The sequence below is a fragment of the Oryx dammah genome, unplaced genomic scaffold, assembly GCF_014754425.2.
Source record: "Oryx dammah isolate SB20612 unplaced genomic scaffold, SCBI_Odam_1.1 HiC_scaffold_19, whole genome shotgun sequence".
In the NCBI taxonomy this organism is placed as follows: Eukaryota; Metazoa; Chordata; class Mammalia; order Artiodactyla; family Bovidae; genus Oryx; species Oryx dammah.
The window spans coordinates 24,254,366-24,326,454 of NW_024070203.1; positions in this window are offsets into that span (position 1 = coordinate 24,254,366).

Below are 72,089 nucleotides of genomic sequence, written 5' to 3' on the forward strand. Positions count from 1 at the left end.
AAAATAGACCAAAGCATTGAGTCCTTTCACAATAGCATACTTGTCCTATTTCATTGTTCTTGAGTTCATTATCTCCCCAGATGTGTTAAGCCACTGAGGTAGTGCCTCTGAAATACCGCAGTGGGTTTCCTGCCTTTCTAAGCCTCCCAACCTAGTTTAACACCAGTGAGTGTTTTTTAAGAGTAACCTGTTACCCCATTCCAGGGGTACTCCAGTTATCATCCATGATAGAAAGCTTGTCAGTCAACAAATGGTTAAAACAACTCTAATATCCTATTTTAGCATCTGCTTTCTCAGACCATTCCTGGAACAGAGTTAAGTCAATGTTCTATGGGAAAAAAGAAAAAAAAACTAAGGTGGTATTAGCTGGCAGGTGGTTTACCAGGAAGCGTGCTCAGGAATAACATCTAGGAACAGGAAGCCTGATTCGGCAGAGGAAGAAGTTGAATTGTGATGCAGTTACAACAGGGCCCTCAGTGTGCTCTGAAGAGTGGATGGCCTTTCAGCAACATCTTAAACTGTGGCATGGGACTGTACACCCTTGAATTAACCAGTTACTAGCAGCGAGTTGACACTGAGGAAGGGAGGTCACCTTGTACAAAGCAATTACCATTCAGAGAAATTATCAGGAAGACATAAAACAAGCAACTGTCTATAGCCACCACTTCTGGAGGCTGTGGAAATGTGTGTGTTTCTCCTGAAAGGGGTAGCAAGATGGCAGATCACAGAATCCACTACCACTGGTCAGGAAGCTGTTGTAACTCCGTCCAGAGCTGATGAAGTTAAGAAAGCATCAGAGAACATGGGGAGAAAGAGGGAAAGTTGATAGTTGAGACATAAGACTGACATGACTTACTAACAAATAAATACAGCAGATGAGATAAAAATGAGGCTGTTTTTGCTACTGAAGTTTCAGCTATCTTAGAGTCTCACTGGAATACTTAACAATGTACATTTTTTTCCGGAAATGGAGATACTCCTGACCAGAGGAAGTCATACACTTGAAATCATACACTATGTAGTTGCTTCTTTCCCCCGACTTCTTTTACTTAGCAATATGCATATACGATTCCTCCATGTCTTTTTGTGATATGATAGCTCTTTTCTATTGAATAATATTCCACTGTCTGGATATATCACAGCTTATTTGCCCATTCCCCTACTGAAAGACATCTTGATGGCTTCCAGGTTTTATGTTTTATGGATACAACTGCTATAAACATCTATGTGCAATTTTTATGCAGACGTAAGTTTTCAGCTCCTTTGGGTAAATACTGGGGAGAATGACCGCTGGATGTATGGCAAGGGTGTTCAGTTTCATAGAAACTGCCAGACTGTCTTCCAAAGTGACTGCCCTATTCTGCCTCCCCACCAACAACGAATCAGAGTTTCTGTTGCTCCACCTCCTCACTCACATTTGGTGTAGTTCTGGAGTTTGGTCATCCTAATAGATTTGTAGTGATATCTCATTGTTTCCTTCATAACACATATGGAGAGCATCTTTTCATACATTTATTTGCCATCTGTATGTTTTCTTTGGTTGGTTGCCTTAATATTTCAAGCCCATTTTTTATATTATACTTTTTTGTTTTCATGTTGATCAATTTAAGGATTTCTTTGTATACTATTTTTCAGAAACATTTTATCAGATTTGTGTTTTACAAATATTTTCTCCCTGACTGCAGTTTGTATTTTCATTCTTCTAACAGTAACTTATGCAGAGCAGAAATTTTAAATATTAATGTAATCCAATTTGCTGACATTTTTCTTCCATGGGTTATGCCTCTGGCTACTGCTGCTGCTACTGCTACTGCTAAGTCACTTCAGTTGTGTCCGACACTATGTGACCCCATAGATGGCAGCCCACCAGGCTCCCCCATCCCTGGGATTCTCCAGGCAAGAATACTGGAGTGGGTTGCCATTTCCTTCTCCAATGCATGAAAGTGAAAAGTGAAAGTGAAGTCGCTCAGTCGTGTCCGACCCTTAGCGACCCCATGGACTGCAGCCTAACAGGCTCCTCCATCCATGGGATTTTCCAGGCAAGAGTACTGGAGTGGGGTGCCATATGCCTCTGGTGTTGTACCTAAAAGGTCATCACCAAACCAAAAATGTAGACTTTTTCCTATGTTGTCTTCTAAAAGTTTTGTGTTCTATCTTTAGGCCTATGATGCATTTTAAGCTCATTTTTGGGAAGAGTATGAATCTGTATTTAGGTTCATTGTGTGTGTGTGGATGTGGATTTCCCTTTGTTCCAATACCATTTGTTGAAAAAAGTATTCTTCCTCAACTAAATTTCCTTTTCCCCTTTGTGAAACATTAAATATATTTGTGTAGGTCTATTTTTGGAGTCTCTTTTCTATTTCATTCAATTATTTTCCCAGTGCTACACTGTCTTGATCACTGTAAACTACATAATCATTTTTGAAATAAGATAGATCCCATGAGCACAGAGTAGAACCCCTTAGCACAATCTTCAGGTTGAAGAAGTCTCAAAAAAATATTAGTTAGACTTAAAGGTTTGAAGGGTGCTACAAAATGAGGGAGAAGCATGGTCAAAGGCAGAGAAATTAAGAAAAAAAAAGATAATACATACATACATAAGTGGTGAGAAAGAAAGTTCATTTGGGTAATGAGACGTATTCTTTGTGAATTTAAAAGAGATTGTCTCTCTTAGGTTTGGGTGGAAACATACAGATCTGTCAGGAGACGTCGGATTACACTCATTGTCCTCCCTGGCTGTCCCCATCATCCAATACTGCCACCTGGCCTTGGGTACCACCAGGAAAGTGTACTAGGAAAGATGTTACCAAGAGAAGCCTGCCCTTTGTCTCTACTCACCTAGCCCTGCAGACTGGCCCTGCCCAGCAGCACTAGATGGAGCTCTATGGAAACTCTTCTAGAGGTAGAGAAAGGACTGCAAGGGAGGAGTTAATAAGTTTGTAGGATTGAAATTTCTCAACTGGAACTGAGCGTTGCTCCCTGGGACACAGCCCTACAGATGGTGCCCACTGATGGATGGCCTATTTCTAGATCATTGACACCTTAGGTTTATATATAGAAACACCTAGACAGCTGGAATCATAAGAGTCGTGCTTAGGACATCATGTGCCAGAGGGAGCAAGGGCTTTGAAGTTCGCACAGAAGTCTCAGGGAGAAATTCCAGTTCTTCTGTATAAAGCTGATCATACTTGGGCAACGTCTGTCACCGCTCTGAGACTCAGTTTACTCATCTCTGAAGTGGTGAAGACGTTGCCTCTTTCACAAGGTTGTGCTGCTGCTGCTAAGTCACTTCAGTTGTGTCCGACTCTGTGAGACCCCATAGACGGCAGCCCACTAGGCTCTTCTGTCCCTGGGATTCTCCAGGCAAGAATACTGGAGTGGGTTGCCATTTCCTTCTCTAATGCATGAAAGTGAAAAGTGAAAGTAAAGTCACTCAGTCTTGCCCGACTCTTAGTGACCCCGTGGACTGCAGCCTACCAGACTCCTCTGTCCATGGGATTTTCCAGGCAAGAGTACTGGAGTGGATTGCCATTGCCTTCTCCAAAGGTTGTGCTAAAGACTAAATGAAGTAGAGGGACTTCTCCAGTGGGTTAGTGGTTAAAACTCAGCTCTTCCAGTGTAGGGGGGCACAGTTCAATCCCTGATCAGAGAACTAAGATCCCACACATCATGCACTGCAGACCAGTAAATGGTGCTAGAAAACTTGAATGCCTCTATGCAAAAATATGGTAACAACAATTGATCATACCTTGAACCATATACAAAGATTAACTCAAAATGGATCATAGACCTAATGTAAGGCCTAAAAATAATTAAAAAAAAAAAAAGACTAAATGAGGTAGAGAATACAAATCTGAAACACCTGGTATACAGGAAATAACCATTACATTAGGCTCTGGGCAAGCATGAACTTGGGAGTGGGGGAGAGATGAATGTACATGGTAATTGGCAATGCTAGAAAACGCTAACGCACCAATCTGACACCTCCACTGCTTTTTAAATCCTTCAGAAAAGGGTAAGCCACGAGAGAATAGTAGAGTGGAGAGAATCAGAAACGCATCCTATCCACTGAAGTTTAAAATCCTTGAAGCACCGTTTTTTTTCATATAATAGCACCTCTTACAACAACTCTAGAAGATATTAATAGTAACACTAATATTACAGCTGACACTTACACAGCCTTGATTGCCAAGCAATTTTCAAGATAGTTCACATGTACACCTTCATTTATGCTTCACAACGACCCTGTCAGGTTGGTTCTATTATCTGTCTTCTTTTATATATAAGGTTACAAGGTCATGCCTAGGATAAGTAAGTTCACACTTTCACACAAGTATTCACTGGTACCCTGATCTTGGACTTGAAGCCCCCAGAAGTGTGAGAAATAAGTTCCGTTGTTTAAGCCCCCAGTCTAGAATTTGTGATAGCAGCCTCAACTGACCAAAACACAGAGTAAGACAAATGCAAAAATAAGACAAACAGTGAGCAATGAAGCAATTCCCATATGAAAAATACACTCATTTTCTCCATATGTTCAGGGAGGTAGGGCATTAGTTTGAAGTCATATGGGTCATTTATTTATTTTTTAATATTATGGCAAAGTACTCTCTAGTGCTAAGAATTTTGCATCCTGATCTTAGTTTTTTAAAGAAAGTTGATATTTTATTCCCATTTGTTTTATATAGAACTATTTTTTTTCACGGCACATTTCAATAACTTGCCTCCCATAAATTTTGAATCACTTTTGAAGCACAGTAAGAAAAATGTACAAATCTTAAAACTGCATGGAGAGCATACTATATATGTTCTGAAGAAGATAGCTAATTTAGAGGCAGCTTCAGGTCACTAGACGGATGCAGAATAAGGCTTCCTCAGTAAATGGAAGGGTGGCACTTAAGCCTTTATCATAAGTTCTTTATATAAGAACTTAAGCCTTTAGTTCTTATTTTCTCAGCATGACTCATGCTATTTCTGAAAAGTCTGAAGTCCAGGGCAGGAGCATTCATGCTCACTTCTTCTCAAACACACATTATTGTTTATTGTTTCTGAGGCTCCTGAAGTCAAAAAGAATTGGTTGAGTGTGTGTGACAGAATGGTCTCTGCCAACAAAGAATTTAAAGCCCAGCCAAGGAACAAAATAACAGTAATATCTTATGTTTGCACAGTGCTGTGTACAGAGCACTTTATCCTAACTCAGCAGGACTTAATGGTCCTCTTAATGATACTCTCAGGATGCATGGAGTAGAAAGACATGGGGAGGGATGGTGTTGGAACCTTGTTGGGGTCCTAACATTTCACAATAGGACAATTGCCTTGGGTGGTTATAGCAGGATTGAAATTCCGGCAACATTTCAGTATTTGAAATCAGATGACTGACCCCAAAGAAGACTTGGAGAACCCATGGGGAAAAAAAAAATTAACTACAGAGTTAATGAGAACTAACATTTAATCATCATTTGCTAAGTGATAGAGGTATGTCAATAGCTATTTATTCCTGGTGAGAACTAGATAAGTAGTAGTAGTATTATTCCAGTTTTGCTGAAGAGGAAATTGAGGCTCTGTAGGCTAAATAATTAGTTCAAGATCACAGTGTGCCCAGTAGCTGGGACTTGAACCCAAGCCTCTAACTCCACATCTCCTGCTCTTAAGCACAAAGTTTCACTGATGTCAACATCTTAGATCCTAGAGATAACAAGTCATACGAAAGTTCAGGAGAATCAGACAGTATGTGTGCTGTGAATACAGAGGTGAAGAAGATGCAGCTCTGCCCTTGAGAAACACAGTGCTTCACAAATCGGCCAAGAAACCTTGGAAGTGTGGTGAAATGGTGCTGTGTGCCAGGACTGAGTCGCCACAAGGCCAGTAGGGCAGCCCAGAAGAAGAATGGAGAAGAGCTTTTCTGAAGAATATGAAAGTTCCTTGGGGGTAGGAGCTGCCTCATCCTTAAGCTTCCCAGAACTTCTCTGTAAGGTCTAGATCAGATGTAACCCAACTCCCCAGCACAATTCATCCCACTTTCTGTATGTCAGTCTTCTTGAACATTTGATGCTATTGACACAGAGGGCATTTTCTCATGGAGAAAGGCAAGACTCAAACAGTAAAATGCAACAAATAGAGTCACAAAGGAATGAAGATAAAGTACTCTGAGAGGGAAAAGTGAGTAAGCATCGATTTTATGTTTGGCGTAGGAGAGGTGTCTTCCCAAAGGAGGCAAAATTTAAGAATCTTGAAGAATGAGCTGAAATTTGCCAGCAGTAAGAAAATGCTGTTCAAAACATGGGTGAGCCTATGCAGAGATTTCCAAATCAAATGACTAAATGATTTTTTTGGAGAACGTGTAACAAAAGAAAACCTTAATTCATAACCTTGAGATTCTGATTCAAGTGATCTGGAATTTGTTTGGGAGCTTGCGTTGGAGTGATGCCCTATATACACACATTTGTTTGTGAAAGGCCAGAATATGTCAAAGAAAAGGTAAGCATTTCCATGAAGCTTTTGAGGGGGTTGACTGAAGAGGTGAGAGATGTGGCAGAAAACATAGGTGGGAACGGGAGTGTGAGGAATCTGACTGTCTCATAGGCACAGGGGGGCATGTACAGTTGACAGGCAGGGGAGCCCCCTTATCAGGTGGCATTTTTAGCAAGACACCTAAAGTCAAAGAACATACAAGAAGGTTTTATAATAGTCTCATGAGTTCAGTTCAGTTGCTTAATTGTGTCCAACTCTTTGTGACCCTATGGACTGCAGCATGCCAGTCTTCCCTGTTCATCACCAACTCCCAGAGTTTACCCAAACTCATGTCTATTGAGTCGGTGATGCCATCCAACCATCTCATCCTTGGTTGTCCCCTTCTCCTCCTGGCCTCAGTCTTTCCCAGCATCAGGGTCTTTTCCATTGAGTCAGCTCTTTGCATTAGGTGGCCAAAGTACTGGAGTTTCAGCTTCACATCAGTCCTTCCAATGAACAACAAGGACTGATCTCTTTTAGGATGGACTGGTTGGATCTCCTTGCAGTCCAAGGGACTCTCAAGAGTCTTCTCCAACACCACAGTTCAAAAGCATCAATTCTTTGGTGCTCAGCTTTCTTCACAGTCCAACTCTCACATCCATACATGACTACTGGTAAAACCATAGCCTTGACTAGACAGACCTTTGTTGGCAAAGTAAAGTCTCTGCTTTATAATATGCTCTCTAGGTTGGTCATAACTTTCCTTCCAAGGAGTAAGCATCTTTTAATTTCATGGCTAGGATAGCCTTATTGAAGGGAGTGAGCGTGGAGAGAAAGGCAAAGGACTGGAAGACAGTTCTAAGATGAAAAGACCAAGGCTGCCATCAGTCATTTTGTTTTGCTTTTCTTTGGTGGTATATGACATTCATTCTTTGTCATTACTTGAGACTTGTTATGAAAACTCTGCGTTGAAAAAAAAATTTTTTTCCCATCTCACTTCCTTAACAGTCAAGAAAATTGAAGAAAAAGTAACATTTTTTGGTGGGAAGATAAAATTTTTTCATCTAAAATCAGACTACACAATTCTTCAGACAATGTCAGACTTTATATGGACATCAGTTTGTTTCAGGACTTGAAGGAGAATCAGATAAACCCTAGGAAACAAAATGTTCCATATGTTTAAGACTGAGGGAGGCAAGTAGAGAAATTAGTAGCATTTCGTGACAAATTCTAGCCACTTGTCCCCAAGTATTTTCTACTTTAGCATATTTCTTTCATCCGCCCACCTGATGGCATCACTTTGGGGTCTACATTCAAAACCATGGAGGGGGGATTTTGAAGATGAATTTTAATAAATACCAAAATGTAGGCTTGTGTGGGAAAAATGAAGGGAGTGGGGAAATTCACTTAATATGCTTCAAATGAAAATATAATTTTATAGATACCTATAAAAATGTTCATACCTTTTAAGCAGTAATTTCCCTACTGAGAATTTATCCTAAGAACATAATTTTGAAAGAGAAAAAATCTTACAAAAGCAAAAGCTTTGGAGCAGCATTATCTATTTAGCAAAAATCAAGACAAAAACAAACAAAAAAAGATAAATCCCTAACTATTCCAAGCACAATAGGATGGTTAAATAGGTTATGCTAAATAATTGATAGAATAATGAAATTATTTTTTACCACAGTTATAACTGATCAAAAAGGGTGATTTTGTTCTTTAGAAATTTCATAATAGCAGTTAGTAAATATAGCCCACTGCCTGTTTTGCAAATAAAGTGTTATTGAAACATAACCATGCCCCTTCCTGTGCAGACTTCAAGCTACAGTGGTAGAGATAAGCAGCTGCACAAAGACCAGAAGGGGTGAGAAACTTAAAATCTTCATCATCTGGATCTTTACAGAAAAAAAGTTTGCTGACTTGTGCTTTACACTATGGGAACATTTCTTAGATGTGTATACTATGAGTTCTCACAGCAAAGCATGGAATCTAGGAGCATGACAGGCCCAGGTGTGCATGTTGGCTCCACCACTTTCTATTGCATGACCCTGCATGTAGAACTTACTCTCAGAGCCTCACCTTTTTCTTCTGTGACATGAGGATCACTCTATCCTTAGAGCGTTTCTAAGGGTATTGAGATCGTGTTTGTGGCACACATAACTTGATGGTGAAGACATGGTCATGTCACAGTCCTGGGTACCACCAGGACTCTCTGAGGGTCAGACACACAGAGTTCAAATCTGCATGTAAGTCTGTGACCTTGGGGGGAAGTTACTTATCTCCCCAAGCCTCAATCCTCAATCTACTCATAATGTAAAACAAAGATGATGATGAGATTCTATCAGCGGTTCACCCCGTACATGAGAAACCAACATGAGAAAATATCTGTAAAATATTTAGCATAGTATCTGGTACCTATTTTCCTGCTCTTCAACAGGTACCTAATATCCTGCTCCCTCTCACATCCCATTTCTATTCCCTCATGCAGACATGATACTGACACCCTTTTGCTTAAATTCATGCGTCCCAATTACCTTCTCATTCCAATCCCAAAGAAAGGCAATGCCAAAGAATGCTCAAACTACTGCACAATTGCACTCATCTCACATGCTAGTAAAGTCATGCTCAAAATTCTCCAAGCCAGGCTTCAGCAATACGTAAACCGTGAACTTCCTGATGTTCAAGCTGGTTTTCGAAAAGGCAGAGGAACAAGAGATCAAATTGCCAACATCCGCTGGATCATGGAAAAAGCAAGAGAGTTCCAGAAAAACATATATTTCTGCTTTATTGACTATGCCAAAGCCTTTGACTGTGTGGATCACAATAAACTGTGGAAAATTCTGAAAGAGATGGGAATACCAGACCATCTGATCTGCCTCTTGAGAAACCTGTATACAGGTTAGGAAGCAACAGTTAGAACTGGACATGGAACAACAGACTGGTTCCAAATCGGAAAAGGAGTACATCAAGGCTGTATATTGTCACCCTGCTTATTTAACTTATATGCAGAGTACATCATGAGAAACGCTGGACTGGAGGAAGCACAAGCTGAAATCATGATTGCTGGGAGAAATATCAATAACCTCAGATATGCAAATGACACCACCCTTATGGCAGAAAGTGAAGAGGAACTAAAAAGCCTCTTGATGAAAGTGAAAGAGGAGAGTGAAAAAGTTGGCTTAAAGCTCAACATTCAGAAAACTAAGATCATGGCATCTTGTCCCATCACTTCATGGGAAATAGATGGGGAAACAGTGGCTGACTTTATTTTTCTGGGTTCCAAAATTGCTGAGGATGGTGATTGCAGCCATGAAAATTAAAAGACACTTACTTCTTGGAAGGAAAGTTATGACCAACCTAGACAGCACATTAAAAAGCAAAGACATTACTTTGCAAACAAAGGTCCACCTAGCCAAGGCTATGGTTTTTCCAGTAGTTATGTATGGATGTGAGAGTTGGAATATAAAGAAAGCTGAGCACCGAAGAACTGATGCTTTTGAACTGTGGTGTTGAAGACTCTTGAGAGTCCCTTGGACAGCAAGGAGATCCAACCAGTCCATCCTAAAGGAGATCAGTCCTGGATGTTCCTTGGAAGGAATGATGTTGAAGCTGAAACTCCAATACTTTGGCCACCTGATGCGGAGAGCTGACTCATTTGAAAAAACCCTGATGCTGGGAAAGATTGAGGGCAGGAGGAGAAGGGGATGACATAGGATGAGATGGTTGGATGGCATCACCGACACAATGGACATGGATTTGGGTGGACTCTGGGAGTTGCTGATGGACAGGGAGGCCTGGCGTGCTATGGTTCTTTGCTGGGGTTGCAAAGAGTCGGACACGACTGAGAGACTGATCTGAACTAAAGTACCTTCTCAGTGAAGTCTGGACTCCTTAACTTCACAAGGCCCCTGAAGACTGGTTCCTGCTACCCTCTACAGGTTTATCATCCCACGTCTCCATCTTGCTTCCTCCCTCCTGTCCCACAGCTGCAGCATTTAGCATAGTTCAGTGGGCCTGCCTTATGCCAAGGGGTTCTGCATCCTTGGATTTAACCAACCACGATGGAACATAATCAGAAAAAAAAATCTAGAAAGTTTCAAAAAGGCAAAACTTGAATCTGCCACACAGGAACTATTTACATAGCATTTACATTGTATTAAGTATTATAAACAATCTAGGGATGATTTAAAGTAATAGGAGTATATGTGTGGTTTATATACAAATTCTATAACATGTTATGTAAGGGACTTGAGCATGTTTGGTATCCACTGGGGTCCTGGAACCAATGCCCTGTGTACAATCAAGGGGCTACTGTACCTAAATAATAGCCCAGTAATAGCTATTTTGATTTTTTTAAGTTAATGAATATTGAGTAGGTTTTGAATGGAGACACGTGACCATATTACTTAAAAATACAAAACAACCTAACACTGACAGTCTGTGGTATCTGTTATGGTAAGAGCTATATAAAACTCACTCACTGAGCCCTTAAACCAGTCTACAAGGTGAGAATTCCTATAAGGTTCATTCTGTAATTGAGAAAACTAACGCACAAAGATGTTGAATAATTCAAAGTCACCTAGGTGGCAAGTAACAAACCTAGGATTTAAATTCAAGCAACTAGGTGCAGAATCTGCTCTGTTTAACACATTGTTAAATTTCCCCTTACAACATAAATAGAACTGAAATTAGAGTTGACAGAATAATTTAAAAGACTGGTAATACAAAGCCTGGTTGAAGATGTAGAACAACTAAAACCCTCATATATTTCTGGTAGGAGTGTAAATTGGTACAACTACTTTGAAACACTTCTTCATCAGCATCTCTTAAAGTACATGCTTTATCCTATGACTCAGCAATTCCCAAGAGACAGGAATGCACATGAAAACGAAAGTCACTCAGTCATGTCCCGCTTTTTGTGATTATACAGTCCGTGGAATTCTCCAGGCCAGAATACTGGAGTGGGGAGCTGTTCCCTTCTCCAGGGGATCTTACCAACCCAGGGATCAAACCCAGGTCTCCCACGTTGCAAGCAGATGCTTTACCAGCTGAGCCAGCAGGGAAGCCAACAAATGCATAGGTCAGGTTAAAGCAACGGTTCCTAACCTCAGTGGGACTAGACAGGAGTTTCATGGAAACAATTTTTCAATGGACTGGGTGGTGCTGAGGGTGCTTTGGGGATGATATAAGCATATTACATTTATTGTGCACTTTATTTCTATTATTATCACATCAGCTCCACCTCAGATCATCAGGCATTAGCTCCCAGAAGTTGGGGAGCTTTGACCTAAAGGACATGAACAAAAATATTTACAGCAGCTTTCTTTAATATTCCCCAAATGGGAACAATCCAAACAGATAGGTGAAAGAATACATTAGAATAAATCTAATGTATTTGTACAACAACATGCTGCTGCTAAGTTGCTTCAGTCATGTGTGACTCTGTGCCACCCCGTAGACAGCAGCCCACCAGGCTCCCCGTCCCTGGGATTCTCCAGGCAAGAGTACTGGAGTGGGGTGCCATTGCCTTCTCCGTAGTATTACACAATAGTAAAACTGAAAAAACCAGTGCTACACAAAATAATGAGTTACTTTTCCAAACATATTAATGAGGAAAGTAAGCCAGACACAAAGAGTGCATTCTACGCAATCCCACTTACATACATTTTAGGAACAGACAAAATTAATCCATCTGAAAAGAATCACCTGGATGTGTGTGTCAGGGAGAGGGTAAAATGTTTGATTAGGAAGGGACATGAGAGCTAAAGACTCCTTCAGTCCTGGAAATCTGCTTCAGCTAAGTAGTTACATGGGGCCTCCCTGGTGGCTCAGCTGGCAAAGTATCTGCCTGCCAGTGCAGGAGATGCAAGAGACCTGGGTTTGTCCCTGGGTCCAGAAGATCCCCTGGAGAAGGAAATGGCAACCCACTCCAGTATCTTTTGCCTGGAGAATCAATTCCATGGGAAGAGGAGCCTGGCAGGCTACAGTCCATGGGGTCACAAAAGAGACACAATTGAGCACCAAAGAATTGATGCTTTTGAACTGTGGTGTTGGAGAAGACTCTTAAGAGGTCCCTTGGACTGCAAGGAGATCCAACCAGTCCATCTTAAAGGAGATCAGTCCTGGGTGTTCACTGGAAAGACTGATGTTGAAGCTGAAACTCCAATACTTTGGCCACCTGATGCCAAGAGCTGACTCATTTGAAAAGACTCTGATGCTGGAAGAGATTGAAGGTGGGAGGAGAAGGGGACGACAGAGGATGAGATGGTTGGATGGAATCAACAACTCAATGGACATGAGTTTGAGTGAACTCCGGGAGTTGGTGATGGACAGGGACGCCTAGTGTGCTGCAGTCCATGGGATCACAAGTAATTGGACACAACTGAATGACTGAACTGAACTGAAGTTCTGGTTATATTTCTGCTATTACGTAGCTATATGACCTTGGGCTAATTATTTCATTGCTTTAACTTTAGTCTCTTGATCTGAACAGTAAATCAGTGCACTATTAGGTCTCTTCAAAATACTGTGGGTTTGTATCCACCACATTTAGCTCTAAAAGTCTATCCGTTCTTATTTCCTGCCAGAGTACAAAAAGAACCACATTAAAACTAGAGACAGTTTTATTTGAACTAGAAATCTGTTGGAAATTGTAATTCAAACCACTCAATCTATTCCTTTCCATAATAATATTATTTAAAAATACCCACTTTCTCAGAGAATGATTTGTGATGAAAGGTCTCAGATGTATAACCAAGGCCAGATTTTTAAAATACACCATCATTGAAGCGAATAATGTGCAAAGTGACCTGAGAATGTTTGGGACAGAAAAGATGTAAATATTTTAAATAGTTAAGTAATTGAACATTTTAATAGAAAATAGTGATTTTCTTTTATAATATGAAAGAAAAAGAGAGCTTTGAGTTTATGTTGACTTACAGTTTCATGAAACAGTTTTCAGAAAGTTCTCATATCTGTGCTTTGCTGTAGAATTGTGAAGGTGACAGTTACTCAGCTTGAGCAGATTGATCTGTATTTCCTAGTGGAAAATTCTTCTTTTCTCTGTAAAGTCTTAGGTCTGGGACCTATCTACCTGAATTCATACTATTGGAATGAAAACTCAGGATTCCAGAGGTTAAAAAAAAAAAAAAAATTCAACTCTTTGCTATTTAGTAGAGCATAAGTGATAGTTTTTCATCTCAGCCAGTTCAATATTGACATGATAGTAAAAATTGGCCTTTCTTTGTTTCAGTTCAATTTAGTAATTGATTAAACTGCTACATTTATAATATAATTTGTAAATATAACTGCTATATTTACAGGACAAAGGTTTCTAATTGTAAGAACACACTTATATTAGGACTGAAATTATAATAAGACAAAGTAAATGTATCAAAAGCATTAGATCTACATCTCATAAATACCACAAAGGAGCAGAATTTAATATAGTCTTTGAAAGTCACAGAAAACTTCTTCGAAGAAGTGACTCATGACTAGAGTTTCTAATATAAGTAGGAGTTATCCCCTGTAGAAGGAAATGGCAACCCACTCCAGTACTCTTGCCTGGAGAATTCCATTGATAGAGGAGCCTGGTGGGCTACAGTTCATGGGATTGCAAAGAGTCGGACACAACTGAGCAACTAACACACACACATCCAGGCAAAGTATGAAAGGACAATCAGAAAATATGTCATGGAAAAGAACTATACTAGACATAGAGAATTCAAATATCTGGATTATGTAAATGAAAAGAAATACTTGACATAGCTGCCTTGGTGCTTTCCAAGTGCCATCAATCTTCCTATTTGGGCAACTTGTGTATCTTTCAGGCCAGGCTCCTTAACTCTGGTCTGTGCTCAACTGAAACTTGTTTCAAAGATTTTCCAGGTCATTAATGTATTTTCCCTGGGTTGGGAAGATCCCCTGGAAGAGGGCATGGCAACCTACTCCAGTATTCTTGCCTGGAGAATCCCATGGGCAGAGGAGCCTGGTGGGCTACTGTCCAAAGAGTTGCAAAGAGTTGGACACAACTGAAATAACTTTGCACACAATGTATTTTTATGCATAAATCTCAGGGAAGCTCATTACACAAAAGTAAACAAAAGTGATGTAAATACCAAGTGTTCATGGATTCACTTTATCCAGTTTTGCTTCTTATTGAGGAAAGGGAGCCAGACCTTTGTAGCTACACCCACCATTTAATGTGACTTTTAACTTTGAGGAAGGTCTTCCCTGGTGGCTCAGATAGTAAATAATCTGCCTGTAATGCAGGAGACCACAGTTCGATCCCTAGGTCGGGAAGATCCTCTGGGGAAGAGAATGGTAACCCACTCCAGTATTCTCACCTGGAGAATTACATGGACAGAGGAGCCTGGCAGGCTATAGTCTGTGGGGTCACAAAGAGTCAGACAAAACTGATCAACTAATACATTCACTTCACTTACTTAACTTTGAGTAAAGCAGCATCCTAAGGCAATTCTCAGACTCAACTGTGAGTCACCAGTGATAAATACATTTGACAGATGGAGGAAGAAGCACCTCAGCCTTGAAAGGGAATCTGGTTGGTGAACCACAGTATCCACTACAGCTATTGTATTACTTCACCTTATTAATCTACTTAAGCGTAGAAATAGCTAATCGTAATAATGTTGCAACCCTTGCTGAAATTATTTACTAAATCTGTTCTAGGACTGAAACTAACAATATATCACAAGACACTAAAGTTATTCCTCTGATACTTAGAGCAAAAGTCATGTGTCTATCCTTCCTGCACCATCAAGGAGACAGCCTAGTGAGGGACAGAAGAGAGCTAACAAGCCCCTGTAACACACAGGAACAGCAGACAAATGTAAGCCAATGGATCACTTTATTTTACCTTGTAAGTAGCCTCTGATGTAGGGATTCTATCAAGGTAGGAAATGTAAAATTACATCAGGAGATTTCCAACACTCCTTGACTTTTATCACCTCTCAGCTCTCCTACTCTGAAAAGCTCCCCTCTAGCTACATTGCAAAGTATTTTCATGCCTTATCTAATTTAATCCCCATAACAAACTTATGAGTTCAGTATTCCCATCCTCATTTTACAGATTAGAAAATTAACGCTCAGACAGCTTAAGTCTCTTATCCCAATATACCAGATAACAGAACTGGGACTTTTATGCAGATATGGCCGGCCCCAAAGCCATACAAAACGTTACTTTCTAGTAAACTGCTCTTGGAAGCTTCAAATTAAAATATACCTCTAAGGAGAAAAATAATCATGAATTCACTATTGAGGAAAAGAATTTTCTAGAAATTTCTTAGACTGGAAAGAACTAATTATAAAGACAATTCGTCTAAAATCTAAGCACTTTGGAAGTGCTATCATTGTTCTCCAGAGAGCCATTTAGTGCTAGAAGAAATTCCAGGTGTTTCACTTTACTAAAATAGTAGATTGCCAGTAAATAAACACAAACATATGTACATACACTTGCACGTACACGCACACACACACGCGCGCGCACACACACACACCCCCAAGATGAATTCGATCTTCAGACAATTCACTGAAGAATAACAGAGATAAAATCCTAAAACTCAATGAAATTAAAAATAACACTTCATTTCTTGAATTCTAGTAAAGTCTTTAAACTGGCCAGAAGGCATCAAAATTAGGCATAAATGGGGGTGATGACTTCTCATTCATGAAATGTCTACTGCTAAGGAAAAATCTGAGATTATAGGGGAAGTTATATAAATGCTGTCAATAATTATTGGTCAGTGATACACAGAATTCAAGATGCACATTGGAGGGCAAGAGTAGGAAAAATATCTTTGGCTTATAGTCACAGTATCCTCTAGTGAAACTGAAGTTGATATGTAGAACCATTGGGGTTTTGCTTATAAACTGAGGAGGGAATGTTTAGATTACCCGACCACATTTGGTCTCTCTTTCTGTATGGATATCCAGTTTATGTGGATGAGAACTCTTGGTGCATTTAATTGGTAGAATATTACCTTGTCAGGGAAGTTCATGGTTAGGTATAAAGGAAATAATACAATCTTTGAAGTCTGATCTTTGGAACATTATTTTAGTTTGAGCTTCGCTGTCAGTGAAGTGGGATGAGGAGTGGAGGTCATCTACTTCAGTGTAATGCAGGGAGAAATAAGTGAAATTATGCATGAGTCACAGTAAATGCTCTATTTTGCTTCTTCTTTCCGTTTTCCATGATGAAATTGTGCTTAGGATTTGTTAAAATAGTAACAGATCATATGTGAATGAATTTATTATATATGTTAGGTAGGAAAAAGCAGTAAGTGAATATTCAAACAATACATTTAATCATTCAGAGTCATGTTTTAAAATAACTTTCTTCAGAATATTGAGAAAAAAATAATAGTTAAATCTTATCATTTTTACAAGGTTGTGGTTAATAGAGGAATTGAATTTCTTTGGTGAAGACAAAATGTATACAAAGTGACTAGTGCAGAGCCAGAGGTGAAAGAGGTACTTAGTTAATAGTAAGTTTTATTGTATGTATAAATATGCTCAATTTTCTCTAAATTAATGGCCTCTGTGTGTTTGAAATACCCAGGATACTCATTCCTAGCTACTTCTTATTGGACCCAAACCACTCCTAGCTCCTGGAACTTTTGGTTCCCCATCTTTATTACTACTTCCTCTCTATGCCTCTTTGATCCATAATTTAGTTTTATTATTATTACCTGGACATTGAACTCAGTCATCTCTTCTGAGCGTAATTCCTGGCTTCTGCCATCACCTCACAACCAATATGTGTTCATACAAGACAACACACACCAGGATATTGTATTGTTTCAAGGTCATACCTGACCTGGTCAGCCTTCAGCTAGCTACTCACTCAACTCACAAGATGTATTTGACCTCAGAGGTTTCTTTGAAGAGAGCAGGATATCTTACTGTAATACAAATAGAGGGGTGATGATCTGCCAAGCACTCCTTGGTGCTTGGCAGAATGTGAGTATGCTATCAATGCAGTAGATTGTATTATTTCTCCCAATTCCTATCCCCTCCCTATGGTAAAACAATACATCCATCAATACGTCCACAATACATGTGATTTTGTAGCACTTCCCACCAGAGCTGGTAAGAATGTATCTGCCCATTCCATTGATGCTGGGCTTGGACCACAGACCTGCTTTGGCTGGTTGGTGAGAAGTTAGCAATTATGTATGATGTGGGAAGATGCTTTAAATGAATACCGTGATTAGACCAGACATCTTGTCCTTCTGCCTCCGCAACTGAATGAACACCCTGGGAGCTGCTGGCTAAAATGAATGAGGAGGCAACATGACTCACAGCTTGTTTTATAGGCAAGGCTTTACAAAGTGAACAAAATGGTCTAAGATGGTCTTCTGTACTGTTTCAGAAAGTCCTTTCCTTATCCAGATGCTTTCTAGTTTTAGATATAAAACAAGTACTCCATTTAGAAACAGTAAATTTTTAAAAAGAAAAATGACATATAATTACGGGTCACTTCTGAATATTTACAATGTGCTTGACATGCATTATTTGAATCATTACAGCCAATCTTTTGCTAATACTATAACTATCTCCATTTTTTACAAATGAAGAATCTTAGTCCTAGAAGGATTTATTAATCTGTCCAAGGCCACAAAAGTGATGGACCTATATTTGAAACCAAGATGACTTTAGAACTGTTGAAGCACTGTACTTAAGACTTCATTTTCATTACCTGTGAAAGAGGAAAAGTGTAGGTGGTCTAACACAATCTAAGTGCAAAGGGAATATACGCAACCAGCTAGGCTAAGTGTATCATTGTCATCAAGAAAACTGCAAGTAGATCAAAATGATAGACCTGGTATCTCCAAATAATGAACCAATCCCCTGGTAAGAGAGTCAACTGTAAATACCAACAAACTCCAGAAGCTGTGACACCAGTTCATGCCAATGTTAATTACAGAAGAATTTTTGTGCTTTCTTTCTTTCTCTCCAAACCTCTCTCCAGTCCCAGAAAATCAGAATCCCAGATTCACAAAAAGCAACATACAAAAATAGAGATCAAATTAACCAGAAAGCTAGACTGCAGCAGGCCTGCAGGGATGAGAAAGGGGAAGGCTATAACTTTGATTGATATTTACATCTTTTAGTATTCAGTGGATAAAACAATTAGTGATGGAGAAGTCTTTTATTACCAAATAATTTTTCTCAGGTGCAGGGTAAGCACTACGGTTTTTTGATTATGTATCATAAGATCTGAATATTAAACTTAATGGCCACTATCAGTTTCTTCCTTTTTTTTTTTTTTTTCTTTTTGGCCTTGCTGCACAGCTTGTGGGATCTTAGTTCTCTGGCCAGGGATCAAACCTAGGCCACAGTAGTGAAAGCTCTGAGTCCTAACCACTGGACCTCCAGGGAATTCCCCAGACTGTAAGTTTATTGAAGGAAGTGACTCTATGTTCTAACTGTTACATTCCTTTTCTTTTCAGGCCTCTTCACCCCTACACGACAATCTGCAAGAAGCGATTCCCTTGCTGGGTCAGTTGCATTCAATCCTCAGTACAGGGACTTTCCTGGTGGTCCATAGCTAAGACTCTGTGCTTCCAAAGCAGGGGTGCTGGGGTTCAATCCCTGGTCACATGCTATAAAGAAGAACAAAGATTCCACGTGCTGAGACTAAGACCTAGTGCAGCCAAATAAATATTTATTTATTTTGAAAAAAATTATCAGTTCAGACTGGATCAGAGAAGCCAATCCATCAAATATACCTAGCCATATTTAAATAAAAATTACTTCTTCTTGAACTATATTGATTATTGATTACATACAGCAAACCTAGGTGATAGGAATGAATAAAATAAGATACAGTCCTTGTCCTCAAGAAGTGCACATTCTTCTGGGAGAGAAATTTTAGTAGAAATTACAAGCCAGTATATTATGCATCATCAAAGATATGGTCAAGATACTGAGAGAGTAGATTAAAAATTAATCAGCACTGCAAAGCAGCTCAGTGAATGTTTATAGAAGAGATTTTTTTTGAGCCAAATTTTTCAGGTATGAATGGTTGTACCATGTGGACAAGAGGAGATTTTCAAAACATAGAGGACAACATTTTCAAAGTATAGATTTGTTAAAAATAAATTAATACAGGTGAAAATGTGATATATTTAAGGACTCACAAGCTTATGGCTGGATCACAGCATCTGTAAGAAAAGCAAAAACCATAGAGCTAGAAGGAAGGTGGATCCTCATTATGGTAGCCCCATATTGGCTGGAAAAAGACCACTTAATTGTTGATTTTCCTGTGTCAAGGAAGGGTGTTCACCACTCCCTCCAAGTTACTGGAGAAAACCCAGAAAGGCACTATTTCCATCTCTCATCCATTGTAATCCCTTATCAGGGGGAGGGGTTATTGCATCAGAATTGGACAGGAAAGTTGGGTTTGATCCTGTGCATTTACCCAAATAATGCCCAGCATCATGAGGGTCTTGACTCATATTCCCAAGTTTTTTCTAACAACATATTTTGCCACATATTATTGGATTCTTTAAAAATCATGTTTAGAAGCAGAACAAGTAATTAGCTTTTCATCAGTCCAGATTTAGCAGTGGTGAAGTTAATGCTGTATTTGATTTGCAGCTGGGTCCTCAGGTCCATTTGTTAAATCAGTTGGAACCGGTAAGAGTAGAGAAATTGTTGGCAGTATGTATCCTTTATCCCTTCACTTCTATAATGCCGATAGATCTGAACTATAATTGTGAGCAAGATGGAGACTTGGAAATGTTTTTAAAGGTGCCTAATCTGGTGAGATTTGCCAAGTTCACACAAGTAATGAGATAGCTTGAGAGAATTAATATTTGAGTATATACTTTGAATGATCCAGACTTTTGTATGTGGAGATGAAGTGACATTCCTGACAGAGAGGACCAATAAGGAAAGTGGAAATGATAGGTGTTTTCAAGTAATGTGATGAGAATTAATGTCACATTGCTGGAGAATAAGTGTACATAGTGAGGAACTGGGAAATAAAGCTTTGAAAAGTAGATCTGTCTGGGGAAAGGAAAGCATAGAAAGCTCAGGGTTCATGTATTTGGGGTCTGTAATAGGAAATCATTAGAAATAATAACTTAATAAAATTTGTCAGTATTTGAATAGCCCACCATATCAAATATCATACTGAGATGTGTTTGAGTATTTGTGGGGTTTTTGTTTGTATTGCTAATGTTAAAATGAACAAGGTAAGGCTGATATTCACTGAAATTTGAACTTAAGCAAACCAAAATATATTTGTATGTGTACCTGTGTATGCATTTGTGTGTGTGTGAGTATGCAATCAAAAATAGCAAGATATTTATACACATTCATTGTTTAAGCATAGACATTCCTGCTAAAATATTTCATTTAAAAAAGTTATTTCCACTCTTATTTGTTCTTTAAAGAAAAGACAAATTTTACCAGACTTTGGGATTCTCCAAATTTGAGCTATTTTTTTTTTTTTTTCTCAAATGCCTTGGGTTTGGCAGGTCTCAAAGCCAAAGTTTGCCAAGTCCTTTTTCCCTTAATTTTTAAACCCACATGTATTCTAAGGGAAAATTAATGCATATGTTTTTTATTCGTTTACACTTAACTCATCAAAAAAGTTTTAAGAGCATTTGAAGCCCAACAAACCTTCAGAGTCTTTAATATTAAAACCTAGAAATTGTAATTAAATCTTGGAAACTCAAGATTGGCATTTATTCAGAAATTAGGACTCTACATCATGAGACTTGAGAATTACTGTCAAGTGGCCACTAAGTTAATTTCTTGGCAATAAGGACTGAACTTACACAGGCAGAAATCAAGCTATGCTGTACTGCTGAGATTCTGATATCTGAGTGATTCTCCACAAGTGGTAATTCCCCCTTCATTGTCAGTATTGGAAGAAATGCATCTACGTATTTGTTTGTTTGATTTTTGACTAAAGAAGGTGTGAATTTAGGGGTATAACTTTCCTTTTTGGGTTAAGGAAAAAGTCAAATTTCTTACAGTTTTCATGACTATGAATTGAGGGCACTGTGCTAGATTAATGGTTCTCAATTTAGTACTTCTTGACTTATAGTGTTCTTTGTAGTTAGTAAGGTGGAGGATCCAAAAGCTATATATCAATATTTTATAGGACATAGGGAAAGGAATGGGATCATTGTTGAAACAGTATTGATGTCATCACGCATGTTTTGAAGAATGTAAGGAAAAATAATACGTTAGTTTTAATAAATGGAGGTTGGTCATTACATTTTTTTTTTAATGGAACAATCCGTATTGTGAGGTAAATAAAACTGTTCAATAGTGGTAACCACAAGATGCAAATCATTGGGATTTTTTAGGTCCTTTTCAGTTTTAAGGCTCATAACTGCCATATTCTAATATTCAGAATCTGTTTAAATAGAAGGTTTAATATAACACACATTTCTTGAGGACAACAATTGAGGATTAATGCAACATATCTTCCTGAAACTCATTCTGGAAAACATAGAAAGTCAATTATATTAAAAAGTCCTTTATTCATCCACTATCAATTGATTTGGTAAGTTAATTGATGCTTTCTATCCTTTCTATAGAAGGCAATGGCACCCCACTCCAGTACTCTTGCCTGGAGAATCCCATGGACGGAGGAGCCTGTTAGGCTGCAGTCCATGAGGTCGCTAAGAGTCAGACATGACTGAGCGACTTCACTTTGACTTTTCACTTTCATGCATTGGAGAAGGAAGTGGCACCCCACTCCAGTATTCTTGCCTGGAGAATCCCGGGGATGGGGGAGCCTGGTGGGCTGCCGTCTATGGGGTCGCACAGAGTGGGACTCGACTGAAGCGACTTAGCAGCAGCAGCAGCAGCATCCTTTCTATAAATTGTTGACTGATGCCGTTGGCATTTCAGCATTCATAGCTATAAGCTACTCTTGAAATTGAGCAGGATGTTATAGAGGCTCCTGGGCTTGGGACGCCTGTCTAGTCAGCCTTCATGACCTTCCCTGAGTTCCAAAGGGCAGATTTCAATTGTTAATCCAGGAAAAGGAGGGATGCAGATTCTAGGGATGAGCAGTCAAGAAACAATAGTACAGCTTTGGTGCAGAGTCCTGGTTTGACCTCAAGGGACACCTGTAACAATACCTTTAAATCCTTTTATAGAATTAAAACTCAACAAATGGAAGATGGCAGTATTCTCCCTATCAGGAAAGACTACCTGAGGCGAGACTAGAGGAACCAGAGAAGCCCCTCAAGATTACCTGAGACTATGTGGTAAAGAAGTCACCAGCCAATCCAGGAGACACAGGAGATGTGGTTCAGTTCCTAGGTTGGAAAGATCCCTTGGAGGATTTCCTCCAGTATTCTTGCCTGGAAAAATTCCATAGCCAGAGGAGCCTGCCGGGCCACTGTGCATGGGATCACAAAGAGTCAGACATGACTGACAGACACACACAACACAACATATTAAGAGTGCAGGCCCTTCACACACCCTAAGCTTATCGGCAACCACTTCCTTGAACTGATTGCTGTGAAACCCCTCATCAAATCCTCCTGGGTTGTGACACATAGTTTGTGAGGGCAGGAGTCTGTGGGGGCCCCCTTTGCCTGGCAAAGCAGTAAAGCTATTCTTTTCTACTTTACCCCAAACTCTGTCTCTGAGATTAGATTTGGTACCAGACACCTCGGAAAATTGGAAAAGAGTTGATAAACTTTAGCTTCTTTAGGGGGAAAAACAAAAACAGTTCCTAAATTGATCATAAAACATTTCTCTGCTGAAAGAAAGTTAAGCTGTCCCCAAGAGAGGAGAGATGTGCCCTCATTCAGACGTCCCCCACTCCATGCTCGCATATCTCAATTGCTAGTAACGTTGGCAGGATCAGATTGCTCCACACCATACCAGAAGGGCATGGCTCATTTTCAGCTCAAGGCATGTCCTCAATAAAGGTGAAAATTGACCTGGCAGAGGAGCTGATGTCCTGGAGAGTCGATAGGGAAAGTCACCTTTTCCCTGGCCCCAGCAGAAAGAGACAAGGATTGTGGAAGGAGCTGGTAGGAGAATGAAAGGCAGCTCAGTGGGTGGGCAGGATGGAAGAACTAAGACCTCAGTCACTTTAGAAGAACATCTTTTGCTGAATTGAGAACAGCCTCTGTGGGTACTGGTTCTAACTTCTTTGGCTGCTTAGCACAATTTGTCCCCAGTGATATGGATGCCAAACTTGAAGCTTGTTGTTATTATAGGAAATTGAGGGTCGGCTTTTATTGCATTGCTAGTTTCCAAGAAATAAATCCTTTTTTGGCAACTAAAGAAGCGTGCTTGAACCAGAGTCTGGTTTAGGGATATTTGGAGGGCATCCTGCCTATTGGTTTATATTTTTGTGCCTGTATTCTTACTGTCTACTCCTGTCCTTCTACATCATCACTGTACAGACTTACAAACTCTGTACACACATCCAGGACAAACTCAGTCTCTCTCTGTTTCATACCAAAGATTTTAAATGTACATTTCAGATCAACAAATACCCAGAGACAGATGTGCCCAATTTGACACACCTGCCCGGTCCCAAAGGTTGTAACAGTTGTGATATGAGGCATCATGCTTTTTCCTTGAAATCTGGAAGACTCCTTGAACAGCCAAACAAAGTCATCATTTCCTCAGCCTGTTTCCCTAGGGTGGCATGCTGCTCCAGACAGCACAGAGTCCAGAGTATGAAAGCTGGACTCATTCTTGGCTCCAGACCAACTCTCATCCTTATACTGACCTGTCAAAATGGGCCTGAGACAACAATCCCTCAATCAACTGTCCACAGATTTCCTCCAACCTCCTGACTTATCTTGGATCCCACCTTCTTCAGGATGCACAAACCAAAAGAATCCTTTTCTGCCTGAGTCAAATTGGGCATAAAGGCAGAGCAGGTGGTAGTGGTGAGTTAAGTAATAATAGAACACAGAGTACTACTTGTTTTCAAAAACAAATGGCTCTCCTTGAAAGATACAATCTAAGAGGACTGATAGAAATCAAAGTTCAGGGAAACTGTTTGATTACCAATCAGCAAGATTACCATTCCCTTCAAACTAGATTGTAAAGAATTGAGACCTTCTACCTGGTACTAAAGCTGATATGTCTCATAGAAGAAAGCCAATAAATAAGAATCAGTCCCCACTTCTTGATATCACATTACTTCTCATATTTCTCACATGTGATCTCACAAAATCCTCTCAATCAAAGATCAAAGAAGTCAGAGAATTCATATTCATTTTTCTGTGGAGAATAGTAAGGGAACACAATTCAGTGATTTTCCCAAGGTCAAAGAAATAGTAAGTGCTATAGACAAGCCTCAGTCCTATCATTTATTCATGTATGCATTCATGTACTTTATTTAAATACTTAAATAAATATGCTTTATTTATTATGCTCTATGCCTAGAGAACTCTATAATGAATATCATCAGAACCCCTGCCTTCACTGAGCTTACAATTTAGGAAGTAGAGACAGGAAATTAAATTATGACAATAAAGCACGGTGAAAGGGGAACTGACTATGGAGGTGAAACAAGGACATTAGGATCTTGTCATCGAGTCTGGGGTGGAAAGGAGGATGACACGAGAAAAGAAATGAGTTCTTGGAGGTTGTCATGCCTAAACTGAGGTCAGAAAAGGTCAGGAGGAATTAGTGTGGCAGAAATTGGGAGTTGAGGAGTATAAACAGAAAAGGGGGAACCGTATTCCATCCAGGGGACAGTAGACATATGAAGACCCGAATTAAGTTAGATTATGACAGGTTGAAGGGCAAGATTGTAGTGTGGGAGTGATGGAGGTAAGCAGGGGGAAGGATGAGTGGTTGGGGATGTGGCACAAGAAGAAAGCTAGGCCTGCTAATATGGAACCTCAGGATCACCTTCAGTAAAGGAGCTTGAATTATGCCTTAAGGATAATGGGGACCACTGAAGGTAGAGTGCAACAGCTTGGAAAATGGCTTGCTGAGGATTAAAATTAAAGGCTTCAAGTTCAGTTAAAACCTGTTGAAGTAGTCCAAGATTTGGAATTAGATAATGGGGATTTGAGAGAATTGGATAGATTCCAATGACCTCAAGAAGTTAGATCCAACAGGATTTGTGGAATGAGTGAATTAATCGATCTGGAGTAAAGAGATAGGGTCAGGATGACTCAGATATTTGTCAGGCTGTGTGGATGATGAGGTGGTTGCCCTACCGTTATCTCTACGGGCTCAGTGTCTGTGGGATATCATGGCCTCTCTGATTACTTGTGACTCCCAGACCCAACCTGATGGCAAGGGTTTCCATTCCGTTTGAAGAGTCCTATGAATGGCATCCAGGAAGGACATCAGTCCAGTCACTCAAAAATTGCTTGTGAATTGGATTTAAGGACAGAATATACCAAAGAAACTTACTTTGGTAAACAGCCTTTCCCTGGAATAGGCTTTTGGTATATATTAAGGAGATTTTAGTTTCTATATAAAGCTATTAATGCCCCTTTCCTTGTTGGAGTAGTAAGACCCCAGTCAACTTCCAAACCCAGGAAACTGAAAGGTCACTCTGAATCCCTGACTTTGACTAAAGAGATTTTTAATGAAAAAAAAAATTTTTTTTATTTTATATTGGAATGTAGTTGATTAACAATGTTGTGTTAGTTTCTGGTGTATAGCAAAGTGGTTCACTTATACATATACTTGTTCTTTTTCAAATTCTTTTTCCATTTAGGTTATTACAGAATATTGAACAGTGTTCCCTGTGCTGTATAGTACATCCTTGTGGGTTATCTATTTTAAATAGAGTATTGTGTACATGTCAGTCCCAAACTCCAAATCTATCCCTCCATTCCACCTTTCCCCTCTGGTAACCATAAATTTCTTCTCTAGAGTTTTTAAAATGTCGAAGCAAAGGAGGATTCTAAAACTCATCAGGTCCCATTCATTCACGTAAACAAGAGGAAGACCTAAAGAGATAAAGTGAATTTCTCAGTGTCTCATGTAAATCAATGAAAATTTTAAAAATTTCACTAAAATTTACTTTTTAAAATTCTAGACCAATGTTGTTCTTAAATTAACATCAAAGGATATTTATTATGTCTACTCTGCACTAAGTATTATATTTAGTGGTTACGACATACTTTCTCTAAAAGGAAGGGATTGTGTTTTCAATCCAAACAAGGCTTCAAAACCTTAGAAATTTGACAGTACAAAACTGCCCTAGCCTTTGGTTGAATTCATATAACTCCAAATTCCATTTTCTTTCCAATATATTTTGCTAACTCTCCCAGTCTTTGTAATTTAAAGAAAAATCTCTAATGAAAATGTTGCAGATTAGAGTTCATTTAGGGTACAAGGTTTATAAGATGCCAAAGAGAATCATTAACTCTTTCCTCTCAACAGTCTTACATGGAAACTTGACCACCCCTCAGCTGTTGCTGGTGACCTGAGTGTTTATGACAAATGTAAAATACCAAACCCTCTTACCAAGAGCTTATTGTTTTGTATAATCTCACGACAATGAAGTGAGACTGCAGCATGTATCTAAATTGACTTAATTTTTTTTTAATTATGAGAGAAAGTTGTAATTCATCATAATCTTTTTAGTGTATGACCTTGCCTTTTGTGTTTTTATTAGGGAAAGCCTTTTTCTTAAAATAAAAGATTATTTAGAGAGGTTTCTCTTTTTCAGCCCATATGGTCCAGACTACTGCATTTTCCGATAAGAGAGTAGATGGGATAGTCCTCTGAACACTTAAGCATCATTATTTTGGCAGACCAACCACATGAGGCCCTAAGAGGGTTCCAGCCATTTCTGCCACCACTCAGTTCTGTGACATATTAGAGCTTTCTCTCAATGGCCATTACATTAGGAAAAAATTTACAGCTCATGATCAACAGCTGTTCCTCTAAATAAAACAATGTCGTTTATTCTTTTCCTTTTAGCATGCCAGAGTCCCATGCTGTGTGAGACCAGTACTTGCACTTGGCATTCTATGGAAACGACTTAATCCTTGAAAACACATGGAAAATTCAATCATTTGTTCACTTGTTCTTTTGCAAATGTGTTCATCTGTTCCCCCATCCATCCCACTTATCTATGCATGCATTAACTCATTCACTTGCTGGCTCTTTGCTTATTCTTTTATTGTTGTAAAAAAATAACTATCTGTATGTATGTTTCTATGTGTGTATATATTATATATATATATATATGTTGCCACTTAAACATTTTCAAGTGTATAGTTCAGTCTCTTTACTTTCCTTAACACTGGTGTGCAACCATCATCAGCTTGTTTCTAAAAGCTTTTATCACCTCAAATTGAAACTCTGTAATCATTATCTTTGCTTATTCTTTTTTATTTTATTCAACAAATATTTATTAGGGACCTAAACTGGAAAAAGTTCTATGTGAGGGGATATGGAAGCATATAAACATTAACCTTTCATGACTTAATATGAAGGCCCCATCACTTCAGGCCAAATAGATCCCATCACCCTCCTATTCATGGCAAATAGGGCCCATCCAGTCCCATCTCTTCATGGCAAGTAGATGAGGAAACAGTGGAAACAATGACAGACTTTATTTTCTTGGGCTCCAAAGTCCAGAGGGTGACTGCAAGCCTTACAATTAAAAGATGTTTTCTCCTTGGAAGAAAATCTATGACCAACCTAGACAGCAATATTAAAGCAGAGACATTATTTTGCTGACAAAGATCCATCTAGTCAAATCTATGGTTTTTCCAGTAGTCATGTATGTATGTGAGAGTTGGACCATAAAGAAAGCTGAGTGCCAAAGAATTGATGCTTTTATGTTTTATCTTTTTTTAATATAAATTTATTTATTTTAATTGGAGGTTAATTACTTTACAATATTGTATTGGTTTTGCCATGCATCAACATGAATCCACCACAGGTATACACGTGTTCCCCATCCTGAACCCCCTCTCTCCTCCCTCCCCGTACCATCCCTCTGGGTCGTCCCAGTGCACCAGCCCCAAGCATCCAGTATCATGCATCAAACCTGGACTGGCAATTCGATATTATACATGTTTTAATGCCATTCTCCCAAATCATCTCGTCCTCTCCCTCTCCCACAGAGTCCAAAAGACTGTTCTATACATCTGTGTCTCTTTTGCTGTCTCGCATACAGGATTATTGTTACCATCTTTCTAAATTCCATGCGTTAGTACACTGTATTGGTGTTTTTCTTTCTGGCTTACTTCACTCTGTATAATAGGTTCCAGTTTCATCCACTTCATTAGAACTGATTCAAATATATTCTTTTTAATGGCCGAGTAATACTCCATTGTGTATATGTACCACAGCTTTCTTATCCATTCATCTGCTGATGGACATCTAGGTTGCTTCCATGTCCTGGCTATTATAAACAGTGCTGCGATGAACACTGAGGTACACATGTCTTTCAATTCTGGTTTCCTTGGTGTGTATGCCCAGCAGTGGGATTGCTGGGTCATAAGGCAGTTCTATTTCCAGTTTTTTAAGGAATCTCCACACTGTTCTCCATAGTGGCTGTACTAGTTTGCATTCCCACTGACAGTGTAAGAGAGTTCCCTTTTCTCCACACCCTCTCCAGCATTTATTGCTTGTAGGCTTTTGGATCACAGCCATTCTGACTGGTGTGAAATGGTACCTCATTGTGGTTTTGATTTGCATTTCTCTATGGATTAAAGATCTAAATGTAAGACCAGAAACTATAAAACTCCTAGAGGAGAACACAGGCAAAACACTCTCTGACATAAATCACAGCAGGATCCTCTATGACCCACCTCCCAGAATATAGGAAATAAAAGCAAAAATAAACAAATGGGACCTAATTAAACTTAAAAGCTTCTGCACAACAAAGGGAACTATAAGCAAGGTGAAAAGACAGCCTTCAGAATGGGAGAAAATAATAGCAAATGAAGCAACTGACAAACAACTAATCTCAAAAATATACAAACAACTCCTGCAGCTCAATTCCAGAAAAATAAACAACCCAATCAAAAAATGGTCCAAAGAACTAAATAGACATTTCTCCAAAGAAGACATAGAGATGGCTAACAAACACACAAAAAGATGCTCAACATCACTCATTATCAGAGAATTGATGCTTTTGAACTATGGTGTTGGAGAAGACTCTCGAGGGTCCCTTGGACTCCAAGGAGATCAAACCAGTCTATCCTAAAGGAAATCAGTCCTGAATATTCATTGGAAGGATCCTGAAGCTCTGATACTTTGGTTACCTGATGAGAAGAGCCTACTCATTAGAAAAGATCCTGATGCTGGGAAAGACTGAAGGCAGGAGGAGAAGGGGATGACAGGATGAGATGCATGGATGCCATCACTGACTCAATGGACGTGAGTTTGGGCAAGCTCCAGGAGTTGGTGATGGACAGGGAAGCCTGGTGTGCTGCAGTCCATGGGGTCATGAAGTGTCAGACATGATTGAGCGACTGAACTGATGAAGGAATTAAGACTCTGATGAGGATATATGTGCCTTCCAGTAGCCCCAAGCCTTCACTGCCAATACCTTCTTATTTGGTATCCTCAATAGTGCCTTGAACTTCTGGTAGTATTCTAGAGCAGGTAGGACAAAGTACAGAGTCACCAATCTGGTTTGGTCCTCTGATTTTGCCTGAACCACTCCCCTAACCCCAGCTCCCATCACTATTTTTCACTTTATACTCTGGTCAATAAAGAGAAGGGAGCAATTAAAAACTGATTAATAACCAAAGCACCATGATCCACCACACCCCCACCACCAAAAGCAACAGTAAAACCACCAGTTCTACCAAGATACGACCCTTAATCAAAAATCCCCACCATCTGAACAACTTTTACCACCTCTAGTTCTCAGTGAAAAGTCTTTGTAACCACTTTCTTATAAATAAACTGAAAACCTGACTCAGAATCTTAGCTATCAAACATGCTATTCTAGGTCTCCAACAGAATTATGGCAAAAAGATGAGCAAACTCTGGGCTGCCAGAGAGTGGCTTTATGAAGAATGCAGTCATTCTAAGTAAAGTACAGGAAATTCTTCAGGCGTCACAGGGAAATCATGACTCAAGACAGAGGGAAGAATATAATATGTCAAAGGTTGAAATACTAGCTTTAGAGCCAAACAAATGGCTGGTTCACATCTTAGTTCTGCAACTAACTCAGTTTGTATATCTAGCTAATCACATGACTTCTCTGAGCCTCAATTTCTCCATGGGTAAAAATCAAAGAGTAGTGGTGATTAATGAAATTTATCGGGAGTAAACAGAAATAATGAAGGCAGAGTAAAATAATCTTGTCTCATATTTGTTGAATGCTTTCCATGTCCTAGGCATTGTTCTAAACCCTTCCCTTGTATTCATTTATTTTATCACGGCAACACCATAGGTGGATACTATGATCATCTCCATTTTTCAGATAGGAATAGTGGTACACACAAAGTTGAAGTAATTACTGAAGACCACTCAGCTAGTACGTGACAGAGCTTTGTACAAACCTGAATTCTGGTTTGAGAATCTCAGCCATACACATTGCTATCTCTTAAGAGTATCCAGCAAGTACAAAATAGGTGAATGACTTTAGACTAGAAAGTTAAAAGTTATGAAATGATCATGATTCTTAAGAGTTTCCTCCTATTTTCACTATTATAACCTTACATCATCTCTTCCTTAGGTTAATAAAAAGATGTCCTAATCCCTGCCCCCACCCCCCGCCAGCCTCCAAATCCATCTTATTCAATGTGAACAAAAGAGAAGGGGAATCAGGTCATTCTAGCCTTCAAAATTCTTTAGGGTTCCTGCTTACACTCAATATCCAGGCCCCTGACCATGCCACTCAGTGCTTTGACCATCTGGCATCAACTATTTTTTCAACCTCTACTTGAAAACCAGTTCACCCTCTACCCATACTGAAGTATGTATGGCCCCTTTATATCTTCATGCACACTTTTCCCTCTGTGTGAAATAATTCCTCCCCCTCTTATTTGACTCAACAGCCCACCCTTTCTCCCAAAGACAAGCTGAACAGTTTTTCTCTCATGTCATCTTCTTTGACTCTGCCCAAGACACATGTATGTATGTGTCTTCCTTTCCAAAAACATATTCTAGTCATTTCTCAAACATGATGCCCTTATGAGTTGCAATTATCTGTTTACAGATCATTGAAATCTGATTACCAGCATTACTGGTTGGGTAACCAACCAACCAACCAGTTACCCAACCAGTAACGCTGAAGAAGCTGAAATTGAATGGTTCTATGATGACCTACAAGATCTTTTAGAACTAACACCCAAAAAAGAGGTCCTTTTCATTATAGGGGACTGGAATGCAAAAGTAGGAAGTTAAGAAACACCTGGAATAACAGGCAAATTTGGCCTTGGAATAGGGAATGAAGCAGGGCAAAGGCTAATAAGGGTTTTACCAAGAGAACACACTGGTCATAGCAAACACCCTCTTCCAACAATACAAGAGAAGACTCTACACATGGACATCATCAGATGATCAACACCGAAATCAGATTGACTATATTCTTTGCAGCCAAAGATGGAGAAGCTCTATACAGTCAGCAAAAACAAGACCAGGAGCTGACTGTGGCTCAGATCATGAACTCCTTATTGCCAATTCAGACTTAAATTGAAGAAAGTAGGGAAAACCACTAGACCATTCAGGTATGACCTAAATCAAATCCCTTATGATTATACAGTGGAAGTGAGAAATAGATTTAAGGGACTAGATCTGATAGAGTGCCAGATGAAATGTGGACGGAGGTTTCTGACATTGTACAGGAGACAGGGATCAAGACCATCCCCATGGAAAAGAAATGCAAAAAAAACAAAATGGCTCTCTGGGGAGACCTTACAAATAGCTGTGAAAAGAAGAGAAGCAAAAAGCAAAGGAGAAAAGGAAAGATATAAGCATCTGAATGCAGAGTTCCAAAGAATAGCAAAAAGAGATAAGAAAGCCTTCCTCAGCGATCAATGCAAGGAAATAGAGGAAAAGAACAGAATGGGAAAGACTAGAGATCTCTTCAAGAAAATTAGAGATACCAAGGGAACATTTCATGCAAAGATGGGCCTGATAAAGGACAGAAATGGTATGGACCTAACAGAAGCAGAAGATATTAAGAAGAGGTGGCAAGAATACACAGAAGAACTGTACAAAAAAGATCTTCATGACCCAGATAATCATGATGGTGTGATCACTCATCTAGAGCCAGACATCCCGGAATGTGAAGTCAAGTGGGCCTTAGAAAGCATCACTATGAACAAAGCTAGTGGAGGTGATGGAATTCCAGTGGAGCTATTTCAAATCCTGGAAGATGATGCTGTGAAAGTGCTGCACTCAATGTGCCAGCAAATTTGGAAAACTCAGCAGGGGCCACAGGACTGGAAAAGGTCAGTTTTCATTCCAATCCAAAAGAAAGGCAATGCCAAAGAATGGTCAAACTACCACACAATTGCTCTCATCTCACGTGCTAGTAAAGTAATGCTCAAAATTCTCCAAACCAGGCTTCAGCAATATGTGAACCGTGAACTTCCAGATGTTCAAGCTGGTTTTAGGAAAGGCAGAGGAACCAGAGATCAAATTGCCAACATCTGCTGGATCATTGAAAAAGCAAGAGAGTTGCAGAGAAACATCTATTTCTATTTTGAAATGTTGAAATATAGTTTGTCCCTTAGCTCTTTCACTTTATAGCATTGTAGCTGTGAGCATGTCATGTAGCCTCTCAGAAATATCCTTCCTATTTGTAAAATGAGCCACAGTATTAAACTAGGTTTTACTTCTTCCATCAGGTGTCCCCCCACTTCCTTGACCCACCCCTGGACTGGACTACTTGCTATGATGTCCCATAGCAACCAAAGTTAACTCTGTATATTCTAGTGATATTACCTGCTTTCTTGCTTGTTTCACTTACTAGACTGAAAGTTCTTTGAAGGCAAAGAAACATACCATTTTTGTCATCATTCCTCTGGTGACTAGCTGTGTATAGAGTCTTTAAAAATAGGTGTAGGTTGAATGAATGAATAAATTGGATTGTCTGTTATAAAGAGCCTAGATGATAAAAACAAAATGAGAAAATGTACATATAGACTGCTGCTAAAGGCACCTATCATATATTAGTTAAGAAAGCACTTTTGAAACATAAAATGTGGTAACTATGAGATGGGGTAGTGGAAAGAAATAGAAACCAAGAATGAAAGCTTTCTCCAAAAGTTAACATTGAGTTATTAGTTTTTTATTAAATTATAATAACCTCAAGTCCCAATGACTCATGGAGAGAATCAAACAGTATAATAAGTTGCATTTGAAAAAAAAGAAAACAGTCTTCAAGTATTCTTAACATGAAGCAAAGTGGTATATTTAATTAGTAGATCTGCAACCACTCATTTAGTGCCAAACCATGAGTAAGTACAAAGGATAACAGAACATAAACTGGCTGATGTAGCATCTTCTTTCTGAGGGAAAAAATGGCATATCAGTCTCTACTGTGTTCTCTAGTCTCTGTTCGCATGCATCAGTAAACAGATACACATTAAACAGATAGTGATTATCATTTATTGGCCATGACTGATAGTAGAATTTAACCAAAGTAACATTCTGTAAGTGTGTGTGTGAGCATCCATGAGTGTATACATGCTTCTCAACACACATTTACCATTCTAATATTCAGAAAAAATATTCTAATTTTCTCCAGGAGATCACTGCAAGCCTACTCCAGTCTCAGTTGTTCTGGATGGAATCCACATTTTGCTGAAAATTGCACCATGGAACTTAAGTTTAAGCCAATTAGTATATACTTTCTTCTAGCTTCATAGACTGAAAGTACAACCCAATTAAAACCAATGATAAGCAGTGAAGGGTATTTTTTTTTTTTTTTTAGAATCCTGGATGTGAGCCTAGAAGTTACTGGAATTCATTTTATATCTATAAGGAAAGAGATCTGAAAAATATGTAAGATGTAGGGGGAAGGGAAGGTGAGAACTGAAGAGAAAAAGGTTGGGAATCTGATTTTGATGACACTACAAAACATTTATAACCAGCTATACCTGAGCTAACTGCTTATAGCCAGGTATACCTGAGCTATGTGTGTTTAGAATTTTCAGTTACATACATGTTTATTAAGGTAATTTGTATCAATTTTTAATTGCTTACAACCAAAAAGATGCAATGAAGAATAGTCTTTCTCAAGAGCTTACAGATTAGAAGGGAATCAGATTTCAGTCAGTCATTTCAGTCGCTCAGTCGTGTCCAACTCTGCAACCCCATGAATTGCAGCACGCCAGGCCTCCCTGTCCATCACCAACTCCTGGAGTTCACTCAAACTCATGTGCATCGAGTCAGTGATGCTATCCAGCCATCTCATCCTCTATCATCCCCTTCTCCTCCTGCTCCCAATCCCTCCCAGCATCAGAGTCTTTTCCAATGAGTCAACTCTTCACATGAGGTGGCCAAAGTACTGGAGTTTCAGCGTCACCATCAGTCCTTCCAAAGAAATCCCAGGGCTGATTTCCTTTAGGATGGACTGGTTGGATCTCCTTGCAGTCCAAGGGACTCTCAAGAGGCTTCTCCAACAGCACAGTTCAAAAGCACCAATTCTTCGGTGCTTAGCTTTCTTCACAGTCCAACTCTCACATCCATACATGACTACTGGAAAAACCATAGCCTTGACTAGATAGACCTTTGTTCACAAAGTAATATCTCTACTTTTTAATATGCTATCTAGGTTGGTCATAACTTTCCTTCCAAGGAATAAGCATCTTTTAATTTCATGGCTGCAGTCACCATCTGCAGTGATTTTGGGAGTACCTTATTATTATTATTATTACTTTTTTGCTTATTTTCCCCTAAGTTTTTTAAAAAATAATAAACAACTATTTCTTTATAAGGAAGAAAACATTGCACTTTAAATACATCTTCAAGTTTAACTGTAAAAAGTTTTCACATTCATTTAACTCCTTTGTATTTGGTGGCTCAGTGGTGGAGAATCCGCCTGCAATGCAGGAGACCACCTACAGTGCAGAAGACGCAGGTCTGATTCCTGGGTCAGGAAGATCCAATGAAGAAAGAAACGGCAACCCACTCCAGTATTCTTGCCTGAGACATCCCAAGGACAGAGGAGACTGGCGGGTTACATACAGTCCATGGGGTCACAAGAGTCAGACACAACTTAGCCACTAAACCACCACTACCACATAACTCCTTCTTTACCTTCCCCTGAAAACTTCCTTCTTGACCAAAATATCTTAAGATAATAGGTGTAATATTATCATTTTAATTTCTGGTTTCCCCTTTATTCTGAGACTTGAAATTATTACTTTTTAAAAGAAAATTTTCTTCTTAAATTAAAAAGATAGTATACTGCTATAGAAAGAACCATTGGTCAGAAAGACCAGAAGTCATCTCTATTCTACTAGTAGTAACTTGGAGAAGTTATTAAATCTCTCCCAGTCCTAGTTTCCTTATGAATAAATGTGGAGTCAATAATACCTTCATGATTATTTGCAAAGGGGATTAAATGATGATGAAATGCCTGCCACATAGTAGGAGTATTCCACAAAATACTTTCCTTCTTATTCCAGTTTCACATTGGTACTGAAATTGAGACCCCACCCCCCATAATTTAAGATCTTTTGTTGACATCAGCAGAGAGGCCAGACTTGAACTCATTGCTTCTAATACCAATTCAGCTTTCTGCCATCTATCTCACAATGATTTTTCTAATGGAATCAGGAAGAAGAAGCATCACGTCTGATATTTCCACTTCCTCTGTACTTCATAGCTCGTATTTCTAGGCAGCAAAAAAGCATGTATTCCTTAACATTTAACGACAATTCTGTTTATTTGACAATGGCCTTTGATCTGACAAATTTATGGCTTTATCTGTCTGCCTACCTCCTAAGGATCAGGTGAGTGTTCTCAAGTATGGAAAGAAAAGAAGTCAACCGTGCATCACAGAGACAAAAGCTCACTTTGCTTGTTTTAAGCTAAGCCACCTTGTAGAATAAACATGCTTGAGATCACATAGCTCATGGTCACTTAATTCTTGGGCTGCTCTTACTTCTTCCCAGACAAGTCGTTTCCAGGACTCTCTCTCTTTGAGTAGACAAATAAATTCAATAATGACATTGTGTTAGGACAAGAAGAAGGATACAACATTACTGAGCCATGTTTCAAGCAGGAGGCCAACACCAGTGTACTTTCTTAAGTAGAAATGGTGATTACCAATAGGTGTGATTGAGTTATCAAGGATCACTATGAGGCCAGACTAAGAAAGTATGTTTATCGGAGTTGAACAGCCATTTTTTCAAAGAGCAAACACTTAGAAATTGCTATCAGAACAGATCAAACTGTTAGTCTTGTGTTGCAAACCCTGAAATACATGGTAAGTGTTTGGAGCTAGAAGGAATCTTAGAAATCTCTTACCCAAACTTTCTGCATTATTGGGAAGAAAACTTATAGGGGAAATCTGAGGCTCAGACAAATTATTGGTTGAACCAGAATTGAATTTGTGCCTTTAAATACTGGTCAGCCCTCTTCCATATGCTACACTGATTTTCCTAATGCAAGTGAGATATTAGAAGCACCAAAAATGGCATTTCCAGTTTAACATACCCATGCATGACATGTATGGATGTGAGAGTTGGATTATAAAGAAAGCTGAGTACCAAAGAATTGATGTTTTTGAACTGTGGTGTTGGAGAAGACTCTTGAGAGTCCCTTGGACTGCAAGGAGATCCAACCAGCCCATCCTAAAGGAAATCAGTCCTGAATATTCATTGGAAGGACTGATGCTGAAGCTGCAACTCCAGTACTTTGGCCACCTGATGTGAAGAGCTGACTCATCTGAAAAGACCCTGATGCTGGGAAAGATTGAAGGCAGGAGGAGAAGGGGATGACAGAGGATGAGATGGTTGGATGGCATCACCGACTTGATGGACATGAGTGTAAGTTAACTCTGGGAGTTGGTGATGGACAGAGAGGCCTGGCATGCTGCAGTCCACGGGATTGCAGAGAGTCGGACACAACTGAGTGACTGAACTGAACTGAACACACCCAAGACAGTCAAATAATATCAAAGTACTTATTCCTTGACATTTGTCTTTTTCAACAAATATAATTAACGATCCCTTGTCATGTAACACCTATTCATCAAGGAGAGGTAGATTTAACTGATGAATGAAATATCTTCACACTGAAGAAATAATGAAATATCTTCATAATGAAGAAATGATGAAACATCTTCATACTGAAGAAATGATGGGATGTCTCTTGTACATTATGGACTTATTCTTCACCTGGGGCTGAGCAAAAGGGCATTTTCATTCAGGGCTAATAAACAATGATACAAAATATCTCTGGCTTTCTCTCTTAAAAGAGAGTTTGTAAGTATTTCCAGGAAGTTAGTCATAGCACTTGATTATGTGTTCAGTTCAGTTCAGTCACTCAGTCGTGTCTGACTCTTTGAGACCCCATGAATCACAGCACGCCAGGACTCCCTGTCCATCACCAACTCCCGGAGTTATGTGTAGGAATATCTTAAAAAGAAGACTACTTCCACCTTCCACCTTGGAGTTACATGTTTACTTCAATATTCTGGGAGCTTCCCAAACCAAGGGTTTGCTTTCCTTTGGACCTGGCTCCTGATTGGATAAAAGGGGATTCCCAGTGACTTACATCAAACTTTTCTTGAATTGTATAAGCAATGAGTGGAGGGAATGGAAAAGCATTTGAGAAAGAGATGACAAGAAAGAACTATGAAAAAACACATGAAAGCTATCTTCCTAACCATTTGGAAAACATATCTTGTGTTTCTTAATATTCTGCCCACACTGAAAACAGATGCATAAAGACAAACCACAATGTTATAGATTTTGTAATCCAGGCCATAGAACCTACTTGTAACCAAAGTACTGCTGCCTAGTACCAGTCAGAATCTAGCTCTTCCTGCTCCACCCTGGATTAGCATTTTATTTGGGATCACAGCATAGTATTTAGAAATGGAGAGGAGATTTACATTCCTTCCAGACACTTCTATTTTGTTCAGTACACTTTGTCTACCTTGCCCTCAGTTTCTCCAACTTTCAAGTGGGAATAGGATGAACCATCTTATAAAAAAGAGATGCTGTAATAATCACCTGAGATTACGTATATGAAAGGAATTGGAATATGAAAACTGAGTGCTGTAGATGATATCTATTATGATTATCACTATCTTTAATCACTTCATTAAATCGCTTGTACTAAAATGCTCCGTAATGGAATTCACCCTGTACGTCTCAGGTTTCCCACTAGAGTTTAAACTCCTTGAGAACAGAGTGTATTCATCTTTAAATCCCTCATCATCCATTGGAGTTTGTGTAAGCTTCTTTTGTTTCCCTTCCAGATGCACATCCTGGGTTAGGGAGTTTCTCCTCCCGTTCCTGGCAAGCGATGTTCATCATGATGGCCTTTAGAAAGGGCTTGAGCTCCTTCTTCACCTGGACTCTGCAATTTAATTTTAGCCATGAGTGTTGATGGAAAAGGTCACAGAGTTCAAACCACTCTTCAGTGGAAATGAAACTGGAGAAGGGCACGAGGCCAAAAATAAGGCCCTTTCTAAGTAGTGTCTGGGGACACGGACTTCAGCACTTCAAGTGCCCATGATTCCGTCCCTTGCTCCAGGCCTGTCCTGCTATAAAAAAGCAGAGGTGCTCTTTCCCGACACCAGCTTCTGCAGAAAGGAATGCCCCTCAAATAGCTTTGTTCTTCAGTAATCGCTTATTGGAAACATAGTTCTGAGGGTCCACCTCTGTTTGCAATGGACACATCTCAGGGGGACAGCTGTAGATAGCAAAGCAACAATGAGTTTTGTTTAGAGGAAGAAACTGTATGAAATAATATTAAGGACTATCTCTGGAATGTCTTCTTGTCGGAGGGGTACTGGGCTAGAAGAAGAAATTGTGTTCTATGTTACAGGCTGTGCATTCTTGTATATAGTTCCCCAAACACATTTTGGAATCTATTTATTAAAATCCTTGAGAGCCAAGACTATCAAATCTGCCTTATTTTAAACAGTATATTTGCTGCTAACAAAAAGTGCTAGCCTATTACAGCTTATAACCTAAATGTTTGCAATTATGATTAGCAAGAAGATTTATGTTGCTATGAATCCTTTTTTTGTTCCTGGTCTTCTATGTCACTGAGGGTCCATGAATCAGAAACTCCATCTTTGAACTTCCAAACAACCTTGATATGCTTGCATGAGTTGGCAGTTCAATTTAAAAACCATTACTCCAATGCATTTGCAGTCTGGTCATATTTTAATTTTCACTCATATTTTCCATGCACAGTAGAACTGTGAACTTATGGGCTGGCCCACTGTAATGATTGTAATTAAGGCAATTATATGCCATTTACCTCAACCAATGACCTGACCACACGGTGATAGGCACTATTCTAGTAACTGATGGAAAGCTGAATGAAAGTCTAAGCTTCCTAAAGTGATAAGACACAGCTTCCTATATACTGGCTCAACCTAGATCCCCAGGTTTATCTCTTCTGCTTTCTCTGACTCTCACTTGTCTATCAATATTGAAGTTTTGCTTACAGTTTTCTCCACCTAAAAAGTATTTCATTCCTCCTCGACTTCATTTGTGTTGTTCCTTTCATTTGGATTGACTTTCTCCATGTCTTCATCTGGCTGACAGCAGATCATCTTCATAATTCAGCTGACACGTTATCATAGAAAGTCTCCCTGACAGTCCCCTTCACCTGCTAATTAGACACTAATCATCTATCACCATATGCCCCCATGGACAAGTACTTAACATAGCTTATTTCAAATGATATTGCAATTGCCTTTTTATTTCTTGTCTCTGTCTCTTACTAGGAACTCCTAATGGTGAGAGAACTTGCTGTGGCTTGACTATTTTTAAATAACTCTTGAAACTCTGCAAAGATATGTTGAAGCCCCAACCCTGGTACCTATAAAGGTGAAGTCACTTGGGAATAGGGATTTTGCAAATATAACAATGAGGCAAGTTAAGATGAGCTAATACTAGAGTAGGGCAGGTCCTTAGTCGAATATGACAGGTGTCCTTATAAGACAAGAAGCAACAAAGAAACATGGCGGGGGGGGGGGGGTGGAGATGATCAAGTGACAATTGAGGCTGAGATTGGAGAGACACAGTTGCAAGCAAAGGGACATCATAGGTTGCCAGCGATTGCCAGAAGTAGGAAGAGGCCAGGAAGGTTCTCCTCTAGAGCCTTCAGTGAGGGAGGCCCTGCCAGCACCTTGACCTCAGACTTCCAGCTTACAGATGAGAGAGAATACATTTCTGTTTAAGCCACCTGGGCTCTGGTAGGTTGTTCTGGCAGCCTAGGAAACAAATAGAACTTTTTCTTGTTGAACATCATAGTTAAAGTGTCAACATAAATTTTCCCACTTAGTAGACATTCAAATGACTTTGCTATCTAAACTAAACTGGAAACACCTAGAATGCCCCACTGCTTCCTTCACCCCAGTCCTGCCCAACCACAAAGACCCATGGAAGCCTCTCTCACCCTTAGGGAACCTCCCATCATCCAGTCCTTTTTCCTCTGGGCTATTAAATCCTTTTACTATTTATAATAATTTTAATCCTGGCTATCCAGTGATCTATAATGCATAGCTTGCCTTCTCATAGATTTTCACACTCTGAAGCCTGGAAGAAACTCCATCTCAGTTGTATAGTGTTACTTCTGTATCAATCATTTCACACTCAGCATGTAACATATTCATAACTACATCCTACATTGAATATACAATATATATACGTATTTCCTACATTTCAAATGGTAGTGAGAGAAGGCAGGCACAGATTGAAGCAAAAAGACATCAGGATAAGAAGTGGCAGGGCTGGGATTTGAACTCAAGCTTGTATGATTCTGGACCATGCTTTTCCCACGTCTGCCTTTTAGTAAGACACCAGAGCAGTAGCCACTGACAGGAGTCCTCAATTGCCCTTGCTGTCACTGAAGAAGAAATCTGAGACTTTGGACCAGCAGCAGGAGCTGAGCATTCAGATATATGGGACATGAAGACCTTGCCAGGCTAGAGAGCTAGAAACCAGAGCCAACAGCAAACACACAGAGTCCTCTTGTAATCTCCCGACATGAAGCCCCATGTCTCCCAGTTCCCTGTTGGATGGCTCACTCGGATCCAAATGCCCAAAATAGCAATTCAACTTTTAGTTAAGTGCAGTTGGGTTTCATTTGCAAATGGTAGCAGAAAAAAAATAACATCGAAGAAGCTACCAACAGATCATCTTTACCCCATTTTTAGTCATTATTCTCTGTGTCCTCATTCCTTATTCTTGCAGGCATAAGATTGGAGAGGGAGAGTTTCTTAATCAAAACCAGGAATTCCTGAGCTGTATGGAAAATACACAAATGCTATCAAATTCTATCCTTCTAAAGTAAGACTATATGCCATAAACCATTCTGTAAATTTCTAACAGTGACAGTAAGAAACAGTGTCATGACTTTAGGAATACACACAGGACACATCTTGATGGCTTTCATAGAAGTGAGAGTATTTTTCATTTTCTTTAATTATATTTTTATTATCTAAGTTACAGATGTACAATGATTAAAAATTTTTATAGATTATACTTCATTTATAGTTACTATAAAATATTAGCTATGTCCTCTGTGTTGTACCATATATCCTAGTAACTTATTTTATCTAATAATTTGTTCTTCTTAATTTCCCACCTCTAAACTGTCCTTTCCCTGTACTGGTAACCACTAGTTTGTTCTCTATAAATCTGTTTCATTTATTTATTTATTTTTGTTGTGGTTATATTCACTAGTTTGTTGTATTTTTTTTTTTTTTTTTTTAGATTTCACATATAAGTGACGCGTGTGTGTGGGTTAGTCATTTAGTCATGTCTGACTTTTTGTGACCCCATGAACTGTAGCCTGCCAGGATCCTCTGTCCTTGGAATTCTCCAGGTATGAATACTGGAGTGGCTTGCCGTTTCCTTTTCCAGGGGATCTTTCTGACTCAGGGATCAAAGCCCCAGCCTCCTGCATTGCAGGCAGATTCTTTACCATCTGAGCTATAGGAAAGTCATAAGTGGCATCGTACAATATCTGTCTTTTTACTCATTTCCCCTAATATAATGCCTTCCAAGTCCATCCATGTTGTTGCAAATGCCAAAATTATTTAAAATCTATTTTTTTAATATTACTGTTAGATTTGTTAAAATAGTGTCTCAGCCAGCTCGGGCTGCTGTAACGCAATAACACTCGATGGAGTGGTCAATAGTCATATGTTCTTCACAGTTCTGGAGGCTGGAATGCCAAGATCAAGGGGCCAGAAGGTGTGGTTTGTGGCGAGGACATCATGCTGACTTACAGATGGCCTCCTTCTCATTGTATCCTTACACGAGGAGATAGAGCTCTGGTCCCTCTTCCTCTTTTGATGAGAAAACTAATCCCAACATGAGGACCCTGGCCTTTTTACTTCATTTAAACCTACATACTTCCCAATGGCTCCACCTCCAAATACAATCACATGGAGGGTTAGGGCCTCCATCTATGAATTTTGAAGGTGGGGACACAAACATTCAGCTCATGACTAACAGTGCGTGATTTGAAACAATAACTTTTGCTCACCTAACAAAACCCTAGCAATGTATAAACTGAAAGGAAGATAATGCAGAATGTTTAATTCTGAATATTCACAGTCATGAAATGTTTATTTCATTATTCTAAAAAACTTAAGTATATTTTCAAAATCAATGTAGTGAGAAACCTATATCTTACTCCTGCTCCCAGAATTTACCACCTGTGTGACTTGAATAGGTTACCTAAGCTTTTTGATGGGGCAGCCAAATCTCAGACCATTTGCATGTGCATATCAATGATGATAGTAAAGGTTTATAGCTCATTTAGTAAACTAGGAATCCATGTGGCTTCAATGATATAAATGAATAAATAAGTGGGGCAAGATGAGGGCTCTTTGTTACAGTAATACATATGGATGCAGTGATGGAGTTTAAAGTTATTTGATGATAATCACAGAAATAATTTCAGTGAGAAATATCAGTGGATGGTAAAACTAAAGGATGGAAATGAGATGTAAAATAGGATTTTGCAGACTCAAAGAATCACCTCATGAGATACCCATTAATTGCAAAAATAACTATGGAGTAAACTAGATGATACCAGGTGACCAATATTAATGCCACCAGTAATGAAAAAGTCGGCATCTTGTGCCATTTGAATGGGAAACAATTGAGAACACAGCATCACTTCTGTTGATATTCTAGCCAAAAATGTATGACCTGGGTCTAATCATGGCGAAACACTGGAGAAACCCCGAAAGAAAGACATTCTACCAAATAATTGATCAGTGATCTTCAAAAATGTGACGGTCAGAAAAACCAAGAAAAGACTCAGTGACTAATGCAGGTTGAAGGAGATTAGAGAAACGCGATAACTCAGAACAATATATAATACTAGATTGGACCCTTTGATCATAAAGAATATTATTGGGACAACTGGTAAAACATCAACAGGATATCTGGGCAAATGAGGATATATCAATTCTTTGCAGTAATCTTACATGAACAATTTTTTTAAGGTTTGAAATTGCTTCTAATTAAAAGTTAAAAAAATATTTTAAAAGATAACTTGAATTCTGGATGTAATTCCATTTTGTGACAGGAAGCAAACAAGTTCCAAATAGGATTTTGAATTGATAATTAGATTTGAGATGAATTTGAGAAACTTCAGTTACCATTGTTCTTTTCCAGAATAGAGGAAGATATTTTTGTTCTTGTTCATGTTAGTGCTTGAAAAAAAAAAAAAATCTAAGAAACTTAAAATGATCTGTTGCTTTGATCTTATGGTGTTATTTAGGGGAAGCTGGAAAGCAAATGAAATTTTTCCCAATCACGTACACGGTGCACTTAATTATAGGCATTATTTAGGGGATACATGAAAGCATTTTGTTGGTATCTTTTGTTTCTTTCATGATAAAAACAAGGGAATTGTTTTGTGTGTGGGGGAGTGGATTTTTTTTTTTTTCCAGAGGATAATGCATTTTAGAGGCTCTGCATGCTTTAAGTGTTTCTCAGGGCTGATTAAAGCCTTGCTTTCGGATTGGAAAGCTAGTGCTCATCTGTGTAATAAATGTCTTTTCATTGCATGAAAGAAGGACTTCTTAAGTCAGAGTTAGAGACACGGCAGGATGACACTAGGACAGGTGGCAGAGAGTTATGATTGGGGAAAAGCTAACAGGGGAAGGCGTGGGACTTAGGGAGTAAGGGACATTCGTTTCCAGAATTATTAAAATTTTTATTTTCTTGTTATTTAATCAAGTTAAATATTCCTTCTTCAAAATGTGTATATTTTAATCCCCATTGTAGCCCAGCTACACAAAAGTGAAAGTGTTAGTCAGTTGTGTCTGACTCTTTGCGACCCCATGAACGGTAGCCCATCAGTCTCCTCTGTCCATGGGATTCTCCAGGCAAGAATACTGAAGTGGGTTGCCATGCCCTCCTCCAAGGGATCTGCCCTATCCAGGGATTGAACCCGAGTCTCCTGCATGGCAGGCAGATTCTTTACCATCTGAGTTGCCTGGGAAGCCTAGTTACCTAGAGTAATATCAATAAATAACTGATAGTTGATTGATTTGAAAAGTGAATAAATGAGTAACGATGGATGACTGAAATGAATGCCTGGATTATGTCCTTTTATCTGTTTTACCCTCTCTTTCTAGACACTCCAGAGCAGGAATCAAATTACCACTCATGGGCCAAATCTGGCTTCAGTTCAGTTCAGTTCAGTTCATTTCAGTCGCTCAGTCGTGTCCAACTCTTTGTGACCCCATGAATTGCAGCACATCAGGCCTCCCTGTCCATCACCACCTCCAGGAGTTCACTCAGACTCATGTCCATCGAGTCCGTGATGCCATCCAGCCATCTCATCCTCGGTCGTCCACTTCTCCTCCTGCCCCCAATCCCTCCCAGCATCAGAGTCTTTTCCAATGAATCAACTCTTCACATGAGGTGGCCAAAGTACTGGAGTTTCAGCTTTAGCATCATTCCTTCCAAAGAAATCCCAGGGTTGATCTCCTTCAGAATGGCTTGCTGCCTACTTTTATAACTAAAGTTTTATTGGAACACGGCCATGCCCACCTATCTACATATTGACTATGGCTGCTTTCCTGCTGCAGTAGCAGAGCTGAGTACTTACAATACAGGCTTCACAAGCCATCAACCCCACCATGTTGATTGACTCCTTCCGTATAAATGTTTGCTGACTCCTGTTCTAGAGAATGTTCGAATGCTTATAGTTTAAATGATGATAAAGCCCAAGAGATACAACCTGATAGCGTTTGCTCCTAGGATATGATTCATAACTATTACTTCAGCCTCTTAGAGTCCTTTGAAGACAGCTCATAAGTAATAATCTTCCTGTTTGCGCTTCATGTTCTGCATTAGGAAGCAGTCCTTCCTGGGTATTACAAAATAAGGATCTGGAAACAGATGACTGCTGACAAAGGTGTTAGAAGGACTAGAAGGATAAAAATGAGACAGTCACAGGTTAGTAACTAGGAAACTAATATTAAGCTACCCCTCTAAGGCTGCAGAAACAAACAAGAACATAAACGGTTTTACTTGGCGCTCACCGTTGCCCGCCACCAACACTGATGATGCTGGAACCAAGCTGCCTGAATGGGAGCCCAGGACTGCACACATACCAGCTAGCAGTTGCTGCCACTCTTGGAGAGGCCACCAAAAGATGGGGGAAAAAGTACTTCTTCTTCTTCACTCCTTCCAGACTCCCATGTATGCCTCCAATGGCCTAAACAGACAAGGAGCCTGTTGGGAAGGGTGTCTGGCAGATGTGGCTTATAAACTGCTAGTCCCAAGAGTCAGAAGGAGAGATATGGACAGTGACTATGAGGCTGAAGGACAACAGAAACTAGCTGCCCAAAGCTCATGATACATCACTCGCTTGATCATCAGGTTCATCTCCTCTTCAGTAGTGGCAGTGGTGATGGTGAGAAGAGTGCCATAAAATGATACAAGAAGAGAACACAGTGTCCACAAAGCTGAAGAGCTGATAAAGAGTATGATAAGAGCATCTCAGATACTTTGAAAACACATGATGGGGTGAAAGGAATGCTATTTGCAGAAGCTAGAGAGGCAAAGCTGGACAGGGGAAAGAACACAAGGAGCCTGACACGTGATGAAAGAAGTGGCAGCATGAGCAAGACATAAACATGGCTGTGGGGTCTGACCAAGTTTTAGCTATTCCAGGCCTGATATTCCTCGAGAGGAGTCAGATTCCAGGTACCTAGGCCAAGGATCAATGAAAGGAGCCACAGGGCAGTTTCTGTTTTTATGATGATTCAGACTGATCAGCTATGGGTGCCTGTAGATCTGAATTGTGAAGGATTCTCACCACCTCCAGGTTCACTGGGAAAGAGCACCATGGCTCCTGCCACGGGCACAGACATGGTACACTGTGTCTTATGTCTGATACTATGATCTATAGTAATCAGTGTATATACCTGGGAGTATTCTTTAACTTAGGAGTTTCCAAAGACAGCAAAAGGATTTGTTGAGAATGAGTGCTATGACTAAATAAGTCTTCAGTACATAGTTTTATGGGGAAAAAAGTGTCTGCAATAGATTCTCACATTAGTATCCAATAGTTCTTAGTTTAAAAAAAAATGGTGATAACATGAGTAAGTATTGCTAAGGGAATAGGTTTCTGGCTGGTCTGACTCAGACATACTTTTGTGGGTTGTGCTGGTTCCATGGTTACTTGCCAGAGTTAGATATGTTGCATTAGAACACAAAAATTCTTCCTGCATATGGAGAGCACTGGATTTAGTCCACAAAACCATGAGGAATAAACATACCTTTATTTTGTATACATTAACTTAATTTCTATATTGTTTCAATGCCATGTATAGTTATAGATGGGAAAACTAAACTGATTAAGATCCTTGCCTCCCATTTCCCTCAAGATGAATTTTAGAATAACAGACATCACACAGTCTCTTACAGTGGCTGATCTTGTTTGATATTCAATGAGCCTCCCATTGTTGCTGTGTTGGCTACAAGTCCTCTTTAGGCCTTGGATGTACACAGCAAAAGAACTGATTCTGGGCCATGCCAAGGTGTGGAAAGTCTTTTCAGAGACTGCTCTCCTGCACGCACACACACACGTGCATAGAACTCTTTGCCTTCTTTTGGTTTCTTCTTGCCATACTAAAGCCTCGTCTGATCATCCTCAAAGCTGTGCTTCCATAAACCCATCTTGGCCTGTCATTGGCTTTCACAGAGATGGCCGAAAAATTACACAATCTCAGAGATCCATCAACCTCTGCGCTCTCAGTGGCTCCCTTCAGATCTTTCCCATTCATGGAAGCTGGGGAGTATTAACTATGTGGAATGAGGTGAGAGTAAGGGTAAAGGTAAGGAAACCTTTAAATCAACAATATTCTCCCTACATTTGCTTCTGCAGTTACTAAAAAATAGCCTTTAGTTATTGAACCTTTATGTGTTAATGTAGAAACTAATGCAAAAAGCTGCAGGTCTGATATGTGCATTATTTTCAGATCACCATGAGGACTGTCTGTTCTTTAAGGAATGGTTGGTTGTTCCCTTATTTCTCTCTTTGGAGCTCTTTCCACAAACACAAAAAGGAAATAAGTAAAGGAATGACAGAGGTAGATACCACATTCTGTAGATGAGGAAACAAACAAGCCAGCTTGACCTACAATTCACGTACCTGATTCATGGCAGAGTCAGTCGAGAACCAAGGCTTTCGATTGTGAGGTCAGGGCACTTACCTCCAGAGCTGTGCTTCTCCAAATGTGGTAAGCATGGGGGAAATGGGTCAAATGACTTGAACTGACATTTCACCAAAGATGATCTGCTAATAGCCAGGAGTACGTTATTAGCCATCAGGTTAATTAACTTTGTTAGTCTCCATGGTGGTGCCAAGAGTTGGACACAACTGAAGTGACTGAGCGCTCACTCGTGGTGGCACTAGTGATAAAGAGTCTGCCTGCCAGTGCAGGAGATGCAAGAGACAGGGGTTCAATCCCTGGGTTGGGAAGACCCCCTAGAGAAGGGCATGGCAACCCACTCCTGTATTCTTGCGGGGAAAATCCCATGGACAGTGGAGCCTGGCGGGCTACAGTCTTTAAGGTCGCAAAGAGTCTGACATGACTGAAGTGACTTAGCACACTGAAGTGCTCCGCTGAAGTGAAAATAAGAACTGCCATGTCATGCCGTGTCACTAGTATGGCAAAAGTGAAAAAGACTAGACATACCAAATACTGTCAAGGGTGTGGACAAACTGGAACGCTCACACATTGCTGGTAGGAATACAAGAACTCTTTGGCAGTATCATATAAATTTAAATATATGTTTACTATCCACCATATCTACTATGTATTTATATAAGAGAAATAAAAATAAGATGTTTATAAAATCCTTATTCATAACAGCCCCAAACTTGAGACAATCTTTATGTCTGTGAATAGGACAACTGATAAAAATTTTCACATACTCAGTATTCTGTAATGCTACTCAAAGGAACAAATGATAGATACCTAGAGCAAAATGACTGAATCTCAAAAATATGTATAAAGCAAACCACACACTTACATACATTGTGTAATTCCATTTATATAGATTTAAATAAAACCTATGGTGACAGACAGAGAAGGCAATGGCACCCCACTCCTGGCAAATCCCATGGACGGAGGAGCCTGGTGGGCTGCAGACCATGGAGTCGCTAAGAGTCGGACATGACTGAGCGACTTCACTTTCACTTGTCACTTTCATGCATTGGAGAAGGAAATGGCAACCCTCTCCAGTGTTCTTGCCTGGAGAATCCCAGGGACCAGGGAGCCTGGTGGGCTGCCATCTAGGGGGTCGCACAGAGCCAGACATGACTGAAATGACTTAGCAGCAGCAGCATGGTGACAGAAGTTAGAAAGAGGCTATCTCTGGGCAGAGGTTGGGAACTAGGAAAAGACATGGGAAACCTTGTCAGGTGATGAAAATGTTCCATGTCTTGTTTTTGGTGGTGAGGGCCATGTGTAATCAGTTTGAGTCAAATGAATAAACTGTACACCAGACCTAACATTTAGGATTTGTACATTTCACTCAGTGTATACTATACATACTATAGTAAAAACATATCAGAAATGAAGTAATAAGATAGTGGCATTAAAAAAATGTAAGGTCCTGAAGCAAACCTGCAGAGACTTACAAATTGGCTTCTTTAATGTGTTCAATCAGATATTCCAATCAGATAAGTCTGGGCAGAGATGAGGACTCTGCCTTTTAATTAGCCTCCCAGGTGATTCTGACACAGGTGTTCAGAGAACCACACTTCAAGAAATACTCCTCCTCTCTTTGGTGCCAGGATATATTTTTAACACTATTTTTAATGAGCTTTCCTTTGATTGTCAGTTTTCTACTTTCATGTTACTGAGTAGCTTTTCTCTACATTTCAGCACTGAGGTTAAAACAATCCTGTTTTGTAGTCTAGATATCTGGATTGGTTTCTTGGCCTATTAATTGGGTTTGATTATGTGAACTTTCATAAAATATTTAAATCTATTAATTAAAATGCTAGTGGGAATCAGAGTTCCCTTTAAGACAGGGGTTTGCTTTCATCTAGAAACCTCTCTACCTGACATATGCACATTGTTTTTCCGTGTTTTTGTTTTTGTTTTTGTTTTTCCCCCTTTTCACCTAGAAAGCATGAATAAGAAAACATTACCTTGTCCGCACAATGCTTACCAAAGAATGCTGTTCATAATAGGTGTTTGATAAATGGAGATGCTTGAAGGGGAAAAAAAATAAATAAAGCAGCTCTGTGAGAGAATGAGCTTGAAAAGATTTCAAATAAATGAAGATACTTCAGACATTTTTTATTCTATGTATTATGTTTGGCACAGTGTTTTCTCATAAACTCCCCATAGTTCCTTTATAAAGGAGGTATATATTATCCCCATTTTACAGATGAGGAAAGAGGCTTGAAGTGGTTTAGTGGCCGAGATCAAACAAACATTGCAACAGATTTTTCAAGTTCGTGAGGCAGAAAGGAAAAACCAAAGCTATTTCAGAGGCTTGTAACAACACACATTTATTTTTTGTGGACCAGCCTTGGCTTGTTTCATGTGTCTGCATGGTCAGATTTGGCTAAAAGGGGGGCTCTGAAAAGAACTTGGGAGAGGTCATAAGTCAACCACATGGTCTTTTACATCTCTGCCAGGTCATCACATTCATTCTGCTCCCATTAGCAATGAGTGAGAATCTCTGAGCCCCTCACAGGGAATGGTAGACTGAATGCTCAGTGTTATGGGCTGAATCTTTGTGTCCCTCCAAAATTCATATGTTGGAATATAACCTCCAGTCTGATGGTATGAGGAAGAGGGACTTTTGGAAGATAATTAGGTCATGAGTCTGGAGCCCTTATGAATGAGACTGTTATGTTATGAAACAGCTGCTGCTGCTGCTGTTTAGTCACTAACTTGTGTCCGACTTTTTGTGACCCAGTGGACTGTAGCCCACCAGGCTCCTCTGTCTGTGGAATTTCTTTGGCAAGAGTACTGGAGTGGGTAGCCATTTCCTTCTCCAGGGGATCTTCCCGACCCAGGGTTTGGACCCAAGTCTCCTACTTGGCAGGTGGATTCTTTACCACTGAAACACCTGGGAAGCCCATGAATGGGATTAGTGCCCTTTAAAAAAAAAGACCCCAGAGAGCTCTCTTCACCCTCTTTATCTGCCAGTTGAGCATACAAGGAGAAAATGGTAGTTTGCAACTTGACTAGGTTGCAACTCTGATCTCAGACTCTAGGCACCCCCAAATATGAAAAATCATTTTTGTTTTTTTTATAAGCTGCTCAGTCTGATATTCTGTTATAGCAGGCTCAACTGGCTAAGACACTTAAAGAAAATACTAACAATGGTAACTGGCACAGCCAAAATTCAAGTTCATATTTGTATGGTCTGTGCTCAATCACTCAGTTGTATCTGACTCTTAGCGACCCCATGGACTGCAGGCCACCAGCCTCCTCTGTCCATGGGATTCTCTAGGCAAGAATACTGGAGTGGGTTGCCATTTCCTTCCTGACTCAGGGTCTCCTGCACTGGCAGGCAGATTCTTTATTACTACTGCACTACCTGGGAAATCCATTTATATGGTATTAAGGCCCTTAATCCTTCCACTAAGATCATTCATTCACTAATTTATTACTTCAGTAAATCTTTTGGTGCTATTAGTAGCATGTACTGGCTCTTAAGATGTAATCTGACTCCAGAAAGAACTGTGAATCCTGTCTTTCACTTAACTAGCTATAGAATAACTAAAATTATATTCTACCTCATAATGGAGGTGAAATTTCAAATATTTTCCTCAAAAATAATGACATATGTACAAATTCCACTTGTTCAAGTGTCAGACTTTATATTGAGCGCCTGCTTCACATGGATCCCTGAAATCTTCATTTATCTCTCTGACACATTCTCTGGTTTGGATGGATCCCAAATTTTAGGATTCTGAAGATTAAGAACGTGTTAACTAAAACATTTTTGAAACTGATTTTTATTTTGACACCTAAATACATTAAATGAACTGTAATCTACTAGGGCTACCTTTTCACATCAAAAACAAAATAGGATGAATACATATAAAATTTTTCAGAATGTAGAAAATTTTAAAAAGCAGAATGAAGATATATTTCACATATTACCTTGCTTATAGTTGTTTTCTTACTGCAAATTCTTCAGTTTGGAATGCTTCCTTTATCACATTATTGTAAAAATATTCACATAGGTTTTATGATGCCGATTGAATTTAACTTCCTAGTATTATTTCACTCAGTTTAGAATGTGTGGGAAAACTGAGAGAAACCAAGAATACTTACTAAATATCTTACTAAACTTCTCCCATATGCTTGTCCACAAAGAAAGTTGTCAAAGTGTCCAGTGAGAACGCAGAATTATTTAGAAGAGTGTTAGCATGAGGCCTAGATTCCCCAAAAATGTCTGAGATGCTGGGATCTGAGAACACTTCATCCTGGACTGAACTGATCTGAGGACCAGTGTATTAGAAGAGTGAGCTTCTAAGTTCAAGAGCTGAAGAAGCCACGCACTGGTGATGGTGGCTCAGGTAGTCCTTAGATCTGATTCATTTAATTCAAAAAATTTTATTGGGTACCTACTTATGTGACATAAAATTTCTAGGCTCTGAGAAGGTGATATTGCACGATATAAGAATCTGACCTTGTAGATTTTAGTGATGGTGATCTAGCCTCTGCTGAGCACCAGTGCTCATAAATGACAGCTGGTAGGACAGTTGTTAATAATTCTGTGAGACACTGTAGCATATTGCAACCGTGATTTGGTCAGCCTTCCTTTCCTTCTTCATTAATTTAGCAAAGGACTAAGAGCAGTACTACTAGGCTCTGTTAAGATGTTGCTTGTTTTAAAACCTGCCCCTGATTTAATTGCATGTGACTTACATAAAACTGACCCTGCCATTCCTGTGTTAAGATACCTCCTTGAGTAGAAAGGTTGAATAAGGTTGATAGACAAGGCCTGAAGGATCTTGCAGAGTGCCACTTGGCATGCCCCAGGCACATCTTTTTTCTAGTTACTTCAACTCACCAAACATTTTTCATGTCTCTGGATCACTGCCCATGCTCTCTCTCTTCTCTACCTTTATGCTCCTCTCTCCACTCTACACCTGGATAACCCCTATTCATGCTTTAGAGCTAAGCTAAATGCCACTGGTCTATAGCTGCCCTCCCTCACTCAGCCTAAATGAACCCCCTTCCTCCAATTAGCTATATTTTATTTATAGCATCCTTTTTTCCCATTGTGCCCTGAATATAGGCAACAAGCTTGAACTGAATTCTTTTCATGGAACTGGCTCCTGAGTCTAATATTAAAAAATCCATATGCAAGAAAATTCAGCTTTGGAGCATCATCAACCCATCATCAGCACTGTCCTCATTATAATGGCCAAAGCTAATGTTACCAAAAGGTTTCTCCATGCTAGAAACTGGGACACCTACATTAAATGAATTATCTTTTTAATCTCACAGTGATCTTATAAAGTAGGTAGTGTCATTATGCCCATTTTATAAATAAGAAAACTGAGGCTCAGAGCATTTCATTTAGTTGTTCAGTGCCTTGAAGCTAGTAAGGGATGCATCAGGGATTTAAAATTATGAGTCTGATATTAGCACACATGTTTTTAACTACTTTGCTGACAGATGGTACTCAGTAGTCATGATGGAGACTTCAATGTAGACTTGTGCTTTCATCCCAGGCCTTTCTAGATAGGGAAACTGGGGTCTAACGATTTGTGCCTGATCTTCTCTGGTGAGCTCAGTAACTGGAGAAGACTTCAGTCTACAGGAGAAGTCATCTCTGTAAAAGTAGAATTGAAGCCGGAGAAGCAAGGAAACTGACATGATCAAGAAGCAATAGATAAAAGCCCTTGATGATGGGGAAACCACAGACTCCAAAGCATCCCATTTCATCCTCTTACCTTCTCATCCTTGGGAAATTATTTCTTAGCTAGAACCAGAATCTCTTTCCCTGTATTTTGTACCAGTGGCCATGAAAAGTGATTTTCATCAGATTTCAGGGTAATCATCATCTCTCTTAGTCCATCTTATAGTTCCCATTGATGAAGAGAGAGTCCTTTTATTATTTCTAGGTTAATGATATTGGATTAATATTTAAATTGGTCAAAGCCCTTTTCCCTGTATTCATTTATTTGATCTTCACAGCATTTACAGGACAAGGGTTATTATCACTACTTTTTTCACTTTATCTTTTCTAGCTTTTAAAAAATTAATTTTTATTGGAGAATAGTTGCTTTACAATTTAGTATTAGTCTTTCTGTATAGCCAAGTGAAATAGCTATATGTATACACTTAGCCCCTCTTTTTTGGAGTTTCTTCCCATTTAGGTCACCACAGAGCACTGAGTAGAGTTTCCTGAGCTATACAGTAGGTGCTCATTAGTTATCAATTTTATATATAGTATCAATAGTATTGGGCTTCCCAGGTGAAGCTAGTGGTAAAAAACCCACCTGCCAGTGCAGGAGATGTAAGAGACTCAAATTCAATCCCTGGGTTGGGAAGACTCCTCGGGAGGAGGGCCTGGCAACCCACTCTAGTATTCTTGCCTGGAGAGTCCCATGGACAGAAGAGCCTGGCAGGGTACAGTCCAGGGTAGCCAAGAGTCAGACATGACTGAAGTGACTTAGCAGGCAAAACATACATCAATAGTATTATCACTACTTTGTGGATGATAATGCTGAAGATCCAAGATGCTTGATCCTTGTACAAGTTAGTATGGCTAATGAGAGACAGAGCTAAGGCAAGCTCTCACTCCCAGTCATCCACGCCCTCTAAAGTCATCATTTTAAGGCTGTTTCATCCTTACTTCCCTGGTTGCTTACTGGTACCTGGTGAGCTATGCCCTGAATCTCATGGGACAGAGAGTCAGTTGGGCAGGGGAGGGCAGGCTTCTTGTTGTCCACACAGCACTTACTATATACAAAATTGTTCTGGTTGGGATGACAGGACAAAAGTTATAATTTCTCAGAAATAGGCCGACTAATAGAAAAAAGGTCATCAGTCAGTTCAGTTCATTCATTCAGTTGTGTCCAACTCTTTGTGACCCCATGAATTGCAGCACGCCAGGCCTGTCTATCACCAGCTCCTGGAGTTCACTCAGTTTCACATCCATCGAGTCAGTGATGCCATCCAGCCATCTCATCCTCTGTCATCCCCTTCTCCTCCTGCCCCCAATCCCTCCCAGCATCAGAGTCTTTTCCAATGAGGCAACTCTTTGCATGAGGTGGCCAAAGTACTGGAGTTTCAGCTTTAGCATCATTCCCTCCAAAGAAATCCCAGGGCTGATCTCCTTCAGAATGGACTGGTTGGATCTCCTTGCAGTCCAAGGGACTCTCAAGAGTCTTCTCCAACACTACAGTTCAAAAGCATCAATTCTTCGGCACTCAGCTTTCTTCACAGTCCAACTCTCACATCCATACATGACCACAGGAAAAACCATAGCCTTGACTAGATGGACCTTTGTTGGCAAAGTAATGTCTCTGCTTTTCAATATGCTATCTAGGTTTGTCATAACTTTCCTTCTGAGGAGTAAGTGTCTTTTAATTTCATGGCTGCAGTACCATCTGCAGTGATTTTGGAGCCCCCAAAAATAAAGTCTGACACTGTTTCCACTGTTTCCCCATCTATTTCCCATGAAGTGATGGGACAAGATGCCATGATCTTCGTTTTCTGAATGTGGAGCTTTAAGCCAACTTTTTCACTCTCCACTTTCACTTTCATCAAGAGTCTTTTTAGTTCCTCTTCACTTTCTGCCATAAGGGTGGTGTCATCTGCATATCTGAGGTTATTGATATTTCTCCTGGCAATCTTGATTCCAGCTTGTGCTTCTTCCAGCCCAGTGTTTCTCATGATGTACTCTGCATAGAAGTTAAATAAGCAGGGTGGCAATATACAGCCTTGACATACTCCTTTTCCTATTTGGAACCAGTCTGTTGTTCCATGTCCAGTTCTAGCTATTGCTTCTTGACCTGCATATAGGTTTCTCAAGAAGCAGTTCAAGTGGTTTAGTATTCCCATCTCTTTCAGAATTTTCCACAGTTTATTGTGATCCACACAGTCAAAGGCTTTGGCATAGTCAATAAAGCAGAAATAGATGTTTTTCTGGAACACTCTTGCTTTTTCAATGATCCAGTGGATGTTGGCAATTTGATCTCTGGTTCCTCTGCCTTTTCTAAAACCAGCTTGAACATCTGGAAGTTCACAGTTCACGTATTGCTGAAGTCTGGCTTGGAGAATTTTGAGCATTACTTTACTAGCGTGTGAGATGAGTGCAATTGTGTGGTAGTTTGAGCATTCTTTGGCATTGCCTTTCTTTGGGATTGGAATGAAAACTGACCTCTTCCAGTCCTGTGGCCACTGCTGAGTTTTCCAAATTTGTTGGCATATTGAGTGCAGCACTAATGGCAGACTAACAGAAAAAAGGTAATAAATATCATCAAATACAAGCCTGACATTTACCAAGGACAACTGTTTCATCATAAAAATCTCAGGCTTTTGGAGACTTTCAATTAAGCCCTCACAAGACATCCTGACTCTTTACCGAGGAGGAGGAAACGAAAGGATAACAAAGTGTGTATATGTTCGGGGTCAGGGTGGTGGATGGGGGTGGGGAGTAGCGATGGCAGATGACAAGAGGAAGACCAAAGGGGACATTCCTGTGGTTTCAAAAGTCAATTGAGCTCCTAATTCTTTGTGACCAGTAGTAGGATTAAGAGTTCAGAAGGGCAGGTCAAACAAGGGCACAGGGTCAGGCTGGGTCTTGCAGAGATGGGACTCAGGAAATGCTGGCAGACTGGGCCCCCATACCTTCCCCAGCGGGCCTCCAATTAGTATTTAATGGCCAAATGTGGAATGCATTAGGAGTTCTGAGCAGAAACTGTGTGTTCAAAGGAGCCGCCTCTTTTTAGCTAAGTAGGAAAACATTCCTTCATGGTCAGTCTCCTCCTGAGCCGTGCTAATTTTGGGGGCCTTGCTGGCAGCGGTGCCTTGCAAAGAGTTCACTTACAAGTGGCCTGGGTATAACCCTGTGTTTTCCTTGAGGATGACACAAAGAATCAGCGGATCCACTGGCTTGGTTTGGTATTTGGGATGACATGGGAAGTAGGAAGAATCATCTGACCTGGGATTCTGTGTGTTGTGGATGTGGTAACTGTGTATCCCACATATATAAGATATATACATAGAAAATGCAGATGCATCAGTAGTTACAGGTAGATGATGTAAGATAGAGTTAAAATATTTGCCTACTTCTGTGTGTATTCCTGCTGTGTCTATCTACCTACTTACCTACTTATTGATATATTTCTTTTTTTTAATGTTTCTCTTTAAATGCTGTCTTGTCACAGAGGGGAACTCAAGCAACTTCCCAAGGTATACTGTGCATGTGTGTGTACATGAGCGTGTGCATGTGAGCACATGCATGTATGAGTACATATGGGCGTATAAAAGAAGTGTATAGTATATAAGCATGCATGTGCATATATATCAATCTGCATATCCCTTATACCTCTGAGGGACTGAACACAGGAATCAGGAAAAACGTTAGCATCTGGGAGAATGCTTCTGGAAGTGAGGATACACAGAGCATAAAAGATTAGCTCTGCTCTCACCAGTATGTGTAATGGCATATTTTGCACGTGTGAATGCAATGACTCTTTCTCTGATGATATAGTGTGCTCTGCATGTGTTGCTTCATGTGAACATGAATGATACATAGGATCATGTGTGGACACATGTAATACCTTTGTTGAGACTGTATGGGAATGGATATACATGGCACTTTTGTAGTCTGTATGTTTGTGTGCAAATATGCAATAATGTGAATACCCATGAATTCCACATAAACTAGAATGTGCAGATGTATGCTTATGTCTAATGAATGGATGTATCTATTGGGTTGGCCAAAAATTTGTTCAGGTTTTGTCATATGATGTACATTTTTTGCCAACCCAATATATTACATTATATATACTTATATTCATACACAGGTATATACATGTCTACACATATACAGGCATACCTTATTTTATTGTACTTTATTATACTTTGCAGATTTTGTGATTTTTTTTCAAATTGAAGATTTATGGCAACCCTGCATTGAGCAAGTCTTCTGGCACCATTTTTTCCCTGTATTTGCATTTTTCTAGCAAAATTTCCTGAAGCCTGGCTTGGAGAATTTTGAGCATTACTTTACTAGTGTGTGAGATGAGTGCAATTGTGCGGTAGTTTGAGCATTCTTTGGCATTGCCTTTCTTTGGGATTGGAATGAAAACTGACCTTTTCCAGTCCTCTGGCCACTGCTGAGTTTTCCAAATTTGCTGGCATATTGAGTGCAGCACTTTCACAGCATCATCTTCCAGGATTTGAAATAGCTCCACTGGAATTCCATCACCTCCACTAGCTTTGTTCATAGTGATGCTTTCTAAGGCCCACTTGACTTCACATTCCATGATGTCTGGCTCTAGATGAGTGATCACACCATCATGATTATCTGGGTCATGAAGATCTTTTTTTGTACAATTCTTCCATGTATTCTTGCCACCTCTTCTTAATATCTTCTGCTTCTGTTAGGTCCAGACTACTTCTGTCCTTTACCAGGCCCATTTTTGCACGAAATGTTCCCTTGGTATCTCTAATTTTCTTGAAGAGATCTCTAGTCTTTCCCATTCTGTTGTTTTCCTCTATTTCTTTGCATTGATCACTGAAGAAGGCTTTCTTATCTCTTCTTGCTATTCTCTGGAACTCTGCATTCAGATGCTTATATCTTTTCTTTTCTCCTTTGCTTTTCACTTCTCCTCTTTTCACAGCTATTTGAAAGGCCTCCCCAGACAGCTATTTTGCTTTTTTGCATTTCTTTTTTATTTTAAATTATTTATTTATTTATTATTTTACTTTACAATTCTGTATTGGTTTTTTCCATGGGGGTGGTCTTGATCCCTGTCTCCTGTACAATGTCATGAACCTCATTCCATAGTTCATCAGGCACTCTATCTATCAGATCTAGGCCATTAAATCTATTTCTCACTTCCACTGTATATTCATAAGGGATTTGATTGAGGTCACACCTGAATGGTCTAGCGGTTTTCCCTACTTTCTTCAATTTGAGTCTGAATTTGGTAATAAGGAGTTCATGATCTGAGCCACAGTCAGCTCCTGGTCTTGTTTTTGTTGACTGTATAGAGCTTCTCCATCTTTGGCTGCAAAGAATATAATCAATCTGATTTCAGTGTTGACCATCTGGTGATGTCCATGTGTAGAGTCTTCTCTTGCGTTGTTGGAAGAAGGTGTTTGCTATGACCAGTGCATTTTCTTGGAAAAACTCTATTAGTCTTTGCCCTGCTTCATTCTGCATTCCAAGGCCAAATTTGCCTGTTACTCCAGGTGTTTCTTGACTTCTTACTTTTGCATTCCAGTCCCGTATAATGAAAAGGACATCTTTTTTGGGTGTTAGTTCTAAAAGATCTTGTAGGTCTTCATAAAACCATTCAACTTCAGCTTCTTCAGTGTTACTGGATGGGGCATAGACTTGGATAACTGTGATATTGAATGGTTTGCCTTGGAGACGAACAGAGATCATTCTGTCGTTTTTGAGATTGCATCCAAGTACTGCATTTTGGACTTTTGTTGACCATGATGTCTACTCCATTTCTTCTGAGGGATTCCTGCCCGCGGTAGTAGATATAATGGTCATCTGAGTTAAATTCACCCATTCCAGTCCATTTTACTTCGCTGATTCCTAGAATGTCGATGTTCACTCTTGCCATCTCTTGTTTGGCCACTTCCAATTTGCATTGATTCATGGACCTGACATTCCAGGTTCCTATGCAATACTGCTCTTTACAGCATTGCATCTTGCTTCTATCACCAGTCACATCCACAGCTGGGTACTGTTTTTGCTTTGGCTCCATCCCTTCATTCTTTCTGGAGTTATTTCTCCACTGATCTCCAGTAGCATATTGGGACCATACTGAACTTCCTGATGTTCAAGCTGGTTTTAGAAAAGGCAGAGGAACCAGAGATCAAATTGCCAACATCCGCTGGATCATGGAAAAAGTGAGAGAGTTCCAGAAAAACATCTATTTCTGCTTTATTGACTATGCCAAAGCCTTTGACTGTGTGGATCACAATAAACTGTGGAAAATTCTGAGAGAGATGGGAATACCAGACCACCTGAACTGCCTCTTGAGAAATCTGTATGCAGGTCAGGAAGCAACAGTTAGAACTGGACGTGGAACAACAGACTGGTTCCAAATAGGAAAAGGAATATGTAAAGGCTGTATATTGTCACCCTGCTTATTTAACTTCTAGGCAGAGTACATCATGAGAAACTCTGGACTGGAAGAAGCACAAGCTGGAATCAAGATTGCCAGGAGAAATATCAATAACCTCAGATATGCAGATGACACCACCCTTATGGCAGAAAGTGAAGAGGAACTAAAAAGACTCTTGATGAAAGTGAAAGTGGAGAGTGAAAAAGTTGGCTTAAAGCTCCACATTCAGAAAACGAAGATCATGGCATCTGGTCCCATCACTTCATGGGAAATAGATGGGGAAACAGTGGAAACAGTGTCAGACTTTATTTTGGGGGGCTCCAAAATCACTGCAGATGGTGACTGCAGCCATGAAATTAAAAGACACTTACTCCTCAGAAGGAAAGTTATGACAAACCTAGATAGCATATTGAAAAGCAGAGACATTAGTTTGCCAACAAAGGTCCATCTAGTCAAGGCTATGGTTTTTCCTGTGGTCATGTATGGATGTGAGAGTTGGACTGTGAAGAAAGCTGAGCGCCGAAGAATTGATGCTTTTGAACTGTAGTGTTGGAGAAGACTCTTGAGAGTACCTTGGACTGCAAGGAGATCAGCCCTGGGATTTCTTTGGAAGGACTGATGCTAAAGTTGAAACTCCACTACTTTGGCCACCTGATGCGAAGAGTTGACTCATTGGAAAAGACTGTGATGCTGGGAGGGATTGGGGCAGGAGGAGAAAGGGACAACCGAGGATGAGATGGCTGGATGGCATCACTGACTCGATGGATGTGAGTCTGAGTGAACTCCAGGAGTTAGTGATGGACAGGGAGGCCTGGCGTGCTGCGATTCATGGGGTCGCAGAGTCGGACACGACTGAGCACCTGAACTGAATGATGCATATATGTGTATATAAATGCATGTGTATATATATATTACAAAAATGTGCTAGTTACGTTCCCCCATCAATTTTAATAAATTATTGACTGGAGACATATTAAAGCCACAGGTGTTTGTTTCTGCAAAAACCCCCGGTCAATTATGTGTTAACAACAAACGCTGTCATCTTCCCGAAGCACCAGCTGTTCCTTGAGATCTCACTGTGAGCTATGCAGTGGACTCGCTGCCAGTGGACATGACACAGAGCAAAACTACCCTTCACGGAATGACTGCCTCTAATGAATGGGGCAGGACAGGTGGCCAAGGGTTGTTCTGGAACCTAAACCTGCATGTGTCAGACATGCAGGGAAGGCTGAAGAGAAATCAGTACTGTGCCTGGAGGCTTGTGCTGTGCTAGCACTCAGAGCAGACACAACAGGGTCCTTCCCAGCAAGGTGTTCACAGGGCTATGGAAACATAGATTTCACACGAACAATTATAATGCACCACCAGGGCGATGCTCTAATTAAGGCAAAGAAAGTGGAACGAACTAACCTCTTGGGAGCTGTAAGAGGCTTGTCAGAGTGAAGAATGTAACAACACAAATTTGCCTTCTAGGATGGATTCAGGAGGCAGAAAATTGGTGGTGGGTGGTTGGGGTAGATGGGTATATGGAGGGGAGGTGCAGTAGACATCCTAGAGGGTGAGGATGAGAGAAACACGCACAGAGTTTTTCGGAAAGGAGGAACCTCCCGTGGTGGCCAGAATATAAACTCCAGGATGTCCGAAACCGCTCTCCAGACTGGGCTCTCCCTGTGCAGCAGACCTAGTCACGTGCTTCCCCCAGTATTTATTGCACACCACCCATGGGCTCTTGGTAAATGTTAGTTTGGTGGATGAAGGGATATCACAAACAATGGGCAAGCTAAGAATGATGTATTTGCCCTGCTGAGGATTCTGCACTTTATCCTGGAGGTAATGGAAAACATCCAAAGATTTTAAGGAGGAAAATCATGTGATTTAAATTTGTATTTTAAGGAAAGTCAGTCTGGCTGGAGCAGGCACAGCTGGCTGTGGGAGATATGGAGAGAAAACCTGAGGCAGAAACCTGGGTCAGGAGACACCTGGAGTGGCCTTGATACACGTGCTAGAGGCCTGGGAGCAGACAGTGGCGGGGACCGTGAAGAACAGGCAGCTGATCAGAAGGGAAGCGAACAACCTCTGATTCCTCAGATCTCCACTCACATATGAACATTTCTCTCTTCTCCTCTAAACTAAGAGCCCAATCTGAGATCTCTAAAAACTGTTATGCTTCTGAGCCCACATGATTCAGTCAAAGCAGCAAAGTAATGAGGTGCTACAGGGCATTGTATTAAAAAAACACATATTTTTTGGCCATGTCACATGGCATGTGGGATCTTAAGTTCCCCGTCCAGGGATTGAACCCACGCTCCCTGCAATGGAAGCATGGAACTTTAACCACTGCATCACCACAGAAATCTCAAAACAAAATGAACAAAACCCTGCGTCTTAGTGTGGCATACCTGGGTACTATTTCCACTTCCCAGCTCTTCCACTTAGCAGCCACCTGACTTTGGCTGAGTCCCCGTATCCTAGCTTCTTGTTGCATAAAATGCAAACCAGTAATATCAGCATTGTAGTGTTGTGGGGATTTGCTGAGGAAAATACATGTGAGAGTTTCTTTAAAATCTTCAAGCAACCATGCAAGCGCTAGCTATTAATTATGTAGAGACTCAGAGCAGGGATTGACATCAGCAATTACCAAGTGAAAAACATAAGGCTGCCTTGATTTGGGGGCTTCCCTGGTAGCTCAGAATCCACTTGCAATGCAGAAGACCGAGGTTTGATCCCTGGGTCAGGAAGATCCCCTGGAGAAGGGAATGGCAAACCACTCCAGTCCTCAGAACTTTGAATTCTGTCCTTGTCTTCCACAGGAGTTTTATTAATAAAGAATACTCTCTCTTCCAGCCTGGTGCTTTAAAAGAGAAAAGGACTTAAGCCAGAAAACTAATAGGCTGACTTAGCATCAGTGCTCATGGGTTTCCTTCTGGAGGGACACCCTTTCTGGAAGGGGCCTCTCTGGGCGTCCTTAAGAGAAAGACCTGTGAGCACACAGCCTATTAAATACCCTGGGCCAAAACCTCTCTGTTTACTGCTCCTCTCACGTGTGTGACCCTTCATCTCTTTGCACACACTTTATTTCAATTAACATTTCGCAATCCCTCTGTCCCGGTTTTCCTTAGGCTACCCAAACACTGACTTTTCCTCATCTCAGTAGCTCAGGGAACCCTTGAGGCTCTGCTAAAATCAGCAGACATATGTCCTTGATTAACAAGAAAGACAAAGTATGATCAGGGTCATAGACCATCAAGCATCTTAAAGTCTTGAAAACAGAAAAACTTTGTAGAGCCTTGGCTCTGTCATTGTGAGAAGTGGGAGCGTGGAGTTTCAGTGTCACAGGGACCTACTGTTCAGTGAGACTCTCAGATCGTCCTGTACAACAGCTCCTCAAGTACCTTCTATCAACACACACTTGTAGAAACTTTGTTAATTCCAGGTAATTTACTATGGGCTGGGACCATAATAAAGAAGGTTTGGCCCTCAGTCTCCAAGGGTGGGTATAGATAAGTTTATTCCTTTCTTCCTTCCTTCATTTATTTGTTCTACAAACATTCATTTGACGTTTAGTATGTAACAAGCACTATGGTAGATGATAAGCATCAAGTAATAAAATGCATGCTCTTTGCTCATGGAACTAACAGTCAGATGGGAGAGACATTTAAAAATGTTAAAACAAAAAATATAAAATATTAATACAAAGGAAACACACCACTAGGACTTCCCTACAAAGACTTCCCTGGTGGCTCAGACGGTAAAGCGTCTGTCTACAATGCAGGAGACCCGGGTTCCATCCCTGGGTCGGGAAGATCTGCTGGAGAAGGAAATGGCAATCCACTGCAGTACTATTGCCTGGAAAATCCCATGGACAGAGGAGCCAGGTAGGCTACAGTCCATGGGGTCGCAAAGAGTCGGACACGACTGAGCGACGTTCCTATATATTCCTATAGGATTTCCCTGATGGTCCAGTGGTTAAGAATCTGCCTGCTAATCCAAACACAGTTCCATGCCTGGTCCAGGAAGATCCCACATGCAACTCAGCCCGTGCACCCTAACTACTGAGACCATGCTCTAGAGCCCATGAACAATGACTACTGAAGCCTATGCGCCTACAGCACATGGTCTGCAAGAAGAGAAGCCACCATGATGAGGAGCCCATGCACTGCAACTAGAGAATAGTCCCTGCCTTCGACAACTAGAGAAAGCCCACATAGCGGCAAAGACCCAGCACAGCCAAAAATAAATAAATAAAGTCTTATGAAAAAAAAAAAGTACACCTCTCTGCTCAATGTTATGTGGCAGCCTGGATGGGAAGGGAGTTTGGGGAGAAAGGATATATGTATATGTATGACTGAGTCCCTCCGCTGTTCACCTGAAACAATCACAACATTGTTTGTTAATTGGCTACACCCCACTACAAAATAAAAAGTTCTAGAATACTACCCCATTAAAATGACAAACTATAGTAAAGCTATGAAGAGGCCCCTCATCTAGTTTAAGGTTCAGGAAAAGTCTTTCTTTAGGAAGTAACACCTGGGCTAGGATATGAAGAATAAATGGCAGTCAACTAACCAGTAGGTTGAGGGTCAGGAAAAGTGTTCCAGGTAGAGAGAAAAGACTGGGTCAAGGCTCTAGAATCAGGAGGAAATGAGAGGAGGCCAGTATGACTGGAGTTCAGGGAGTACGAAGAAAGAAGAATGAGGTAAGCCTGGAGAAGACTCAGAAGTCATGCTAAGGATTTGTTACTTATCTCAAGAAGAGTGGGAAGCCATTAAAGCCTTGTAAATTAGAATGAGGAGATTACATTTACCATTTGACATTTCTCTGTCTACATACAGATCAGAGGGCAAAGGGGGGAAACATTTTTCTTGGTGTAGGAAGGTTTTGATGTGATTCAAGTCAGAGGTGCCCATGGCTGGACTAGGGTAGAGACCATGGACATGGACACAGCTCACCCAACTGGAAAAAATGACTACCAGGTAAAATGACATGTGCTACAATAAAGGTGAGTACCCAAGTTCTCTAAGTGCTCCAAGGAGATGAAGAGAACATAGCTTACAGAACAGTGATTTGCCTAAGATCACCGAGCCAGTGGGTAGTAAACATCATCCTTACTTCTGCTCATCCTGTTCATCTGCCTCCCAACCCTTCATGCAATTTAACCACAACCCTGCAGCCCACTGCCCTTCCAGCTCCAGACCCTGCATGGAGTGTTTTCTGCTGTCATTAGCCACAATAATTTACCTTTTCTCAGGGCTCTTGAGTGACACTTAACAGCCCTGACCTGCAGAATCTAACATACATCTTAGTTTCAACCCCTGGGTCCATCTGACTCATGGGTGAAAATGAAGAGAATTAACTCATGGGAGCCACCCATGTGAGGACTAAGGAAGTGGTGGAGGGGCAAACGCTTTCAGATCACACAACAGAAAACAAAAGCTAAAGAAGCAATTTCAAGCATTTCTCAGGACTGCATGAACTGAGTCTTGATTCAACCATTGCTCCAAAGGCTCTGCAAGTACCAGGCAGGATGCACTGAGCATGCATTGTCATTGAATCTTAATAAGTTTCTCTAGGCTGTAGGTATGATTAGTTGTAATTTTTTTTTCTTCCACTAGATCATAAATCCATGAAGGCATGGATGTGATCCTTGTGTTCATCCCAGAGAAATATTATCTGTAGCACAAAATAGTAATAGTGGTATTGGACAGTCATGTCCAACTTTTTGCGACCCCATGGACTATAGCCCAGTCAGGCTCCTCTGTCCATGGGATTCTCAAGGCAAGAATACTGGAGTGGGTTGTTGTTCCCTTCTCCAGAGGGTCTTCCCAACCCAAGAATCGAACCCAGGTCTCCTGCATTGCAGGCAAATGCTTTACCATCTGAGCTACAGGGAAGCACCAAATAGGTACCCAATTAATAGTTTTGAATAAATGAATAAGAATAGGCCAATTAAATAAATGTTCAAGACTATAGACCTTTTAAGTGAGGGTAGGAAAGAGGGCGCTAGGATTCACACCCAGGTCTGTTTGACCCCAGACTCCACAGTCCTTCCATTATACTACACTGTCACATGCTAGAGGCAAGGGAAAGACCCACTGGGATTTCTAGTTTGAGCCCTTCCTGGGTTACTGAGATGAAATTGAGACCCAGACAGGAAGAGACTTAGTCAGGGTGTCATAGGACACTAACATCAGATCTGGCCTGACAATCCAGGTCTCCTGGTTCCATTCTCTTTGTCCTTTCTTTCACCTGACCTCTTAGGAAAGATGGAAAAGGCCAGCTGGTGCTCTAATCATGAGCATCAGTCCCAGAGTCAACCAGGCATAAATTATAGTCCAAGCAACTCTCTTTTGAAGTCTATGATCTTGGACAGGATGTTTCTTAAGACTCAAGTTTCCAATCTGTTTAATGGGGTTCGTTAATAAGACTTTATATCAAATAAATCTGTTGTGAAGATTCTATGAGATAATCTAGTACAAGTGTTTGGGAAAATGTCTCATCTACAGAAAGCACTCAGTAAATGTTATCAATTTTGTGTTTATGATTAAAAGGGTATAATTATTTATATAAGACCTGGTTTTCTTATATGAAAATTGGAGGTAATAATAGTGCCTAACTTCAAACTTGTTTTTATGAAGATCAAATGTGCTTAAAATGGTACCTGAAAATAGGAAGCACTAAATAAATGTAAGTTGCTGTTACTACTATTACTATAATGATGATGATAATGCTATTTCTCTTGGCATTTCAGCAACTGATACTATAGAGGGAGTGAGCAATGCTCTAAGTGACATGTAACAGAGACGTGTCTTTCTGTTCAGGTGGAAATGCAGAGAAGGAATGGGGTATCACTGGCCTCTTACCAGGCCAGATCTCTATCAGCCCAAGTAACTATAAATCCTCTTTCAGAAGGAGCCACAAGAAATCAGATTCTAACAAAGCTCAGATCATAAAGGGCACAGATCCAGGAGGATAATCCTTGGTATATTTTACCTTTTGCTTATTTAGGGGTTTTTTTTCCTTATATTTTCCCATTTCATGATGATTTAGGCCCTTTTTGAAAATGGCAGCCTGCCCAGCAGTGTCCAAGGACTATGTTTCATTCCACCCAGTGACTGAAGGTTTATAAAAAGGAAAGGACAGTCTTGCATGTCTTCTAATGGTCATCTCAGAGTAATAAACATAATAGCTACTGTTTGCAAAATGCCCTGTGGAGATGAGGCATTTTATTTAGTATGATGGTTGACTTTGTGTGTTAACTTGACTAGGCCATGGAGTGTCTGGTTATTTGGTCAAACAGTATTCAGGGTGTTTCTGTAGGAGTGTTTTTGGATGAGATTAACTTTTAAATCAGTGGATTGAGTAGAGCAGATTACCCTCCCTAATTTGGTTGAGCCTCATTCTATCAGTGAAGGTCTGAATAAAATATAAAAGCTGACCCTTCCTTGAGTAGGGCTTCCCTCATAGCTCAGTTGGTAAATCATCTGCCTGCAATGCAGGAGACCCAGGTTTGATTCCTGGGTTGGGAAGATCTCCTGGAGAAGGAAATAGCAATCCACTCCAGTATTCTTGCCTGGAGGATCCCATGGACAGAGGAGCCTAGCCGGCTACACCCCATGGGGTTGCAAGAGTCGGACATGACTTAACAACTAAACCACCAGAACTTTCTTGAGTAAGCGGGGATTCTCCCTGTCTGTCTTTGAACTGGGATATTAGCTTTTTTCCTGCCTTTGGACTCAAAACTGAAACACTGGATCTTCCTAGGTCTTGGGCCTGCCAGTCTTTGGACAGGAGCTCCCATCAGTTCTCCTGGTTCTCAGACCTTTGAACCAACCAGACTGGAACTGCACCCCCAGTTCTCACCTTCCAGCTCACCCTGCAGAGCATCACATGGTTTCCTGAGAAATCTGTCACTACCTAAGAGGCTGTTTTTCCAAAGCTCAGGGTACCTCACTGTGGGTTTGCTCCTAGATTCCTTTCATGGTATACTACCACTCAGCAATTACAAAGGCTAGTAATTTAACCTTTGTAGAACTCAATGGTGAGAAACCTTTGCTGCTTCACACATGACTGATTAAATCACCATCATTGGCAACTGATTGGGTGATTTAATGGATGTTCAGCCCTTTCTCCTCCCCAGAGATTAAGGGGATGAGACTGAAAGTTTTCAACCTTCTAAACATCTAGTTGTTTCCTCTGGTGACCAGCCCCTACCCCCAAACCCATCTTTAGTTGAATTAGGATGACTTTTGAGTCACCTTACTAACATAACACAAGACACCTTTATTATTCTCACCAGCTAGGAAATTCTAATGTCTGTAGAAGCTCTGGTGCCAGAAACAGGCCTGGGGACCACATGTGTGTTAGTCGCTAAGTTGTGTCCAACTCTTTCGCGACCCCATGGGTGGTAGCCCACCAGGGTCCTCTGTCCGTGGGATTCTCCAGGCAAGAATACTGGAGCGGGTTGCCATTTCCTTCTCTAGGGGATCTTCCTGACCCAGGGGTTGAGCCTGGGTCTCCTGCATTGCAGGCAGGTTTTTTATCATCTGAGCCACCAAGGAGGCCTCAGGGATCACATATATCTTTCTTATTATAAAGCACAGTTATTACACACTCTTAAGTAGTGTTGTTTTGTTTCTGATGAGGGTTCATGCTTTACCATGTTCTACAAAGTGGAGAGACCAGAAATGTTATGTCAACTAATCTCCTTACAAATGAAAGGAAATGGGGGAAACTTCTTCCCCCAAAGCCTCAAATACACATCTTGAACATACTTTAAGAATTCTCTCTTCACTCCATTACTAGTCATGTGTATACAAATTACTTCCCAACAGTGAGGTACTATGTGAAAGTCTCTCAGTCGTGTCTGACTCTGCAAACCCATGGACTATAGAGTCCATGGAACTCTTCAGGGCAGAATACTGGAGTGGGGAGCCTTTCCCTTCTCCAGGGGATTTTCCCAACCCAGGGATCACACCCAGGTCTCCCACATTGCAGGCAGATTCTTTACCAGCTGAGCCACAAGGGAAGCTCAAGAATACTGGGGTGGGTAGCCTATCCCTTTCCCAGGGGATCTTCCTGACCCAGGAATCGAACTGGGGACTCCTACATTGCAGGCGGATTCTTTACCAACTTAGCTATCAGGGAAGCCCGAGCTACTATAAGGCAGAGATTAATAACTCCCCAGTAAATCCAGGCATGGTACCCAACTAGCAGACAGTATTATGTAATGGGGCTTCCCAAATGGCAGAGTGGTAAAGAACCCTCTTGCCAATGCAAGAGATGCAAGAGATGCTGGTTAGATCTCTGGGTCAGGAAGATCCCCTGGAAGAAGAAATGGCAACCCACTCCAGTATTCTTACCTGAAAACTTCCATGGACAGAGCAGCCTTATTTATGGACTGCAGTCCAAGGGGTCACAAAGAGTCGGACACAACTGAGTGACTGAGTACACACACATTATGTAATGGAAAGCAGTACACCCTGGAGTCAGACTCAAGTATTTCCATCTGATCTTTCCCATTTGCCTCTACTAGAATTGTAATTTTCTTGTACTTAATCTCTCTAAACTTCAACTTTCTCATCTGGGGAATAAGATTATATATTTTCTGAGCTACTTTGAATACCAACTGACATAAAATATCTGGAACAGAGTAAGTGTTCTTCTAACATTATTTTCCTTTTGCTTTTTCTCTTCCATTTCAATAAACACTTCCTCATGTAGAGGTCTCCTGATTTTAAATAGCTAAGCCTCAGTTTCCTCACCTATGCTAAAAGCTAATAATAGCTCTAAGATCTGTCAAGCCAAGTTAAAAAAAAAAAAAAAGGAATGTATAAAGTTCCCAACAAAGAGGCTGGCTAGGGAACAGAAAAACTTTCTGTAGTTAGATACTTACATAGATACTTAGGTTTTGTTGTTGCTGCCCTTGTTCTAGTTATTTATTAGTCTAGTGAATGTGCCACATGGTGGAGAGCGAGGGGGTTTGGGGGGGGGGGCGGGGGTGTATGTCTGCCCAGAAAAGCCTCATGTCTGTAATCTTTAACATTCAGTTAATCCAAAGTAGTATGAGTAATTTTGCCTGTAAGGTACAGAGTACATGTCTCTTTAATCACATCTGCTTCTTAATGTCCTAATGGGCAGACTATCTGGGATCATTAATGTCTGCAATGTATTTTATGTTCTTGTTAGCAGAGGCCAAATGTGAGTACATTTTTAACAAACCCAATCAACAAATATAATCATATTCACTCCAGAAATGTCCAAGCCATTATCCTGTTAAAAAACCATAAAACAGAATGTCATGCCTCATAGAGTCAGAAGGTAGAAATTTGGGCTGCTGTTTCTTTAGCAAAAGAGAGGCTTGTGCATTTAAAGTTCATGACTTGCAATGAAACTTTCTCCCACAGAAACACGAAGCAAAAAAGTCACTTTGACTTTTGGAGCAACTGAAATAAAAATGCAGACTCATATTTTTATACTTTGAGGGGATATAGGAAGCCCATAATGTAAAAACTTGATCCTTGAAGACAAAGTACCTAAAAGGAAAGAAGAACTTCTCCTGAGAGCATTTAGGCTCATGATGGCTTTTCCAAATACTCCATATTTTCCAAATACTCAATATTTTCCAAATACTCCATAGCAAAGGCTGGCAATGCATTTGAGCAGCAATTCTCTTAAAGATCAAGGTGATTCCACAAAGGGTATTTATATCAACTCAGGATGTAAAAGTCAGAATGGGAGACAAAGCTAAACCATATTGATGGTTTAGGGGAAAAATACACTTGGCTCAGAATTTTCCAGAAATCATTGGCTATGAAATCATTTCAAGTGGCATGGCCAACTATTAATAGCAATGATATTGATAAAATAGGTCAAAATCCCCAATCATAATTCAAAATCCAAAAGGTTGTAAAAACAAATATTTTGTAATTTAATGCAACTCATTTGATAACTAAATTTCACTTGAGGCTGTTTATAATATTTCTTACTCTCACTTAGAGAAAATCTTTATGCATTTCACTGAAGAAAAATTAATATATTTGGTTACAAAGAGTTATTTCAAATCCTTCTGGGGTAGTTAACACACATTCACATACACAGAGACCCACACACTATCTGAATTACCTTCTTAAAAATGTGCAATCTCTGAATTCAAAAAAAATCTGATCCTGTGGGCTTCAGATAAACAACTGAATATGGATACTTCTGAAAGAAAGCAGTATTTAATTATTAGATCAACTGTATGCCTGGAGCCTGAAAATTAGTTTAGATTCCCACATTCCTTATTTGGACAGAAACTGATTTCCTGGAAAGATCATGATGAACTTATGGAAAATTTTTTGATCTCTTTGGAGGAAGAAAAAGAAATCTAAATAACAGAAAAAAAGAATGTTGTTATATGTGCTAATTTTGAAAAATTGACTGAAACTTAGATAAGAATACATACCAATTTTCCTGGAATAAACCTGGTTCATAACTGTTATGTATCCTGATAAAAGTATTAGCAGCATTACCTTTCCTAGTCAGAAATTTCACATTTGTAATAATACACTCCTTGCTAAATCTTCAGTTAATGAGAACATTTAAAAGGAAGGCAGTATGCACAGCTTAAGGTAGAAAGATGTTCCTTGGAGTATTATTTATAATATTTGAAAGTGAGAAGCAGCATAAATGCTCAGCAATAAAGAAGTACCTAAATTAACAATGGGTATCCCACATGTGAATATTATGTTATC